Raw genomic sequence first — 72,089 nt, 5'->3', positions numbered from 1 at the left:
CTGCTGTTTTGACTTCTCATTCTTCGGGAGAGTCCGGGATTCCGGTTCATGCATTCTTGCTGCCACAATTCCCCCAGTCATTGGTACCAGCTGAAGTGGCAACAGTTGGTGCGCTGTCACAGGAGGACCTGATGTCTGCACAAAGGCAGGATGATGTGTTGGCCAGAGTGATCTCCTATGTGGAAAGGGGTCGGAGACCCTCCAGGAGAGAACGTGTTCACGAGCCGTTGGAGGCTATAAGGCTGCTGAAGGCATGGGAGAAGTTGACCCTGCGAATGGGCGTGCTGTATCGTGTGTCTAGAAATCCAGTGTCCAAGAAGAAGTCTTACCGATATGTTGTGCCCGCCTCACTTAAGTCAGTGGTCCTGAACGGTGTTCATGATGAGGCTGGACATCAAGGTCAACAAAGGACGCTGTGGTTGACAAGACAGAGGTTCTTCTGGCAAGGACAGGAAGCTGATGTCAAAGAGTATGTTAAGTGCTGTATGAGATGCGTGTTCAGCAAAGCTCCTGAGCCTGAGGCGAGAGCCCCATTGGAGAGCATCATCACCACAGAACCCCTCGAACTGGTCTGTGTTGATTTCTGGTGTGCTGAAGATGCTTCTAACAAGTCACTTGATGTCCTCGTTGTCACAGATCATTTTACGAAGTTGGCGCATGCCTTCTTGTGTCCCAATCAGTCAGCAAAAGCTGTTGCTCACCAACTGTGGAACAACATATTCTGTGTGTATGGATTTCCCCGTCGCATCCATTCTGACCAGGGAGCCAATTTTGAGAGTAATCTAATTGCGGAGCTTCTCAGTGTGGCAGGGGTGCAGAAGTCTCACACAACTCCCTACCACCCGATGGGTAATGGTGGTGTTGAAAGATTCAATAGGACGTTGGGCAATATGATACGTGCCTTGCCCGCCAAAGCTAAACACAAGTGGCCCCAGTCGCTCAAATCTCTGACTTTTGCCTATAATTGTACGATCCATGAGACCACTGGGCATGCCCCATTCCACCTGATGTTTGGGAGAACGCCTCGCTTGCCTGTTGACATGATGTTCGGGGAGGTGCTGCATGATCCAGAGGTGGTGGACTATGATGTATTTGTCCAGTCTCTCAAGAGGGATTTGAGGGAGGCCATGACTGCTGCCCAGACATCTGCTACTAAGCAGCTGAAAAGACATGCAGACCTGTACAACAGGAAAGTCAGAGGGGCCCCTGTGGAGGTCGGGGATCGTGTGCTGCTTGCAAATAAGGGGGAACGTGGCAAGAGGAAACTCGCAGACAGATGGGAGAAGACGCTCTATGTTTTTGCGGAGAAAAACAATGACATTCATACATTTAAGATCTGTGATGCTGCCACTGGCCGCGAGAAAACTGTGCACCGCAATCTCATCATGCCAGTTAACTTCCTGCCTTTGCTTGATACAGCTGAGCAGACGCTGGATGGTGTTGTCAGTTCTGACAGTAGTAATGCACCTACTGATGAGATGAGTGTTGAGGAGCGAACAAGTGTCTGGGTGTCGGAGCTGATAAGCGTTCTCTCAAATGATGGGAGATCGGATAATGTAGAAGAGGAGAGCGGACCAAGTGAGAGACGGGAGTTGGCGACCAATTCCGACCCATTGGCTGATGTTCCTGTGGGAAACGCTGTGGGCAATGGCTCTGAGGCTGTGGACTCGAGTGTCGAGCATGGTACCATGTCAAGGGCCAGGTCAAGGGCCGGGCGTTTCATAAAACCTGTTGAGAGACTCATTAAGACTATGCAGACACAGAGGGTATTGGGTGATGCAACTAAGAGTGTCGCTGTATGGGTGTGAGATAAATGTTTACATTTGTGACCAAATATTTTGTTTTATTTTTTTCATTTGGGGCCCATTTTTGAAGTGTTACCAAGTGTAATTAACATGTAATAGGCATGTTTACCTGGGGACTTAGTCCCTCATTCCGGTACGGGATGGTTTTGAAAACAGGGATGTTTGGTGACACGTACTTGCAAGGCTTTGCACGCCTCATGTGGTGTTTTGTTTAATTTTTGTAAGGGCAAGTGAAATTCAGTGGGGGAGAGTGTAACATGGTTAATAATGCTTCCACTTGCCCAGACATCAAATGTGTATTGTGATCTAGTGCTCTGTCACTTTAAGAGAATTGGCGGCTGCCTCTAAGGGAATGACGTCACCTACCTGCTTCCTAGTCTATCTCTACCATGAGAGTGGTAGGTTGTGTTCATTCTACTGTGCAGATTATTTCATTTATTTTGTTTGTTTTCAGTCATAACTGTGCAGGATATTAATACATATGTACCCAGAGTTGTGTAGGCACAGCCTGATCATTTTGATTGTATTTTCATTGTACTGTATCTGTTCTATTTGCAGCATTTGTTATGTGGAAACACATGTTCAGGGCAGACCAGTGATGTGCCTTATTTGTCTGTTTATCAGGTACATATTATATTTGTTTTCATTATTATTCCTAGTCTATCTCTACCATGAGAGTGCATTTGTTATGTGGAAACACATGTTCAGGGCAGACCAGTGATGTGCCTTATTTGTCTGTTTATCAGAATAAATCAACTCAACTGAGAATCCTGGTCTCTGGTGCTTTACAACACAAAGCAAGATCACGTCTGTTACATGTGTGTGTGTGTGTGTGTGTGTGTGTGTGTGTGTGTGTGTGTGTGTGTGTGTGTGTGTGTGTGTGTGTGTGTGTGTGTGTGTGTGTGTGAGTGTGTGTTTATGACTGGAAAAGCATTCATGCCATTTTGCGACATGCACACGCAGTACTGCTAAATAATAGGAGGCAGTAATACACAAACAGCCCTGGCATGTCTGCCAGGTGGCCATATGAACAGCAGAAGAAGCAGTTCATTAGGCCAAGCCACTGGGAGAAAACTGTGAGAACTGAGGAGCCAGGAGAGGAGTGGAGAATAGGCTCTATCTATGCACAGACAGCAGCCATATTGGAAATAAATTGGTCCCCTTCCTTACTTCTTTCACAGGTCTTAACAATGACACTAATGAAGGCTCTATTCCATTTAGTGTAGCATAGTGGTTCTCAAACTTTTTAATTCCAATGACCCCCATAACTGTGAGAGTGTACAAATGGAACAATTTGTACACTCTCAGAGTTACACACCCGTAAGGGACCATTTGGAACCTCCTAAAGGAACAATGGAGGGTCCCTGGACCACACTTTGAGACCCACTGGTGTAGCAGAGTGTTTCCAGTGAGTCAACATGCACAATATCAGCACCCTGACTCTGTTTGACCAGAATGGAACAGAGCCTTCATTAGATCATTGGGCCTCTTCAAGTAGGGCCAATGTATTTCCAATATGGCTGCTGCACATAGAGCCTATTGGTAAGCAGATTTATAATAGTTTTAATAGTTTATCATTAGAAACCTGTTTTGTGGAGAGTTCTGCATCATAATTACTGTGACATCAACAAGCTGCTGACTGAATCTGAGTGAGTTTATAACTGTTGTAAATTAGAGTGAAAGGTGCAGAACACAGCAAGGACCACCCCAAAAGATGAGTGGCGCACGCAGGGAGGGACCACCCAAAAAATTACAATGGAGTCAAACCTAGCTAAGTGGTCAGTCCAGTTCTGAGATGATGAATCCGTTTAAAACTCTACATCAGAAAAGATGATCAGGTAGTGCAGTTTCACAAGGAGTCCAGTGGGTGGTGCATATTAACCACATCAAGACCCACTTCAAGGCAATACAAAACAGATAGAGATGTGTTTACTTATTATGGATTGTAGTTGAAGTAGACTGGGTGAAATGGTGTGTTTACTTCTTAAAGGAAATGTGTATCTGCCAAACAGACAGCTCTGAGACTTAATGTATGACTCACCAATGGAATGACGTTCAGTACCATCTGTTGTTATCTGGTGTCTCTATCTGGACATTACTGAAAGCAAAGACAATAAATCATTATCAGTGGTGGAACAAGTACTAAGGATAATTGCTTTTAACAGGTCGTTCATGAAAGTCCTTGCGGTCTTGTTTCCAATAAGAACCTGTGAGCAATTGGGGTTAAGAGTCTTGCTCAGGGACAAATTTCATATCATCGGCACATATGCTGGGATAGCCTGGAATCGAACCTGGGGCAACCAGGGCCAGCTGGTTCCCTAGGCGGGCTCACTAACCACTCAGCTATGGCCGCCCCTACTCACATGTTTTACTTAAGTAAAAGTATCAATACTGCACTGTAGAAATACTCTGTTACAAGTAAAAGTCCGGAATTCAAAATTTACTTGAGTAAAAGTACAAAAGTATTGGTATAAAATATACTTAAAGTACCAAAAGTAGAAAGTAGCCTACTCATTTTGCAGAATGTCCCGTTTCACAAGTTTTGTGTATGAAATGTATAAGAATCTTTTTTTAAATAGCAGATCTGCGACGTATTGTGAGCTTGTAGATCTGCTATTTTCAAATGGCTGAAATGTATATAGGGCTGAAGTGGTTAATGTATGTTTTGTAATAATAATCAAAATCTACAAAGTAGGCCTAACCAGTAACTCAAGTTTTCAAATAATTGTAGTGGAGTAAAAGTACAATATTTGGATCCAAGATGTAGTGGAGTAGAAGTAAAAGTATTGGAAATTGGAAATACTCAAATAAAGTACAAATACCTCAGGAAATGCACATTTTAATAACGGATTTATTAACCTAAATAAAGCATTATTCCCCACTTTAGACCAGGATGCAAAAGGTTAATACTTGCATAGTAAAATATTTGTTAAAAAAACATTTGTTAACCTTAATTAGACATTGTTCCCACTTTAGACCAAGTAGATGAGCTATAGTACTATTCACTTTCAAACCCTTTGGTACCTATAAGCAGTCTCTAAACTGTTAACACTTGTCTTATAACCGCTTATAAATGTCTTATAATCTAACAATAAACAATGATAATATTGAGAATTATATAGCCTTTTTAACACATGATAAGGTCAATAAGCATCTTGTAAGGACTTGATAAGCTCATTTACTAGCTCATTAACTATTCATTAATGTTTATTATGGTCTTATAATATAACAATAAATGTGTTAACACTGCTATTTTAAACACTTATATAGCCGTATTAACAAATAATATGATAAATAAGCACTTTACAAGTGCCTTGTTAATTAATGCGTATTAGGGTCTCATAATGTAACAATAAGTGTATTAACAATGATATTATAAATGATTATATAGCCTATTTTGATAGTAAGGTTAATAACTATATAACTATATAAATAAGGACTTATAAGTATCATATTGACTGTTCATTAATGGTTGTTATTAGGATGTTCGTTTACAATTTTACAATTTAGGCATTTAGCAGATATTCTTAATCCAGAGTGATTTACAGTTAGTAAGGTAAACATGAGGTTATACATCAAATGCATATAAATAGTCATCTAGGATCATAGATAAACCAAGAATGTATCAGTCTAAGCAGTAACTGATGCCAGGTCAACAAATGAACCTGGCATCTGTCTACAGGACATAAATTACATTTTAACCGTTGCATAAGCCTGCAAGGTCGTCAAGGCTGCTATATGGAAAGTGCTACGGAAAGTGCTATGCTCGGCTGAGGTGGAGTCTGAAGAGGTGAGTCAAAAATAGCAGATATACAAGCTTACAGTGTGTCGCATCACAACACAATATAAGTTTGTAGATCTGCTATTTTTGCTACATTTGCCTATTGTACGATGAAGTAGGGCATTAATTTATTAAAAAAACTAAACAAGAGATAGTGGAGATAAAAGGTTTCTGCCCGGCAACACCAACCATGTGTAATAGCAATGGGATCCTTGATTAAATCTAATCCAGATTATAAATCAAGTAGACATTTTACCTTCATCTGCAGAGGAGATGGTCAAAGGAAAGACGCTGCTGAGCTGATCCGCCATCGATAATCCAGAGTGACTGACTTCAACTGTGGTCAATAACGTCCTCAGCCAAATACTTTGGAAAAACCCCTGAGGTGAAACTGATAACCAGTTTCACCTCAATTTACATTGTGGCAAACCCTACCAACCTGAAAAGGCTGCTTTCTGCACCATTATACTATGCAAACTTTAGATGTGATTCTTTGCCAATCAGGATGGAATATGAAAAATGAAACAGATCCGTCTTGATCACATGACTATAGAGATCATGTGTACCGATTTGCGTGAAGTTTGGATAGAATCGGAAGGAGTAATATAAAGAAATATGTTTTACATAAGTCGGCCTCCTGGTAGCGCTATAAAAGGCAGATGTGAAAAATGCAGGGCAAAGGTTTTTCCTTGACCTCTAGGGAGTGCGCATACCAAGTTTTACACAGATCGGTGCAGTTATAGGTAAAACACGAATCGGCCTGTTATAGCACCACCATGAGGCTTAGAGAATTTTCCAGTGTTATTTCTTCCTCGGCCTAGTGGGAATGTGCGTGCAAAGTTTCACGGAAATTGCACGCTGTGTTCATGATTTGAGGCATTTTGTTCAAAACGGAGCAGTCCTGCAAAATTTGGAAGCCATTTTTTGCCAGGATGGAATATGAAAAATCTGAAAGAACAGTTTCGTTTAATGACTATAGAGATACTGTGTACCAATTTGCGTGATGTTTGGACAAAACCTGTAGGAGTACTGTGAATTTTTTTGTTGTTGCAAAAAGCGGCCTCCTGGTGGCGCTATAACAGGCCCATGTGAAAGAATTGGGGCAGAGGTTCTGAATTGTGCACAGTTTCGCTGCGAGCAAGCCAACGGTGCGGGAGATTAGCTGTTCACAGACGGACAGACGGACGGACGGACAGGGGGTAAAACATACTCTCTCGCCATGCCTTTCGGCCTGGCGGACACAATTACCTCACGTGGGCACCTGAACACAAAATCCTATTCAAAACAAAACCCTATTCTTACCTTTACCAAACCCAAAACAAAGCACAGATATCTTACCTCACATAAACTAAAGAAACATATTGTCAAACAAAGCACACAAAAGAAAGGACACCCACCCCTACTTTATCAAGACTAACCATGCCTGCCAGAATTATTTTAGATTTTTTGCAGTTTTATGCCAGAGATTTTTCATTGAAAAATAAAAGGTACTCAGGAGCCGAGATACAGATTTTTTAAGTTTTAAGTTAACAAGGAAGTGGATAGGAGTCTAGATCTTCGAAAAATCTCCTTGGTCTTTGGGTAAAAAATATATATATATATATATATATATATATATATATATATATATATATATATATATATATATATATATATATATATATATATATATATATATATATATATATATATTTATTTTTCTTCTAAAAACGAGTTAACTCGTTCTTGGCAATGAAGTGATGGATTCTAAAAACTAGTAAAAACTCGATCTAGGCAATCAATGTTAACATTGAAATTTCTAAAAAATACTGTCCAGGCTAAAAACACTTAAAACACCACACTGGTTGGTCGTAGGGAGACTGGCATGGAGGAAGGCATCAGAGTTACTGAGACAGGCAGCTTTATAGGGCATAGCAGTGGCGGCCATTTTCTGGTTCCACTTCAAAATAGTCAATGCATTTTTCCCATTGACATTTCCAAAAATATTTATATCAATTCATTTAAGCCTAGAATCAAACCATCCAGGGTCCTGGTGAATCATGAGCATAAAACGTTTGATTCTGTGAAAAAACTTTTTTGAAAACGGCAAAACAAAGGGTATTTATTAAATATAGTATATCATATAATTAAAAAAAAAATTTTAAATCACAGAAAAAAATGTTTAATGGTCATGATTCACCAGGACCCTGGATGGCTTGATTCTAGGCTTAAATGAGTTGATATAAATATTTTTTGAAATGTCAATGGGAAAAATGCATTGACTATTTTGAAGTGGAACCAGAAAATGGCCGCCACTGCTATGCCTATAGGTGAGCCTGGTCACAGGAGCCAATCACCAGCAGGGTAGCCAACCACTCACATTCAGACACCACTCATTCACCATTCACACCAGCTGGTAATCAATCAGTCAGTCACTCATTCACACGCACGCACGCACGCACGCACGCACGCACGCACGCACGCACGCACACACACACACACACACACACACACACACACACACACACACACACACACACACACACACACACACACACACACACACACACACACACACACACACAAGCATGAACAGGCATAGTTGGCAAGTAGGCTACAGGCCAGGGCGGCTGGTGTAGCGGTCCGGGAACCAAGGCTGTTAATGCAGCCTGACAGCGTGTTGCGGGTTCAAATCCTGTTCCCGACGACCTTTGCTGCGTGTCACTCCCCATTTCCTGTCAGAATACTGTATACTATGTAAAGCCAAAACATATCTTAAACATAATAAAAAATAATAATTGGCAAGTACCTGGTGCCCAGAGCAGTAAGAGACCCCAAGGGTTCATTCAAACATACACAAATACAATATGAATTATAACCACTTTAAGCCATATTTAGTGAAAAGAGCCAATGTACAAGCTGACACACATGACGGCGCGTTGGGAGCTTGTAGATTGATCTAAATCTAGAAAATGCATCAAAAAATATTTTTATGGGAGACCACCTGTCGTTAGTGACTGTGAACTTCACATTTGCCAGTATTGCTTTATATTATATTATTTTTTTGTATTTATTCCATTCATGTTTACTTGGGATCCAGTTTTGTGATCTTGAGTCAGTTTTCTCCACATGCTTCAGCATTTACAAGTCATATGGCTGTCCAGTTTCCAATTTGAATACGTACACAGGTCATATATGGGCTGTTCGGGAGCGTATCTATGTTCCCCAAGTTCTATGATCCCCCCTAACCGTAACTCTTTAAACCCTAAGGTAAGTGGGGAACATAGAACCTGGGCAACATAGAACGTGGGCTGTCCAGTTTACAGTTTAAATGCATTTATAAGTCATATGCCTGTCCAGTCTCCTGTTTAAATGCATTTATAAGTCATATACCTGTCCAGTCTCCTGTTTAGATGCAGGAAAGAGCCTCAGCATACTGTGGAACATTTCTCTGATGCTGTATCTTATCTCAATGAGTTCATTATAGGTTTGAATTGCTGAGCCCACAGAGAACCTGCTAATACAGCATAACCAGTTGATGGTGTGAATGCACAGCTTTATCACTAGCAACGGGTCTTAGTTGAAAAACGATCACAAATAGCAAAGAGTGAAATTCCACCCCAGGTGTGCCAGGACATTCCATGATATTTTAAATGCTGTGAGGTGATGAAAGGTTGTGTAAAAAAATGCCATCAATGATTAGGATCTTGAGTTATTCACCACTTTGGACTGTGGCTTTTCAGACAAACTGAACTGGTTCTTTTGTTTGATCTGTATGTTGGAATGCTGAGTGAAGTGTAGTTCCACCAATGTGCCTGGCAACCATTTGACCCATGCAGTCAAAGCAACTGTGGGACTGTCAGGATTTTTGGCCAAACAATCCAATAGTGTGTGTGTGTGTGTGTGTGTGTGTGTGTGTGTGTGTGTGTGTGTGTGTGTGTGTGTGTGTGTGTGTGTGTGTGTGTGTGTGTGTGTGTGTGTGTGTGTGTGTGTGTGTGTGTGTGTGTGTGTGTGTGTGTGTGTGTGTGTGTGTGTGTGTGTGTGTGTGTGTGCGTGCGTGCCTGTCTGTCTGTCTGTCTGTCTGTCTGTCTGTCTGTCTGTCTGTCTGTCTGTCTGTCTGTCTGTCTGTCTGTCTGTCTGTCTGTCTGTCTGTCTGTCTGTCTGTCTGTCTGTCTGTCTGTCTGTCTGTCTGTCTGTCTGTCTGTCTGTGTGTGTGTGTGTTTCTGTGTGTGTGTGTGTGTGCACGTGCGTGCATGAGTTTATTATGTTTTTGTTCATTCATTCATTCAAGATTTATTTATTCTCTAAATTACACTGAGTAATTAAACTCATTTGCGTCGTCGAGTAATACAATACAGTGCAATTCAACAACATCACTGTTTAAAAGCACATTACATCTGGGAATTGGAAAATAAAAGGCATACAAATAGAAATCAAGACAACTTTTTCCCAAATTCTTACACATTGTGGTGACCTGTTTGGTCACCAGAGTTCTAAAACGACTCAAGGGTACTAGAGTGGTTCATTTCAATGTAGTCTGCAGGTCATTCCATGTGGTAGGACCACAGAAGCTAAAAGCAGATCTACCAAATTCAGAGTTGACCTTCAAATCAATTCAATTTTATTAAAGTGTCAAATCACAACAAGTTGTCTCAAGACACTTCACATGTAGAGCAGAGACCCGACAGTCCCACCCTGAGCAAGCAATTTTGCTACAGTGGCAACGAAAAACTCCCCCTTAACTGGAAGAAACGTCAGGCAGACCCTGGGCTCTAGGGTGGGGGCCTTCGCCTCGACCGTGTCGGGGGGAAAGAAGAGAGAGAGAGAGAGAGAGAGAGAGAGAGAGAGAGAGAGAGAGAGAGAGAGGGAGAGACAGAGGAGAGACAGAGAGAGATATACAAGTAGTAGCAATAACAATAATAGCAAATATAATAGTGTAAGATAGCATATAATAATATAATATAGTACAGCAATAATGTTATATAGTATGGTATAATATAAGAATGTTGAGATAATATACAGTATAGTGGTATAGTATAATATAGTAGCAGTATTAATGGTAAAGTATAATATAGTATCAATCCACGGTCGTGCTCCATGGAGAGGCCCGGTCTGCAGTCACACTCTTGATCTGCAGCTGGGGGTCCGTAATAACAGTCCATGGAACTGCGAGATAAAAGAAACTCTGGGGAGCGGGTCCCCGGATGTGGAATCAGTGGCAGGCCTTACTGGAGCGTGAGTCAGTACAGTGTTAATTACTATTGCACCAATGGGACATGAACCCACACAACCAAAGGGAGGAGGAGAAGAGAGAGGATGAGAGGAGAGAGGAAGGGGATGTAAGGAAGAGGGGAGGGGAAGGGGGAGGTGGAATGGGAGAGAGGATGACTATAGGGTGACTGAGTACTGAGAAAAGCAATCTAGCTATAGGCTGTATCATAAAGAAAGCTTTTTAATCTAGTCTTAAATATACAGAACGTGTCTGCTTCACGGACTGAAACTGGGAGAGCTGCTGGGTTCCACAGCTGAGGTGCCTGAAACTTAAATGCTCTGTCTCCTGTTCTAACCTTTTTTGGGGTTTTCTGGAGCCTTAAGGAGGAGTTCACCCAAAAAATTACTTATTTTATATCAATTGCACGCCCCACAAATTCTTGAATTCATGGATTTATTTTCATTTTGGCGCATTCCTAAGCCAATAATTTGATGACCGTGTTTATTTCCGGTAGGAGACACAAAGAATATACTTTGTGTCTCCTACCGGATACATTAGGCGGTAGGAGACTGGAATCAAATTATTAGCTTAGGAATGCAACAAAAACAAAAACAAATCCATGAATTCAAGGCTTCATGGGGTGTGCAATTGATAGAAAATAAGTCATTTTATGGGTGAACTACTCCTTTAAGGATTTTTGCATACTGTGAACCTGTGTGAGAGAGAGAAGGTTTTAGCTCATTAAGTATTTTAGTTTGTAAACACACACACACACACACACACACACTGTCAGGGACCGAGTTGGTCGGAAGGAGAGACACAGGGAAACCTTTGTGGGTTTTAAAATATTGTTCTCTTTTTTATTTATTTTTCTTTCCTTTTTTCTTTTGTTGCAAATAACGATTTAACAAAAATAAAGGTGCTCAAAATAAACAAATCAAACGAAATACCTAAACAGAAACACAGGACTGAAAAACACAACTGAACTGAAAACTGAACTAACCAGAATGACACAGGAGGTGGACGTATATAGGGACGGGTCAGACCATTGTTAATACAAAAGGGGGAAAAGACAAAGACTACCATTGACACACTCTAAGAACCCCTGCCCCACCCCATAGTGCAGAGGGACTGTGGTGCAGTCCAATTGTCCAGATTAGCTGCAGATCTGGAGCAGCTGATCCCCATTCCTTTGGCCAGCCCATAATGTCCATTTATGTCAGCAGCCTCCCACAGAACTGGTATCTCAAAGAAAACTCATAAATGCACTCATGGAAAACAACTAAACAATAAATTATGTCATTTTCAACTGGTTAATAATGAACAACTGAAAATAAACATAAACATATAAACAAATATATAAAGCAAAAGAAAGAGTTACCATACATTATAGTCTCTATGTGTGGCTGCTGAGTCAGCCATCACACACACACACACACACACACACACACACACACACACACACACACACACACACACACACACACACACACACACACACACACACACACACGATATCTACATATTTCCTCTACACTTTCTTATTAAACATTTCAAATACTGTATACATGATTTGTTATCAGCTTTAACAACTTAAACCTATATGTACTTAGTTGACCGGAGTTCCCCAGGGGTCTGTACTCGGCCCCCTTCTTTTTCCGCCTCTTCACAGAAGCAACAAATAGCTGCTATTTTCACTGAATATTTGCCTATTCTAGTTGAGTGTTCATATCACACATAATTCACCAGACAGACAGACAGACAGACAGACAGACAGACAGACAGACAGACAGACAGACAGACAGACAGACAGTCTGATCCTAGCCATCAGCCGATGGTCTGACTGAGTTATCACAATGTACTGTATGTAGGATTAGTAGCCTGTACTCGTTTCCCTTTAAATGTCCATTGCCGCATTGACAATGCATTGGGCGCTTAAAGTTAAATATCTCCCAAACTACAAATGACTTCAAAGAAAAAATCTCAAGCATGCATGTCCACAGTAACGTGGAATTTTTGAACTGTGAATGGAGTTTCTAGGTGAAAGTGGGTTTTTTAGGTCCCAAATTCGTCCATCGACCTCCATTATAAATCTCTGAACTTTTAAAGGAGTACAATTCTAAAACTATTAAACATTTCAAAGATTCCTTTCCAGGCAAACATGTCCACAGTAAGATGAACATTTTAAAGTATGAATGGGGTTACTAGCAGTAAGTATGTAGGATTAGTAGCCTGTACTCGTTTCCCTTTAAATGTCCATTGCCGCATTGACAATGCATTGGGCGCTTAAAGTTAAATATCTCCCAAACTACAAATGATTTCAAAGAAAAAATCTCAAGCATGCATGTCCACAGTAAGGTGGAATTTTTTAACTGTGAATGGAGTTTCTCGGTGAAAGCGTTTTTTTGAGGTCCCAAATTCGTCCATCGACCTCCATTATAAATCTCTGAACTTTTTAAGGAGTACAATTCTAAAACTATTAAACATTTCAAAGATTCCTTTTCAGGCAAACATGTCCACAGTAAGATGAACATTTTAAAGTATGAATGGGGTTACTAGCAGTAAGTATGTAGGATTAGTAGCCTGTACTCGTTTCCCTTTAAATGTCCATTGCCCCATTGACAATGCATTGGGCGCTTAAAGTTAAATATCTCCCAAACTGCAAATGATTTCAAAGAAAAAATCTCAAGCATGCATGTCCACAGTAAGGTGGAAATTTTGAACTGTGAATGGAGTTTCTAGGTGAAAGTGTTTTTTTTGAGGTCCCAAATTCGTCCATCGACCTCCATTATAAATCTCTGAACTTTTAAAGGAGTACAATTCTAAAACTATTAAACATTTCAAAGATTCCTTTTCAGGCAAACATGTCCACAGTAAGATGAACATTTTAAAGTATGAATGGGGTTACTAGCAGTTAGTATGTAGGATTAGTAGCCTGTACTCGTTTCCCTTTAAATGTCCATTGCCGCATTGACAATGCATTGGGCGCTTAAAGTTAAATATCTCCCAAACTACAAATGACTTCAAAGAAAAAATCTCAAGCATGCATGTCCACAGTAACGTGGAATTTTTGAACTGTGAATGGAGTTTCTAGGTGAAAGTGGGTTTTTTAGGTCCCAAATTCGTCCATCGACCTCCATTATAAATCTCTGAACTTTTAAAGGAGTACAATTCTAAAACTATTAAACATTTCAAAGAGTCATGTTCAGGCATACATGTCCACAGTAAGATGAACATTTTAAAGTATGAATGGGGTTACTAGCAGTTAGTATGTAGGATTAGTAGCCTGTACTCGTTTCCCTTTAAATGTCCATTGCCGCATTGACAATGCATTGGGCGCTTAAAGTTAAATATCTCCCAAACTACAAATGACTTCAAAGAAAAAATCTCAAACATGCATGTCCACAGTAACGTGGAATTTTTGAACTGTGAATGGAGTTTCTAGGTGAAAGTGGGTTTTTTTAGGTCCCAAATTCGTCCATCGAGCTCCATTATAAATCTCTGAACTTTTAAAGGAGTACAATTCTAAAACTATTAAACATTTCAAAGAGTCATGTTCAGGCATACATGTCCACAGTAAGATGAACATTTTAAAGTATGAATGGGGTTACTAGCAGTTAGTATGTAGGATTAGTAGCCTGTACTCGTTTCCCTTTAAATGTCCATTGCCGCATTGACAATGCATTGGGCGCTTAAAGTTAAATATCTCCCAAACTACAAATGACTTCAAAGAAAAAATCTCAAACATGCATGTCCACAGTAACGTGGAATTTTTGAACTGTGAATGGAGTTTCTAGGTGAAAGTGGGTTTTTTTAGGTCCCAAATTCGTCCATCGAGCTCCATTATAAATCTCTGAACTTTTAAAGGAGTACAATTCTAAAACTATTAAACATTTCAAAGATTCCTTTTCAGGCAAACATGTCCACAGTAAGATGAACATTTTAAAGTATGAATGGGGTTACTAGCAGTTAGTATGTAGGATTAGTAGCCTGTACTCGTTTCCCTTTAAATGTCCATTGCCGCATTGACAATGCATTGGGCGCTTAAAGTTAAATATCTCCCAAACTACAAATGACTTCAAAGAAAAAATCTCAAGCATGCATGTCCACAGTAACGTGGAATTTTTGAACTGTGAATGGAGTTTCTAGGTGAAAGTGGGTTTTTTTAGGTCCCAAATTCGTCCATCGACCTCCATTATAAATCTCTGAACTTTTAAAGCAGTACAATTCTAAAACTATTAAACATTTCAAAGAGTCATGTTCAGGCAAACATGTCCACAGTAAGATGAACATTTTAAAGTATGAATGGGGTTACTAGCAGTTAGTATGTAGGATTAGTAGCCTGTACTCGTTTCCCTTTAAATGTCCATTGCCGCATTGACAATGCATTGGGCGCTTAAAGTTAAATATCTCCCAAACTACAAATGACTTCAAAGAAAAAATCTCAGGCATGCATGTCCACAGTAACGTGGAATTTTTGAACTGTGAATGGAGTTTCTAGGTGAAAGTGGGTTTTTTTAGGTCCCAAATTCGTCCATCGAGCTCCATTATAAATCTCTGAACTTTTAAAGGAGTACAATTCTAAAACTATTAAACATTTCAAAGATTTCTTTTCAGGCAAACTTGTCCACAGTAAGATGAACATTTTAAAGTATGAATGGGGTTACTAGCAGTAAGTATGTAGGATTAGTAGCCTGTACTCGTTTCCCTTTAAATGTCCATTGCCCCATTGACAATGCATTGGGCGCTTAAAGTTAAATATCTCCCAAACTACAAATGATTTCAAAGAAAAAATCTCAAGCTTGCATGTCCACAGTAAGGTGGAAATTTTGAACTGTGAATGGAGTTTCTAGGTGAAAGTGTTTTTTTTTAGGTCTCAAATTCGTCCATTGAGCTCCATTATAAATCTCTGAACTTTTAAAGGAGTACAATTCTAAGACTATTGAACATTTCAAAGATTCCTTTTCAGGCAAACATGTCCACAGTAAGATGAACATTTTAAAGTATGAATGGGGTTACTAGCAGTAAGTACGTAGGATTAGTAGCCTGTACTCGTTTCCCTTTAAATGTCCATTGCCGCATTGACAATGCATTGGGCGCTTAAAGTTAAATATCTCACAAACTACAAATGATTTCAAAGAAAAAATCTCAAGCATGCATGTCCAAAGTAAGGTGGAATTTTTGAACTGTGAATGGAGTTTCTAGGTGAAAATGTTTTTTTGAGGTCCTAAATTCGTCCATTGACCTCCATTATAAATCTCTGAACTTTTAAAGGAGTACAATTCTAAAACTATTAAACATTTCAAAGATTCCTTTTCAGGCAAACATGTCCACAGTAAGATGAACATTTTAAAGTATGAATGGGGTTACTAGCAGTAAGTATGTAGGATTAGTAGCCTGTACTCGTTTCCCTTTAAATGTCCATTGCCGCATTGACAATGCATTGGGCGCTTAAAGTTAAATACCTCCCAAACTACAAATTATTTAAAGAAAGAATCTCAAGCATGCATGTCCACAGTAAGGTGGAATTTTTTAACTGTGAATGGAGTTTCTAGGTGAAAGTGTTTTTTTGAGGTCCCAAAATCTTCCATCGGCCTCCATTATAAATCTCTGAACTTTTAAAGGAGTACAATTCTAAAACTATGAAACATTTCAAAGAGTCCTTTTCAGGCAAACATGTCCACATTAAGATGAACATTTTAAAGTTTGAATTGGGGTTCTAGGTGTAAGTATGTAGGACTAGTAGCCTGCCAAAGTTTGTACTTTTTCCCCAGTTTAAATGTCCATTGCCATTGACAATGCATTGGGCGCTTAAAGTTAAATATTTCAAAAACATTATTTTAAAGTAAAAATCTCAAGAATGCATGTCCACAGTAAGGTGGATTTTTTAAATTGTGAATCAAGTTTATAGGTTAAAGTATGAAGGAACAGCAAGGTGCCAAAGTCTTCAGATGTAAGTTTTAAAAGTTAAATATCTCAAAAACTACAAAACCTTTCAAAGCAAAACGTTCAAGCATGTGTTTCCACAGTAAGCTGAATTATAAAAAAGTTTGAATGGAGTTTCTAGGTGAAAGTGTTTTTTGAGGTGCCAGAAATCTTCCATTGACCTCCATTGTAATTGTCTGAACTTTTAAAGGAGAATATTTCTAAAACTATGAAACATTTAAAAGATTTATTTTCAGGCAAACATGTCCACAGTAAGATGAACATTTTAAAGTTTGAATGGGGTTTCTAGGAAGAAGCGGCCATTGTCATGAACTGGCTGCTTACCTGTCATCTATGGTGCTTCCTAGGGTGCTTCCCTGTCATCTATGGTGCTTCCTAGGGTGCTTCCCTGTCATCTATGGTGCTTCCTCAGATACTGACATGTTACTGACCTGATACTGACCATGAGACGGACATGTTACTGATGATGTTAGTAAATGTGTTTTGTATTCATACCAGTACCCACCCTAGCAGTTTGATGCAGCTAAATATGATTAATCTCCTATACACCCAAATACAAAAATGATTAGATATAAAAATAGGAATTTACAAATATTGTATTGCTTTTTTTATTGACATGTTGTTAATGTGTATGAAAGAATCATGAGGAGTTCCCAACATGAAAGAGTTTAACTTCACTTTAATAACCCTTATGTCGTCACAGTGTGAGAGTTGTAATGATGTAATGAGCGCAATAAGCAACAGATGTAATGACTCAGACTAAAACATTTTACACTATACTGTCACCATTCACAGTATTCATAGACATTTCAGTGGGATATTGTTTATGTTTCATTTAGAAATGCTAATTATTAAAACACAACCTGTACTGGTGTTCTTTTAAAAAACAGTTTTTTTTACTACTACTGTTGTGAAGAGAAGATATCTCAGCTGTCCTTGAAATGTCCTTGTCCTTTTTGTAATCAGGAATGTTATGTCCACTAGATGGTGCTAGAAACATGCAAGATGTGTGGAGCTGGAAATTTGACAAGCTGTGAGCTTGTGTGACATATTTTAAATATGTAGGACTTCTTAAATGCAATGTATGAGACATTATGATCCAAACACTAGATTTCTGCAATATACTTAGACAGGATTCACTGCAAATTCTGCCTTTTAAAAGACGAGCATTTTACAGAGTTAACCCTGCTATAACTTTGAGGATTAAGTATCTCAATAAAAAAATATAGAGGATAGACATAGGACATTCAAAAAGGTTTTCCTTTATTTTTTTCCTTATTTCACCTGCCCTTTCAAATACACTCCGTATAGTGTGGTCAGGCCTAAATCCACAAACCATCATAGTCACAGCTGTAACTATTGCATAAATACAAAGCAACATACAGGTGATGCTCAACTTTGTGTGTATGACTAGAATGAAATACACCAACAAAAAAAAAGAGGTTACAGTACTCAATTGCAATAAAACCCAATGAAAACGTCATTCACAGCAAAAAACGGATTGACAACGTGTTTTAACCCCCCCCCCCCCTAAACTTTGGTTTTATATGTTGTGGTCACAAAGACCATGATCATGACCTAAAAGATAGTTTCACATAAGGAGGACAAAAAACAGATATTACAGAGGAAGATAAGAGACATGCTGGTACCATGGGAGTGAACTTGATGACACATACTATTAGAATAATGGGACAGAGGGGTTGGGGGCCAAGACAAATGTGATTCTGGTTTTAACGCTGACAAGGACATGTCTCACTCACGCCGACTCGCCTTCTCCAAAGCGAGCACCAGATTTGAACATCCTAATTGAGGTACTGTTAAAAACAATTATAATACAAACAAAACCAAGTCACACACACCAGAAGTAAACTTTTCACCGATGGTCATGATCGCTTCGTTCCTCTCTTAGCGAGAATGTTCCTGTGCAACATAAAAACATCTTCGAGATTGAAAAAAATAAAAGACAAACAAAAACAAAGATTTGTTTTGTTTTTATAATTATGCAGAATCTCAAAGCCTGTATTAGCTCCAATAAGATCCCAAACAATAAATATGTAGAATAAGTTTGGAGAAGAAAAATAAAAACACAAACATATATATGTTTTCAATTCAACCAGTCTGGGAAAAAAAAGGTAAACTCAAGTTCCACCATGGTCTGTAATGCTAAACCTTAAGCCTGATTTATACTTTGTCTTACGATGGTGTATAAATTAAGCATTAGTGACTGTGGCTTGGACTTGAAAAGGGACGAACTGTCTTTTCAAGAGCTTCATATATGACCTTTATTCAAGCAGTTATATTTATATATAAATTATTTTTTTTGTTGATTTTCTTTTTTATAAATGTGCAGTGCTTAGTAATAAGAATTTGTCATAATTGTTATTACACAATCTCTCTGTTCTGAAAGGGTCTCCTGACGCAAAATATATATTGGCTTTATCTCTGCCAAGAAATAACAAAAACAATAACAAGCCAACTCTTTTACGACTGGAAAAAAAACATCCAAAAGGACAATAATTTGGAAGTGTGCTTTTTGTCAGTGCCCATAATAAACTGATATAAACTTGATTTGAGTTGATGCTGGTATATCTCATTATACTGATTTTTTTTCTTTCCTTCTTAAACAACCACATGCATTTACATTTATGGATAAAGATTATTTGTCATTTTTTTTACATCTGGAAAAAAAAAACTTGATAAAGATCATTAGCATTCGTAAACTAGGATCCTTTATTTTCCGTCATCTCCAGGTCTATCTCTCTCTCGCTCTCTTTTTATTTTTTTTGCATCAGTGGAGTTTTTTGTGTGTGTCAGTGTCAGGTTTGTCAAGTGTCCGTTGATGTGTGTGTTGAACAAAGTGTTTTGTACATGTGTTTATAAGTGTATCTCGCATGTGTGTGCGCACGCTCCAACGGTGACATCTTCTGCAAGAAGTGCGATGGTGGTTGGGGGGGGCTTGTGGTTCCCTGGCCTCTCCTGAAGGCTTTCACAGTTTGTCCGTATCAGGAAAGATGAAACAAAAAACATGAAAACAAATCAAACAGGGGGAAAATGTTACTGTGGGAGAGGGGGAGGAGGAGGGGAGAGTCCTGCCCCGCCACCCCCCTAGCGAGGACTGGCCCACCCCCACACCGGGGGGGGGGGGGGGTCCAGGTTTGTCACTCGTCATCATCCTCCTCTTCTTCCTCGCCATCGGAGAGGGAGGCGCAAGGGCGGATCTGGCGGTAGCCGTCCAGCCACTTCTCTACCATCTGCGTGACCAGAGGGTGGTTCCGGCGCCGCGAGCTCTTCTGGAGCGCCACCAAAACTCCGCCCTCCGTTACGCAGCAGTCTAACCACTCCCTCAGCAACTTCTCCTGCTGCTCCTCATTACCCATCTGCAGGAGGGAGGTGTTGGAGAGAGAAAATAATTAACAAAACCTATGAGGAAGCTTGTTACATCTCGTTACACCTGATTCATACCTAGTTGTGCATTGAGTTGAGCACCAAAAACAGCCAATTTACAAGCTCACAATGCGTTGTGCGATGCGAGCTTGTAGAATGTAGATCTTACATTTTCAGTGGCTGACACTGGCGCGCAAAAACAAAGTATACATCAGGCCTTACACAATCTTCTTGCACCTTAATGTCTATATTATGAACAGTATATACCAGCTGCTATGCTCATGCACCTTATTACTAATACCTCATGTTTGTTTTTGTGATTAATAGATAGTTTTTTTAGGTTAATGGGGAACTGTGGTCACAGCCACACAACACAAGTGCAATTTTCAACTCAATAGAAGTTTCGGCAATAGAAGCTGAAATTGGAGCAAGTTCACACAGTTGAGAAAGTGCAAGAATTATACGGTCTGCAATGTTACTGTATTATTATATTAATTATGTATGCTGTATTCTGGGTGTGCACAAGAAAATAAACAGATTGGAGTTGCATAAAATGCGTTTCTGGCAGCCAGACTGCCAGGCAGTCACTGCACAGCCTCTCAAAAGAAAAGTCATTTTCCTCATCCTCAACTAAAGCCTGATTTAGACTTAGTTGTGTGTGAAAAGAGCTGATCTACAACCTCACAACATTGCATTTCAATATGAGCTTGTAGCAGCTCAACTATTTCTGGTGCTCACTGTTGGCACGCCACCACCAAGTATAAATCAGGCTTATGTCCACATTTTACACCAGAGCGTGTAAAAACCAGGGACTAATATTTGATTAATGTTAGGGCAATGTATTCGTTTTTTGCTATACAACGTATGCCACAAGAGGTGTGTGTGTGTGTGTGTGTGTGTGTGTGTGTGTGTGTGTGTGTGTGTGTGTGTGTGTGTGTGTGTGTGTGTGTGTGTGTGTGACAGTGATAGCATTGTTTTTGATGGCAAGAGGTGTGTGTAAGTTACAAAGCTATCTAGCTAACATTAGCTACTGAATGAGTTTGGAGGGTTTAGTGTCATTTTGTAGATTTTAAATGGGGGATGTGGAATAACCAAATTTTCCAGGTTCTCTCACATTTAGCCAGTCATGGCAATTAACTGGAAAGGTGCAGTCAGTTTGAGCGCACATTTTCACAGGGAGGCATGCCCTAATAATAATACTAGTGTTGTATGCAGTGAAATTACTACCTAGAGCCATGAAATGGTAGCGCAGCATGTGATTACCGCCCCTACTGTCTTCCTCCCATTCTCTCATACACATGTATTGTACTACTGCTCTCCATAATTCTGTCAGATTGCTGTCCTTCAAATGTCTCTGCAATGTGCAAAGTATGAGTATAAATGCCATGTGTCAATTATGTTTTGACACCAGTCAATCAATAGTTGTGATTTGAAATGTAAGAGTCTGGATTACCAGGTGTTAATTATGTCATTACGACTATACGGTTGACAGTTAATTGTACGTGAAACTGAAAAGTAATGGCTTGTAAAATTAGATGCACACAGTTACATCTGAAAGGGGCCAGACCATGCCTGCATAATCTCAGAAAAGCATCTCATGCAGTGTCACACCTGTGTGTGACACTGTGACTCGTGATTTGGGGGTGTTGGGGTATGTTGAAGAATGTATTTTTTTGGTGTTCATCTAACGTGGACTTGTGGCAGCATATCCCTTAACCTGGAGGGATGATTGTTCTGTGATCATTACTTGACCCAAAAAACATGTAATATATTCCGGAACGGAGGTCCTTGGCTTGCTGACAGCGTGCAAAAGAAATTTGATGCCGATTGCCCTAGTAGTATGCAGGATTAGCTGTGGACTGACTCACACGCACCCACGAGAGGAGATTAATGACTATAAGTGCTTACAATTAAAAACAGCCCATGAGTTAGAAAATCAGAAAGAGGCACCTAAGAAAAGTGGAGGAATGATCCAAAAATGCTAAAAGATCTAAAGTATGGGACCTTTAATGTCATAATTCATAAACAAGTACCTTTCATTCTGGCAGACGAACTCATTCCGAGTCACTAAAATATCCTCAACTTGGCAGTTTGTCTCCCAAGGACAATAAACTGAATTAAAAGTTAACGCTTTTATCTAATGAATCACAACAGACAAACGCATGCAAAAAAATAAAGCTTTAACTGAAGCATCTTGGATAGACAGTAGAAAACTTGGCACGCAAAAGAAGCCCTGCCAATGCACAGCAGGGGGGTGTCCTTACTTCCTGTGCTGACAGGAAGTGGATGTGGAGCAGCTTCCTCTCACTATCGACCAGCGGCAGGAATGTGACGGTGACATCGTCGTCCGTGTTGAGGTTGGCGCCCGCGCCGCGATTGTCGAAGCCGTCGTTCTCCATGGCCACCAGCGCCGAGAAGTGGCCCCGCGTGTAGCCCAGGGCGATGGGGCTCTTCCAGCAGAAACTCTGCTCCCACAGCAGGGGCAAGTACACACCTGGAGCACAGAGGAAAGACAGGAGGACGTTAAGGAACAGGGTGGGGAAGATGTCGAGGGTGTGGGAAGAGGAAGGTGAAAATTGTGTGGGAAGAGAAAGGATTGACGGATGAAAAGAGGGAGAAAGGAGAGAATGAATGAAGCATCAGAGCAACTCTCTGGAACGAGACCGGCCGTTCAAACAACTTGCAGAACACAATGACCGTATAGCCGTCCCCCCGGTTGCTTTGACTTCAATAATTCACAAAGCAATCTCTGGTGAATGTGGTGCTTCACCTCATGACTACCATTGTAATTGAAACCACAGCTGGGCTGTCTTTTTTTTCTCCCGTCTGTCTATGAACAGTCTGCCATTGTGTTTTTACTTTTTACTGGGTTCACCTGCCGGCCATTTTAAAAACGAAGGGCCCCTCCCATCCATAGGCGCCTATATACTGTGTGTATATGTGTATATATATATATGTATGTGTGTATATATATATATATATATATATATATATATATATATATATATATATATATATATATATATATATATATATATATATATATATATATATATATATATATATATATATATATATATACACATACATACACATACATACACACAAAAATATATACACACATAAATATACATACATATATATATATACTGTGTGTGTGCATGCGTGTGTGTGTGTCCCTGTCTCTCACTCCAGCCCCTGACAGCACACACAGCAAATCATTCTTCCATTAGGCAGGCATTACCACCAGCAGCCGGCCCTTACAGAGAGCTTTCATCATCCCCCCACACAGCCTCGTTCTGCAGGAAAATTAAAGCCAGACTGTTTTTACAACAGGGCATGGAGGTGGAACCTTCCCTCTACTCACTGGATTGGCTGGTTCTAGACTGGTTGTGATGGTTTAAATATGCTCAGACGTGAGTGCATGCGTGTGCTGGAAAAAAAAAAGTTTTTCCCGCATTGCGATACACATGAAAAGTACAGTCCTACATAAAACCCAGCAGGGTCTTTTTTTTAAACAGTATTCGCCTTTGGACTGCTGTGGGCTAATTAAGCAATATTACACGAGAGGGTGTGCTTTACCGTCATTATTAGCACGCCTGTGATGCGGTCAGGAACGAGACGAAGTCGAGTTCCGCCGCGATCACAGAAGTGCTAATAATGTAAGGTAAAGCACACCCTCGAGTGTAATATTGCGATTATACAACAGTTACCAACAAAACACATCCAAATGTATTCATATTGTGGGGCAATTCATAATAAAAAAAAATCGCTTATCCGTTTCCCTGTAAAGAGAAGAGTTAATTTGACTGAGACAAAATAGTCCCTGTCACAGCGCAGCACTCTGTCTCTCTGACTCTCGTCTCATCAACACAGCTGATTCCAGTAGGCTATATGTTCCGTCGTACGAACGTGTTACGTGGCCAAAATAACTGATCTACAAGCTCACAACGCGTCAAGATGGCGATGTGTTGTGAACTTGTAGATCGGCTATTTTTGCCGTGCGATACCTTCGTACGATAAAGTATAACATACACTGGACTGTTAACGAAATGGGAGTAATTTTACTTTAACACAGGAGGATATTTATACAGTATGGATGTTACAATTGAAATAAAGCACACTTTTTCCAGTTATTCCTTTTATTATAGGATTTTAGGCGATTTAGTGTGCTCTCTTCTAACCATTGATCAACCGTAAGTCCACCAAATAAGTCAAAATTAACAACATAGTCCATTTTGCGTAGCTGTTTGTTGTCCGGTGGCGGCGGTGGGTACTGTCTGTTTGTTTTCCTACCGTGGGACAGCGTGACTTCACAGCACAGCTGTATCATATATGGTCTAATCAGGTGCGGACTGCAGTGCGGAGTGATTTATTAATGTGATTAGGCCCGTGATATGATGCTGGTTTGAATCACGGCTAGAAAGCTATTTCAACCAATCAGATTGCTTGGTCGGAACTACCTGTTGTATAATTTACCTTTAAAACAAGCATCGCTCATTTAATACTAAAAACACCCTTCAATGAAAGTCACTGGGCTGCGTTATGATATGATTACTGCCAGATTGGTTCTAGTAAGAATGAGGGCTACAAAGTATGCCAGCTATGTCAGCTATGCAGACACATGCAGGATTGTGCGGTTTCTCATAATGCGAGTGAAACATTTATAGACACACTGGAGTGAACGGGCTGCACAAAAAAGCCACTGCTCTTTCTTCTGCGTAAATCGCATTACGTGCCGGAGCATAAAAAAAATGACCACCACCAGCTATATCATAACAAAATCCATACGATCAAATACAATCCCAGGGCAAAACCACCAGACCGGTACAAAAAAAAAAGATGCTCACCTTGAAAACGTGTGTACCCGAGTGTTTCGCCACGGAAACTTTTGTAATACTTCACTCCGTAAACGATGATTGGCCTACGAAGTATGTGTGCAAGAACAAAAATGTGGGTCTGTTCCAAGCTGGCCCCTGGCTGCAAGGAGAGAAGAAACGACACAGGAAGGAAGAAAGAAGAGGCACATTTAGTAACCCTGTACGAAGAAAAACTACAAGACAAAATTCTGAAATGGATTCCCTAAGAAGAACCCCAGCATTTTTTTAAACCAAATTCTTAATAACAACATAGTACCGTAGTTTCATAAACCCTACATAATAAAACAGTCCAACGTTTAAAATGTGTGTTCTATGTCACCAGCACCTGTTGAAGACTGATAAGAGACTGCTGAACTGCAGTGAGGCACTGATGGCAGACAGGATGGACTTTCAAGGGGGTTTACTGGTTTTCTTGCATCAAGAGCAGCAAGTTGCATAATTCATGCATTCATTGGTCAAGTGCATTTGCACATACATAAAGGTCTGCAATTTCTATAGCACCTTTTATCCAAATTGCTTCACATAATGTGCTTTCCATTCACTCATTCACACACCGACAGCAGAGACAACTATGCAAGGCACCAACCTGCTCAACTGCAACGGTTAGGGGTTCAAAGTGCCTTGCTCAAGGACACTTCGACACAAAGCCAGGAGTCTGGATCAAACCAGGAACCTTCCAATTCCCAGGCGACACTCTAACCCCTGATCCACTGCTGCCCCTGTGCTTCACCAATTTTAGCTAAGATACTAGCAGGCCTAGTGTCTGCAGTGACACAGCAGCATTGTGTACGTACCTGACTTGCCAGTGAGAGGATGAATGCCCAGTCTTCTTGCCACTGCTCCTCTCTCAGCGAAAAGTGCAGGCCAAAACTCTGTGAATACCACGACTCCCACTCCTTCCAGCGCGTATAGAACCTGCAGACCAGACAGCAACAGGAAAACTTCAGTTAGTCAGTGACATTGTTCGACCTCCCTGAGCACGGGACTAGGTATTAGAATGAATCATGGTTAATGCCCAGCAAAAACCTAAACAGTAATTTTCTTAGTGAACAACATCAATATGTCAGCACTACTGTAGACTTGAGTCACACTAGGCCCTTTCTTATGTAATCTGTATCTGGGTGGTTGTGTTGCTCTGATGCTTCCAACTTCAAACCAGAGAGGGAGTTTGCATAAATCCCCCGGGAATCCTGTCTTCTCAAACTGGCCTAATGCTCTAGTCTAATTCTCCAAGTAAGCCTGCAATTCCAACCTTAGATTTCAGCACTAAATCTCAACTTCCAGGACATTAGCCCCTATGTAACCGCAACTACAATGTAACTCCATTATGACTAGAGTGTGAGACTGGTGACATTCAAGTTTCTGAAATCTGAGATTAAAGGGGTGATCTAGTAATTAGAGTATGCGGAAACCAAAAGGTCACAGGTTCAATTACGGCAATTGGTAATGCGTCACGGTGTCCTTGAGAGAAGCTGCACCTGCACTATCTGCTCACTCTTCGTTCGACACCTCTGTGACTGTGATGTTTTGTGAACAGAGAAAGCTAAATAACAAATCATCTTCCATGTATGTGTGAATGTACTTGGACATTAATCAATTTCTGAAGCACTACCGCATAATGCATGTTCTACACAGTATGAGGTTACAGCTATATTCAATTACAGTGTATCTCATAACTACACAGTTGTCTCTTGTCTCCCAGTGTGTTACTGGCCTAAAACCCCCAGGCCTCACCAGTGAGAACAGTCGTGCAGGCTGTCATGGAGAGTCTTGCGGAGGACTGAGTCCTTGTCGTAGATGCCCCAGGTGGCCTGCAGTACAGAGTCCAGCAGGCAGTCCCCTGCGGTGCGGTTCCAGAGGGCATAGAGGCGGCTATCTAACCTGGTTCCCAGCTCCAGGGACCAGTTGATTATGGGGGACTCCTCTTCAAGTTCTGAGAAACCCCAGGGAGCAAAAGATTGAGTGAGTTCACTTAACGTTGCTGCTTGGGTGATAACAACTAGGAGACATCAACAAAACACAGTGTCCTGTCTGAGAGGAGGGAGACACAAGATGATCACACTACCAGATTTTTTTGTTGTTGTATGAGAGGTGGTGACATTTGAAAACATTGGTGTAAGGACAGTGTGTCAACTATTGTATTCATAACTGTCAAACTAGTTTACGCATAACAGTTGGTCAAAAACATGAAGGCCACCTGTCTTTCTTTATCCCTACTCTTGCCCATAAGTTGGACTGAATACTGGACTGATGCAAACATTGGCCTGGTTAAACAGATGGTCTTACTAAACATGCACCTAGGAGGAGAGAAAATGTGAGCTGAGTGGAAAAATACTGCCATTTAAGAATGTGTGTGTGTGTGTGTGTGTGTGTGTGTGTGTGTGTGTGTGTGTGTGTGTGTGTGTGTGTGTGTGTGTGTGTGTGTGTGTGTGTGTGTGGTGCGTGTGTGTGTGTGTGTGTGTGTGTGTGTGTGTGTGTGTGTGGTGCTCACTGTCTCTGTGTATAGGCTGGAGTGGGAGGAAGTGCAATCATTCAGCAGGGGATTGGAGAAATCCTTCAAACTCAATTAGCCTGATTAGTACAGATGCAAGTGGCATGCACGATAAGGACTGGCACAGCGAGAAGCAGGCAGGCATACAGGCAGGGAGGGCTCTGTGCTGGCCATGGGAAATGTAATGCGTAATGCAACACTGCCCGCATCCGGCAGCATTCCCATTATAGTATATATGGACGAGGGAGCAGCATTAGTTTGCCAAACAACCCGACCACTGGATCTGGTTTCTCACTCTTGACTTGCAATGACTGATTTGTATTGGAGAATGCTGTTACAGTAGTGAGTAGTGACTCTATGGTAAACAGACTACATCAGTAAATATTTCACCTTTCTGAACATCTCGGTCCAGCACCTCATCAAACAGTTTCTCCTGAACTGTTGGGGGCAAGTCCTCAATGTCTGCAAACAAAGCACACACAATATCAGTTCAGTCAGACACTTTCGTCAAGATAAACCATTTATTGCAATGACATTGCATTCAGTGACTCTGCTCCTGTGATGCTAAAGATTATATGCGCAAGCATGACACAGAAAGTGGGGGAAACACTGCAGCCCCTTGGTTGGAGAGGCCCAGAAAAAGGAGCTTCGGGATCTAGAGGTGTCCAGATGTAGAAAAGGTCACTTTTTTATTGACAAAAGGTTGGGGTGAGTCCATTTGTAGACACCCCACTCATGCTCCTACTCTACTCCATCTAAAAGGACCTGAAAATGTTAGCTAAAAACTGCTTCTGTCTTGGCAACTAAAGCCATGTCAACTCCCGGTTTTGTTTTGTACTTTTCACCATAGTTGCTGGCTTTCTCTTCATGCTCGGGCCCTTGACAACAGTAGTTTAATTCTTTAGCTAAAATAAATGAATGCATTGAGTTTGTGGAACTAAACAGAATGGCTTTCTATAGTGGCCGGAAGCCAAGGTCTGCATTGTCCCTGACAACTGCAGTGCTGAGCCACCAGCAACAGACTATAAACCACAATAGCCATTCTTCAGTGAAATTCAACAGAAATAGAATTGTGCACATTCAAACTCTCAAATTTTGTGCAGAATTTGGGCAACACCACAAAAAAAGCGATAAGAAATAATAATTTTGCCACGGGCAACAGACACACAACGTTGGTGGCTGGTATACACAGAATGCAAGAACAATACACAGTCAAGGAGCCAACGGTGGCCTCCAGGCTCAGGCAGTTGGAAGCAGACAACTGTGGCATTATGCCTCCGGAACATCCCAACGACAAGCAATTTCATAAACCAGAAGTAAACAAAACAAGCATTCTGCCACATACTTGGCAGGTCACCGGGGCTGGGTAGTCTACATTCTTCAGCTGCACACAGCAAACACAATAGGCCCTAAACTAAGTACTTTTGACACAAATGGAGAATCCTACTACAATAACACCTTTGGGAATTCAAGTGCTATAATCATGTACTCCATCACTCCAAGACTCCAAGAATCTTGTGCGCCGCCTTACTCCTTATCCCTAAACTTCTTTGCCATTTTTTACTATCTAAAAAAATATTTTTAAATAATTCAAATAGCCGATCTACAAGCTCACAACGTGTCGATGTATATCGGCTAGTTGAACTAAAATGTTTTTAAAAAAATAGTCAAATATGGCTACTAAGTTTAGGGATAAGGGGTAAGGCTGCGCACAAGATAGGGCTCTCTGTCTCCAACACTGTGAACCTGTTGGGGTGGGATAAAAGCCTGCTTGTTGTTTCAGCTGAGAATGGTAACAGAGGACTTTCAAGTGATCACCTTATTCATTGCATTAAAATGGATGTCTTTTCAACAACCATAAAAAGCCTGCTCACTATCTCAGGACAGTTTCTCTAGATTCTTGGTGCCCTCTAATCAAAACCAGTGACTCATTTTCTCTGGCCTAGTTCAAAGAGGTGAGCCCACCTCAAACTTCAAGAAGATACAAAATGTAGGAGTGGCAATTGATGTACCAACAACAACGCCCACTGCTAGTATATTCAGGATGGAACAGTGGGGCTATGGCAGCCTACCTACCTGCAGGTAGGGTGAAGGTGACCAGGTCTGTCAGGAAATAGCAGGTGAAGTCTCCTTTGCGCTGGTGCAAAGAGGCTGCCACTTCGCGGCGGATTTGCTCCGTCAACTCGGGACACACCATGGCTGGGATGCACTTAGCTGCCTGTTGGGACACCTGGAGGGCGGGAGGGAGAGATGGGTGTCAAAGGACAGGCAAACGATAAGTGAGGCTTATTCCCCCAATGCATTCAGTCATTCTTCTTTACATGCAGTGCAGATACAGTATATGCTTATGCTGTGGAGTTTAGGCTGGCGATGGCTAGTGATTTGAATTTCAGTGGCTATATGTAAACAAGGTAGTAGGGATGGGACGATATGAAAATTACATGTCAAGATTATTGTGGCAAACATTATTACGATTAACAATATTATCGCGATAATCAAAATATGTTCTTAAAACTTAAAATACCACTTTTGTTAACCACTTCAATCATTCTCCAAAAATAGCCATTTGCAAGCTCACAGCTTGTAGATCTGCAATTTTTGGCGGATCGATTTGTGTAGAGTGAATTAAGAGTATAACAAGCTCTTTACAGGTCCGTTTTATCAAGTATAGAGGGTTTAAGTGGTGAATTTGCAGCTCAACAAAAGCTAATTCATCCTAGTGTATGACGGAAGACAGTTTCACGAAAAATAAAAATCTCCACAATACTATTATTAGTTTTTTTTATTACAATAAACGATAATAACGATTATCGTCCCATCCCTACAAGGTAGCTAAGAGGAAATTCATGGATCCTGCATATCTGCTCTAGCCTGGCTCCACCCCCTGAATCGTTTGCCTCGCATTCAGGGTCTGGTGACGCTGTCGAAGGCGGGTGTTTCTCGGTTGAAAATCTGTACGACGAATCGGGATCGGGATAATCCAGTATGAACCAATAGCCAAAGAGTCTTTGAAAAAAAAACTTTGGCCACGCCCCCATCTCAGAAATCGGCTGCATTGAGAGGGCTTTCAGACTGAATAATGGAGTGAAACGAAATGAAAATTCAGGCTGAGTGTCAGGCTATATCTGCTCTCTTCACAAAAGAAAAAGCATATTTATTTTCCTTTGGTTTCCCCAATTCAATTTAGGAAACTATGTCAGAGCTGACATTATTAAATGGCACAACTAACTTTCCATTAGCTGCAAGCTGTAGGCTGCATTGCGTTCGGGTAGAGGAAAATAACGTTTCTGGAGTGTTCATGTGTGACTAAGGCATGTGTGCATTTTAGCAGGCATGTCTGAATGGTTCATACGGGGACACGCTCTAGCACAATCCCTGGCTTGGAGAGAGAGAGAGACGGTAATGGGAGCATCGGACTGAGAGAAGGTCAAGTTCCAGATAATCTGGGATCATAGCGTTAGGATCATAGTGCTGATGGCAAATAGAGCTGCCATCGCTCTTGCACACTGGTCCACTTACAGGCATGCATTCAGCACGCAGCCGCGCTTTAGTGTCGGCCGGTAGGCTCGACGCACCACTTAACAGTAACTTTTGAAAATGACAGCATTAACCCATTAAAACCGGGAATGCATCTGTGTGACCACTTTAAGGATTATTTTATACTTTGGCCATTTAAAAATAGCAGATATACAAGCTCATAGCAACACAAGTTATTTTTTTAACTGTTAGGATTTAGAAGACATTTGTAGAATCCCCAGACGCAAAGATTTGAGTTACAAATGTTCGCACAAATCTTTTTTCCAAAATAGCAGATCTAAAAGCTCAAACTCTGTACTGCGCTGTGAGCTTGTATATCTGCTATTTTTGAATAGCCAAAGAAAGAAATGCGTTCCCGGTCTTAATGGGTTAAAAGCTCAAGGGAATTAATATTCACACGGTGGCCATTTTGATCTCAAGTCATACTCTGGGTGGGACCAGGAGACGCGTCTTGAATCATACCCTAATTCAAACTGCCAAGGCCAGTAATGAAGGTTAAGTGAGGGTAAAGTGTGGGTTTGTTGTTTGTGTGGTAAGCCGTGACAGTTTGTGGGTCTAGTCGAATCTACACTGTCGTCTGTGGAACATGTGGCATTTAGCAGACGCTCTTATACAGAGCGCATTACAAGATCAGAGTAATGGCATGAACCCTAGGGCCTAGTCAACCAACTACATGGTCAATGGTCATAAATACAGTGCCAAGAAAACAATTAAGTGCTACAAGGCAACTAGGATAGCAGGTAAACATCAAACCTAACATCTTTTTAAAAAATAACATAATTACAGCTCAAAAGTAGTAAACACACCTCATTACAACAGCCTGTATAGTTTGGAACTGAAAAAAAAAACTAAAAAACAATCAACACTCCAGCTTCACTTGGAGACGCATGCCTGTGTCCTGAAGCAGAGTCTCTGTGCATCTTGTAATGCAATGTTACGTAAGTGTGATCATAGTAGGAAGGAATCACTCATCCGGAGATCTAGCCTAGATTCCAGACTGGTGGGTGAAAGTGCAAGCTTGAAATCCGGCTGGGAAATTAACATTAAGAGTGTTCAAGCGCATCCGAGTTATGTACCTTTTATCAGGCCTGCCGTGAAGCAGTGGCAGATTCTGCAGTATGTTGATAAGTTTACTACCCAACCAGCAGCAGACCATCCATCATTCTGAGGCCCTGCTCTATTTTTCATGAATCCCTGTTTCTAGTTCAAGTCGGCCGTTTCTTTTTCCTGCCCTGCTTAACATCTGACCTCAGTGAGCAACACAGCCAGCATGTCCTGCCTCTGGAAGCGGATGGCGAGGTGCACCAGGGTGAAGCCGTCATCGAACGCCGACGGCCGGTTCAGGAGGCGCACCTCGTCCGACGTCAACTGCCGCGATATGTCGCCCCCCGACGATTTGTAGGCCTCCACGGCTGCCAGGTCACCCTCCACCACACCTAGAGCGGGACAGAAATATGGTTATTTTCCTGATTTCATATCTAAACTAGAGGGTTTCATGGACACTGAAGTGTGACATAATTACTGCACTGTCATGCTGTGACCACAAAAGTAGGTCACTGTTGGGACACAGATATATTTGTGCACTCTCTTTTTATATGTATTAACGCAGACATTCAAAGCATAACAACCAGACAAATCTATACCTCTGTCTTCCGTAACGTGGAATGGACAATTTTTACTTTCCACTCATCACACTGTTCAGTTTCATTGGTTATTCCATTTACAAGCAAGAAACACTGAGGTCTAATCACTGTGCTACGCCTCACAGTGGAGCATACACGTGGAACGTTAAACCAGTGTTGTGGGTAATGCAAATAACGCTGTTACTGTAATCGGATATTTGCTTTATAACAGAGTAACCGAACGCGTTACTTTTGCAATTAGAGTACTCTGTTACTTAGTTACCTTTTCCAAGATAATGGTGTTACTTGGTTACATTTAAGGCCAATATTTCCCTCTTCCTTCTGTTGCCACAAAGGAAAAGGACGCATAGTTTCCTGATGAGCTCGCCTCGTCTCTGTCAACGGAGACTTGCACGGATGTTACACGAAAGTCGGTGACCCGTGCCTCGATTGCGTAATCATTCTGTTCAATAGATCGCCACTATAGTGCGACAGTGTCACACGGCTGATGCCTGACGGCATTACCGATTTGGTTTTGTATTACATTAATTTGTCGCACCTGTGCGACATGGCAGAGATTGAGAGAAGACAGAGAGGTTATCCTTCGGTACGGGGCCGTGGAATTAATATTTTTGTATTTGTACGTGAAAGGAGAAAGACCATGACCGGCGATGCAAATTAATTAGCCTATGCCAGTATGCCTTGGTGAAGCCCAGCAAAGGGTTTTAATTGTCGTTAACGCAAAGGTAATCTAACATCATCCAGAAGACATTGTGTGTCCCAGGCTCCCAGCGCCAAAGATTGGGCAACATTTACATTTGAAACTCTTATCTCCACAGTGGCCTTAACCGCTTAAGGTTGGGGTCATATCTAATCTATAATGCATTAATTTAATGTTGTTGTCCAATACAAGTGGTATTTGACCCACAGGACCCCCCCCTCCACAGTGTGCTGAGACTAATGAAGTGTGGCTTATTGATTGTAAGTAGGGTAAACAGAATAAATCCAATGTATGCTACAACAACTGTATTGTAACCCATTGTAAAACAATGATTCAGAGGAAACAGATTATCCATTTGAAATGAAGTACAGAGTCATTTGGTGCATTAAGAATGATGGGTGACGCTTCTTGGAAAATGAATTCAAAAGCACAATTAACTCATTCACTGCCATAGGACGACTTTGACGACTTTTTTCCAAAGGCCCAGACCGCCAAGAACGACTAAAACAAATTTTTGGGAAAAAAACGTTCAGAACCCAAGATATCATGATCCGAAGATTTGCTGCTCCATTCACTTCTTGGTTAACTTATTACTTAAAAAGGCTGTATCTCAGCTCCTGTGCACATAGTTTTTTTTACTATGTATTTTTGGCCCAGACATGCTATTTTCTAAGGCAGACAAATTAATGTCAACAAGGTCGCGATGACCTCGTTGACATTTGTGAAACCACACAGTATAACCCTCTGTGATTAGCAACCATCAGGGGATCGATCATACTGGAGATAAATATTCTGTGACTACTTCAAAAAAGGTACGAAAATCGAAAAATCGCTGGCAGTGGGCAAACGCGGCCAGAAATGAAACACTTGGTAATCCTCAACAGCTTTAGTATTTTGAGCTGAGACAGACATAATTTGCAGGCCAGGAAGCTAAGTTTTTTTTTTTTACGGCATGGACTCTGCAGGAGTCTTGAGGGTCGGTCTGTCCATCTGTCTGTCTGTAAACCCACAAACAGATGGACCAATCATCACCAGAATTCTTGTGCACACTGCCAGTAGGCCACAGAAGTAACTATAGTCAATATAGAAGTGACTAACACTAAATGTTTACACATTAGTTTACACAAGATTAGTTTTGTTATCTCATCTCAGTGGAATACAATCGGGCAGCCATCAGGCTGAAACAGACGACATTGACATCACAGACGACTGCCGTCACAGGCTAGCCACATGAAGTCTGACATTTACATTGGAGCCTGGCTCCATCACACTGTTCAGGTTAAGCGAGTGGATACTGAGATGCATATGATTAGATTTCGTTTTTGCTTTCAAATGAGAAAACTGATGACTACTTAATTTAAGTATTTTAGGTGAATCAAGACTGTGGCACACAACTGACCAACAAAGTAGAAACATACACCGACTAAACTTGCACTTGTATGCACACACCTCACTCTGTTTTGCTTCAGGCCTCTCATTTGTGAATATAAAGTGTCACTTTGGCAGCCTGTTGCCCAACTCCTCCCCTTGAACACAGACAGACCGAATAACCTTGGCTTATTGAACCATGACCCTGGGAACAGCCCGATACGCCACAGGCTCACAATCATTAGGTCCAGAAAAGTTCACAATGGTGAGTTCAAGTTACCAGGTTCTGACCTGACCCCCTCTACCAAACATACATGACCTGCACGTATCGCTTCAACATAATGCCTAATTTATACTCGGTTGCAGTGTCGCACGCCGTAAATAACAGATCTACAAGCTCACATGAATGCGACGCGTTGTGTTTGTGCATCAGCTATTTTCGGTGACAGTTGCACGATACCGTGCACAGCTAAGAATAAATCACCCTCAAGTTGAACCTGTTCGACTCACGTGTCAACAGAACAACATCTACTCTTAAAGTAAACTTCCAGGAATTACTCTTTGGATTACTACTACTACAGGCAAATGCATGTGTAGCAGTCTCTCCCTCGCTCTCGTGCGTTACACAATAAGTCAAGAGGACCACACACAATGCTTAGCAACATAAACTGAGAGAGGGGGGGCACAGATAAAGAGAGGGTCAGTGTGTGTGTGTGTGTGTGTGTGTGTGTGTGTGTGTGTGTGTGTGTGTGACTGAGAGAACCAGAGAGTGTGAGAAGATGGTGAGAGGACAAAGTGTGCCATGGGGAGCTGGCTGCTCAGTGAGAGATGGAACAGGGTACAGCAAGTATATACAACAGCATAGTTGCTGCACAGCGTGACAGGGAGGGATCACACAAAGCGCTCCATTAGTGTGGGCGCGCCGTTGGCCCTGCAGCCAGTACTGTACTCAATAAGGTGTTATGGGAATATGAGAGACAAAACCTGCAAGCACTCAGACACATACTGAAAGACACCAGCTAGAGTGAACAGATTTGGGCTAAATGCGCTGCTGTTTTCCTGTAACAGTGTGAAGACACCCTGTATGCTTACTCTAGCAGTTAGGCCTATACGATATTGTTACTCAAACTTGGTCCTTATTTTTATTCAATTGCAATTTAATTTCATATTTAAAACAAACACTGCCACCAGATTCCTTTCTGCTTCACACAGTAACGTGAATAACAATGTGTTGTTAGCTTGTAGATCCTTTTTTAAACGCAGGCCTCTCATTTGTGAACATTATATTTGCAGAACATTATATGTATGCAGTGTCATTATGTATGTAGAGGCCTGTTCTACATCATACAATCTGTCCGGGTTGATCGCATAATTTTAATCATGATTATTATTGTGCCTCATATGGCACTGGTGCAGAAAAAGGATAGTCATTTTTCATTTTAAGGCAAAATGACAGAGGGTTAATATGGTGGTAGAAATATACAGTACTTATAGATGCCTATGTAACGGTAGCACTTTCAACGAACAAAATATAAGTAGATAAGTAGATAGATATAGTAGATGGAAACAAACATTTCAACAGCAGCCATTGAATGTATGGTACAATTTCATATTTTTGGGTTGAGCAGCTGAGGTGTGTGTGTAGATTGAATTGCAGTTTGGCTGTCAACGGTTTTAGTCTCATATAGGCCGATACATTTACCAGGGTAGGTCATCAAGCAATGCCCTGGATTCCACCAAGGCCCCAACAGGAGGTTGATTTGCCTTTTTCAACCCACCTGAGTTTGCAGGTCTGCCTTCACTCAAACGTATGAAAATATTTCCTTGTTTCCGTGTTGTTTGATATTGAAAAATTACATTTGAGAGTATTATATAGTAATATTAACACAGCAATATACTTAAAAGCCATCTTAATCCATTTTTGGCCGGTAAAACAAAACTGCCTCGCTGGCAGTTTTTTTAATCCATCAGCCACTTTGGTCGGCAAGCTAAAAAGTTGTTTTTGTTCCCTGAACCCATCCTTCCCCCCCATTCAGAATAAATGTCCACTTGATGAAGAGCTAGTAGAGGCTTTTAAGGGCACTCTGAGCTGTATTTGAGTGAGTTCTCCCCTTTTACAGGAAACACAAATCACTGGGAATGGGAGAACCCTATGGAGGGTTGGGCAATCATGGACATGTGCTCATAGGTAGCGGCGGCTTGGGAGAGGGGGATGGCAACCAGGCCAGGGGCCAGGGCTCCATATAGAAGAGCCAGTAACACCACATTTCTGACCAGTGAGGGAGACGCTGCCTACATCTCATCACTGGAGCTCCTGATTGTTTTGACACGGCTCCACGTTGTGAGGCTTGGCGCTTCCTCAACCTCACAGCCCGTGTCTGCACGGCAACGGCAACCTGCATGACGGCAACCTGCGTGGCGCAGAGTGAGACATTGAGTGGGGAGCACTTCAGAGTAGAGGGAAGGCGCAATGCCAATGGAGTGTAGAGTTGAGTGAGTGCGCCTCGACCCTTCCTGCCTCTCTCTCTCTCTCTCCTAACGCATGAAACCCACAGGACATGCAAGCATAAGCGCACAGACGCTGCTTTTCTTCCGCTCCGTGTTAATGAATGCAGCCGTTCTCACTTGCCGCGCACGGACACTCCGCCTGCGCACGTTAAGTTTCCCCACTCTGGGGCGAAAGAAACGTTTGTCAGCACATATATTCTCATAGAAATACTTTGTATATAGGGTGACCAGACATCCCTGTTTGGCCAGGATTGGCAAGCGCAATGAAGCGCGTGTGCGGACGCTTTTTTGGTGGATCTCCATCAACGTGTGTAATAGATAATTATGTGGATATGTTGCTTTGCACAGACCACGGTTTACGGGTTAATCTGCAGCAACTAAACACTCACTCAATAATGTCTCTGTTATTGGATAATTATTTTCGGGTGGGCAGAAAACTGGGTCACCAGAATTCTCTGGCTGACTCTTATCCAGCAATACTATTTGCTTACTTCATTCATTCCAATTCATTCTGCAGTAGCACACACACCTAATGTAAACAAGCCCGCTTCCGTCTCTCCCACGTCTCCAGGTGGCCGCCTGGGGTCTGCCTAAACCATGGCAATGAAACAGCACTCCTCTAGTAAAAGATGAGAAATTGGTCTAATAAACCCACACTGGCACAAGCAAGTAGGCTGTTAAAGAGTCAGGGTCCCATCCGTGAACCAATGTGCCCCTGGTGACAGCTTAAAGGGAGGCCACTTGTGGTTTACCAAATTGAAGTTACAACTCCTCAGCCTTCAGGTATGATCAGGGCCTGACGAGGCTCATATAACCTGACGTAAAACAACTGTTCTCTGACACAATGCTATTGAATAATAGCATGATAAAGAGACAAATCTGTGCATTGCGTGGTGATGTCATGCATTGGGTCATTACTGTAGGTCCAAAAGACCTAAGGAGTTTGTGCTTCAAGGCTTCAACAAGTACAGTAAATGATGACAAATAAAAAAATTTTTTTAAATGACACCAGTTGAACTTGAGCGTACAGTATATAATGAGATATGCTCATGCATGCTGCAGGGGAGAAGGTCAGTGCTGATGTGCAGACTTGTTTATTTTTGACTTGTGCAGCATCGCTCATGTTATTTTTAGTGCAGCAGGTCCCACGGATACCAACTAGGCTCGTCACAACCGCTTCAGCCACCGTTAAGTGTTTACAAACCTATTTGTGTGTGTGTGTGTGTGTGTGTGTGTGTGTGTGTGTGTGTGTGTGTGTGTGTGTGTGTGTGTGTGTGTGTGTGTGTGTGTGTGTGTGCCCCCACATGTCAAAGCAGGGGAAACCTCACTGGCAACAGAGGACAATTTAGTGTCCTAATAGCTCAACTTAACTACAGTACTACCAAACTGTGCCACCCTAGGCTCAACTGATTTTATTCAAGACATGGATTATACCAAAAAGAAAACAAAATGGGTGTCGTGTCGTTGGATAGAAATATGCAAATTTAACAGTTTGGTCGTCTAGCAGACACTTACGGATGTTCAGTAAGTGTTTTTGTAATGGTGCAGATGCTGTTGTAAGCGTCGATTGGATGGCTGGAACGAAAGCAAAAAGGTTGCCATCTTGCTGAGCATGGCGGCGATGCTAGTTTATTACTAGGCTACTTGTTTACATAAACAAAACCGTCAGCAAACCTCAGGTGGGCTTGGTGTCTGGTTGCTAATTGCTATAGTAAATACCTGATGAAAGTCAGTTGGACCGAAGCGTTGTTCTGCATTCAATAAACAACTCCTGTAAGTTAAGACAGTGTCCAGGACTTCTCCCTTTTTTCAAGGTTACTGTAGTAAAAAAGGCACAGAATCGCTAAACTACATATGCAAAACATCTTATGATTATTTTTCTCAGGATCCAGTCCCTTAACTGAACAGTGTGATGGAGCCAGGCTCCGATGTAATGATGCAGAACCATTAATTAAGCTTAAGTGCTCTCTCAACTGGTATCTGCTGGGACAGGGTCAGTCTGGTTTGCTTAATCCATTAAGGCCAGGAACGCATCTGTGTCATTTTAGATTTCTTTGGCTATTCAAAAGTAGCAGATATACAAGCTCATAGCGCAGCACCGAGTGCTACGAGCTTGTAGATCTGCTATTTTTGAGGAAAGAAAATCGTGAAAATGTGTACAAATCTTTGGGAAAAATAATAATTATATATATATATATATATAATTTTTTTTCCAATATATATATACATTTTTTTTTTTAAACTCAAATCTTTGCTTCTGGCGGGGGTCCCTGGAACAAAATATTTTGAGATGGGGGTCCGCGGCCAAATACATATCATTTTGGGTGGTCCTTGACATTGAACCACTGATTTATAGCAACATAAGTTAAAACAAATGTTCTCTTTAAAAAAAACTATATATTCAAAGATTTGGACACATTTTCAAGATTTTTCTAAGAAATTGCTGATCTACAAGCTCGCAGCAAGCTTGTATATCTGCTATTTTTGAATAGCCAAAAGTATAAAATAATGGTTATCGCTAAAAAGATATATCTAAAATGACACTGATGTGTTCCCGGATTGAATGGGTTAAAGGGCAAGAGGCAAACAAGGCTAGGCTATTTCCAATCAGATGAGTAGAGCTGTACTTTGTGTCAGAGAGCATTCTCTGACCTAACAACTCCTCTGCTTCAGCTCATGCAGGATGCGTGGTGAGCTTGTAGTAGATTGGCTACTTTCATTGTGCGACGCCCAAGCGCAACTAAGCATAACTCGGGCTTAAGTATTATAATGAGCAACAACTCTCTGTCACAGCACCACAGATGTTATCCGTAAGAATTGATGGGAAAAAGTAGGAAGATGTCTAGTGTGCGCTGTTAGGTGTAGCATAGCATTGAGTATCTGTCAAAGAAATGTAGCATGTGGGTGGTGGTAGCTGCCTGGGATGGCTGGTGTACTGAATAAACCCAGTGTGCTGTACAGTTCATGCAATGATAGGATGTGTGCGTTAAGGAATATGAAAAAAGGAAGGGGGGGCTTCAATCACTGGGAGCAGGTACCAGTACTCATCGATCTATCCAGCTGTCTGGAGTGAGTGAGTGAGTGAGTGAGTGAGTGAGTGAGTGAGTGAGAGAGAGAGAGAGAGAGAGAGAGTGAGAGAGTAGGTGGTCGGACGCTTGCTGCCTATGCAGACTCATAGGAGGTTTTCACTGTCTGTGGAAGTATTAAGGTTTCCATCAATGTAAGAGGAAGAAATCCAAAACAAATGGACCAGGCTGTAAAATTGCATTGCAGCCAATAACCGTAATATAAGCTTGGGCCGTAATATTAATTTCACAAAAGGAGAAGTCATGCTTTACGGTTGCGCCTGTTTCTCGTGTCTACGTCTAATAAAACACGACGAAGAGACAGAGCCTTAATATTTACTGCCATAACTCACCGGCGCAGGCGTTGAGAAACAGCCAGTCAGTCCGCCTCATCCTGTTCTTGATCTGCTTCAGCTTTTTAAAGTCCACCTCCTGCTCCTCTCTGCTCCCGATGCCAGCCCCCGATGCCACCTCGATCCTCTGAAAGTCCATGTTCACCTCCGACTCCCGCTTGGAGGTCGGCGGCGACCTCCTCTGGCTTCCACTGCACCCCCCCACTCCCCCGACCACACCGATGCCCGCCGTGACGGCAACAACGCCCCTACGGTTGTCCCTGTCCTGCTCATTGAGGATGGAGGGAGGCTGCTGGCTCTCAGGCTCCGACGCTAGTTTGATGGGCTCTGCCAGCAGGCTGTTCGGCCTGGGGAGGTCACACACCACGCACTTGCGTGCCTTGGGCCAGTTTTCGTAAGTACAGGCAGTGCAGGTCCAGTGCTGTGCGCGGGTGTTGAGCCTGTTTCGGTCATTATATTCCTCACAGGGGTCCGTGGGGGTGGTCGGGGGAGCCGGTCGGCATCCAGAGCCTGAGGTCTGGGGCGACTCTATTGTGGGGCTCCGGGGCTGCTGGGCATGATGCCCCAGGTGGTGCTGCTGCCCATGGTGCTGCTGCCCATGCTGCCTTTGGCACAGGCACTGGGTGCAGCGGATGGCACGGGGCCAGTTCAGGTAGGTGCACATGTGGCAGGACCACTTGCTAGTAGGCTCGGGGACGTCGGCGATGCGGACACGGGGCCGCGCGCTGGAGTCTGGGCAGATGAGGAGACTGGAGCCCCCCTGGGGCGGGCTGTTGCTGTGGCTGAGGCTGGCGGGGTCCCACTGGTGCCGGCTGGCGTCCAGGCTGGGGCTGCTCTTGAAGGGTTCCTCGGTGATGATCGCACCCCTGGTGGGCCTCTGCGCGCGACACATGGTGCACTTAATGGCCGAGGGCCAGTTCTCATACGTGCAGTAGTCACAGGGCCACTTCACACCCAGCTCAGTCATCGTCGTGCCGCCACCGGGTGGGAGGCTCGCCGATGCTCAGAGGGCGGTTCAACTCTCAAGGAGCCACACGGCAAACAGGACTCTAGGATGGGGAAACAAGAGACGGGCCAGTTTACAAAAAGTCTGCATGTTAAACACAAAAGGTGTATAGTGCAAAATGTAGGCTTATGTAGCATTCTGTAAAAGCAAGCAATAATCGTATAATGAACAATGGGTAAAACAATAGAAGGGTGCTCAGTCTTTCACGTTTTCATAGGTTAACTTTGACACAAATAATAAATAAATAATGGAGGCTTTGCTACCACCGCCTGGCGCCTATTTAGCTCAACATCTGGGTCATTCTGTATGATCTGGGTCATTCCGTATCAAATGTGGTCTTGTCCGTTCAGTGAGGGAAAACACAGGCTGCCTAATGTGGCACTCACACATTGGTATAAATCCTGCCGTTAGAACACTGGCCCTAATCTGTGTGGCACACAGTAAATCAAAGCCAGTGGGAAGGAAGGAAGGGTGTCTTTCTATGTACAGCTGGGTCTCAGGCAGCAAGGTGGAAGGACCAAGATGCCGTAACTGCAACGTGATACTGTGTCTCAACACCTAAACCGACACTGGCTTTAAACACATACAGATACAGAGCAAATGTGTCCTACACACTAAGCTGGGTAACAAGACACAAGGACAGATGAAACCAGATATACAACACTCATAACTCGTGACTAGCAAAGACCAGTGGTGTGGTGGAAGAGGTAGAAATACTCTGTTAAAGTAAAAGTCCGGTAATCGACATTTACGTATAGTATTGTTGGCATCAAAATATACTTAAAGTACCATAATTAAAAGTAGTCATTATGCAGAATGTCCTATTTCCCAAGTTTTAAAACGTATAAAAATCTTTTGAAAATAGCAAATCTACAAGCTCACAACGTGTCGCAAAGCGATGTAGAGCATGTAGATCGGCTATTTTCAAATAGGCAAAGTGTAAAGGGCTGAAGTGGTTAATGTTTTTTAATAATAATCTATATATACAAGTAACTAAAGTTCTCAAATAATTGTAGTGGAGTAAAAGTACAATATTTGCCTCTGAGATGTAGTGGAGTAGAAGTAAAAGTATTGCAAATTGGAAATACTCCAGTAGAGTCAAAATACCTCAAAATTACTTTACACCACTGGTAAAGACAGATGCACTGACACTGAACTCGCCCCAAAGTACACACTCAAAACAAAAGTAGTTTATATACAACAACATATTGAGATACTGAAACATGACGTTAGTTTACTTTATCTCAAAGCAAACAATCACGTAGGTAGCTTCAATTAAATTGCAAACCACAGCACTTTGATAACCTAATTTAAGTAAAATGCAGATCGCAAACGCCAGCAGGCTTGTCAAGAGCGGGGAGAATGGCGGCTTTAGAAGGGAATAGAAGTGACATTAAAGTTACCACTTAACATAATTATCCAGCAAATAGTTAATGAATAGCTCAGTACCTCAACTTGAGAGGAGCAGAGTTACTGCACCACGCCTCTAGGGCAGGGGTCTTCAACGTTTTTTCAGGCCAAGGACCCCCAAGCTGAGAGAGAGATGAAGCAGGGACCCCCTCGCTATATAGTACAAAATTCTGTTTCAAATTAAACTTTTTTTTTTTTTACTTGGTCTGCTCTGTTGGGGGTGCTAGGGTTCAAGAGGTTAAAAATCATATCACGCCAAAAAAAATCCCCCCCCCCCTGTATTAAGGACCCCCTAGGGATCCCGGACCCCCTGTTGAAGACCCCTGCTTTAAGGTTATCGATGTGCCCTGTGAAAATCAACACATTGGTGAAAGACAACACTCCAGACTAGCACAAAAACACTGTCCACAAAATAGACATTACCTGTGTTTACATCACACTCCCTGCTGCTTCAAGTTCCCACTGAGGGGGTGTAGTCATTATTTTAAGTAGCAGGCTGTGCTGTTGCGTTTATCTATGTGTACATAACATTACCTTAAAGGCTCAATACACTTTTTTTTACATTATAGCCTTAAAAGTAGGTTGATTTTTTAGATGTAAAATGTGCTATTGTCAACTTTCTTACCCAATCATAAATCAACAGATATATAGATCTGTTGTACTTCCAAGATTTAAGAACACTGCCAACGTAAACAAAGTCCCCAAAACACAAAACCATTTAGCTGTTGTCTGCTGTAAGTCCTTCTATTAGGAGCCGATCAGTGGTGTATGGTAACTAAGTACATTTACTCAAGTACTGTACTGAGTACAATTTTGAGGTATTTTTTTTAACTTTACTGGCGTATTTCCTATTTTCAATACTTTTACTTCTACCCCACTACATCTCAGAGGCAAATATTGAACTTTTACTTCACTACAATTATTTGAAAACTTTAGTTACTAGTTACTTTGCAGATACAAATTATTATAATATAAGACATACATTAACCACCTCAGCCCCATTTAATACATACAAGGCAAACATTTTAATACTTTTTTTAAACACATCAGGCCTTTTACTTGCAACAGATAATTTCATATTGCGGTATTGCTACTTTTACTTAAGTAAAATATCTTAAGTACTTCTTCCACCACTGGAGCCGAGTCAAATCACCTTGAGAGAGAATAACAACATGTCTCCACACTGCTCGTGTTTATTTTTGGTGGAGGGGCGACCCGTCCCATTTGTTTACATTTGAATCAGTGAACGGGCCTTTGAAGCTCTGCGGGCCGTAATAATAAGGTTAATATAATCGTGACTAACTAATACAATGTGTTCAATTATAGATCCACTGATTAGACATTAGACAACATTCAGTTCTTCTATTGCCAAAGCCAGCAAGAGTCTGGTGGCAGCTGGTTGCTAAGTATCTATCTGACGTTACTTTCTCTACACGGTAACGTTAATCGCTTCAGGAGCCAGTGTTGCCAGGCTTTGTGAGAGAAACAAGCAACCAGGTCTATGAAAACAAGCCCAAAAGAAGCGAGCCCTTCTTCGCCCTTTAAACATAATACATCGGCTTTTTGAAAATAGCCAATCTACAAGCTCACAACGCGTCACGGTTGTGAGCTTGTTAAAAAAATAAAATCTGCAAATCTGGCAAAAATGTGGAGTATCTTCTTAACATTTTAACAACGCAAATCTTGTATGGGGGTCCCTGGCATAAAATATTTTCAGATGGGGGTCCGCTCCGCAGACAAATACATATTAATTTGGGGGGGTCCTTGACTTGTTTGAGTATAAACAACATTTAGGAAACCAGCTTATATTTAGGAAACCAGCCCAAATAAGCAATTTACACTTTAGAAACAAGCCCCCCCCCAAAAAACGCAACCATCAATATTTACAAACAACTTTACAGGAAAACCAAGCCCAAGGCTGCTTATAACAAGCGCACATGGCAACCCTGTCAGTCAGAAGAAGCTCTCCTCCAACAACTCTGCATGGATTCACCAGGCTGGTCAGAGTCAGACACACAAAACACGGCCTTACCCTTGATTCCTCTCCCGTGTTTTTGTTTACAATCCTCCTTGTTTTCAAGTACGAACCAAAACAAACCAGAGCAGCTCCCGTCCAGTCCCACTCCGACCGTATGAGTCCCGAACCGAAGTCCGCCTGCTCTTATGTGGTCGACAGCCACATATTTACGTTTGTACGAGGCTCCCTCCGTTCAGAACGATACGGCTTCGAGGTCCATAAAAGCGGTAGTAACGACCTCCCCCCCACCCCGACCCGTCCCTCTGCCGTGTGTTTTTGTCGTTTTAAATCATTTTTAATCCCCGTTTCTTCCCAAACGCCAAAGCTGACCGTCTTTAATGGCGTCGCGGAGGGGAGGCTACGGGGGCAGGCTGGTTAAAAAAACACACAGAACACTAGTGGCTGGAGGTCCGTGGGCCCTGTTACAGTCAGGACACAGTCCAAATCCCATAGCCTGAACGGATTGTTGCCAGGTTTTGCGAGGGAGATAAGCAACCAGCTGAGGTATATGAAAACAAGCCCAAAAGAAGCAGAATACTTCAAACCTGTGCATTGACTATTTGAAAATAGCCAGCGCAAAGCATGGTGAGCTTGTAGATCTGCTATGTTCTAACCAAATCTTGGAAAAAGGGAAAAGTAAACAAAAATCTTGTATGCGTGGGTCCCTGCCCCCAACTATTTTCAGATGGGGCATGGGGGTCTGTCGTCTGTGAACAAATACATATGAATATGGGGATCCTTAACAACAAGAATTACTGGTTTAACAACAGCAGGAAGCAAGCCCAACTAAGCAACTACACTTTAGAAACAAGCCCAAAAAAACGACCAATATTTACAAGCTACTTTACAGAAAAACAAGCCCAAAGTCGCTTACAATAAGCGGACATGGCAACGCTGATTGTCGCGCAGTGATTGGATAGTTGGTTGTCAGGTAGCCCGTGTTGTTTTCCCGACCATTCATCGTTAAATATGAGATAGACGATATTTTTCCCTCAGAGATTTGTCTGAAGATAACGCTATTAAAGCCTTAAATTAACTCTAGTTTATTGACGCTCTAGTTTTAGCAGACGACACTGCTCCCCAAAGTAGTGTATGAATTTATTCTCAGTTGCCCGGCAACCACCAAGCCAATCGCAATGCCTGACCCGCCATCCTCCCGGAGGATGCGATCTAAAACTCTACACCTGAATCTGTCCTACAAAGCCCCATTGGTTGCTTTCTCCGTATCCCTTCACGTCGACCAATCGGAGTTTACGTTCTTCCATTCCCAGGCGTTAAAGGGCTTTATCATCAAAGCGGGTCTCAAATGTCAAATAATAATAAATGCCATTCAACCTCGATCTTTATATTTTCCCCTGCAAACTACGAAGCAACGACAGTTTCCCAATGTACGCGTACATTTTCATTCCAAAAGAATCGTAGTTTGTTTGCATTATTCCTGGCTGGCAACCTATAGTATCTCATCAACAAACACAGACAGAAGGATGATGTCATCGTAAAGAATACTGCAGCAGCGGTCTGCAGTAATACATGACAGCTTGGGGGGGGGGGGGGGGGGTAGCAGTTTGTGATGCTGGATAGCAGTGGTGGAAAGTAACTAAGTACATGTACTTATAGGTACAAATTTGAGGATTTTTACTTTACTGGAGTATTTCCCCTTTTCTATGCTTTTACCCCACTACATCTCAGATGCAAATATTGTACTTTTTGCTCTACTACAATTTGAAAACTTGAATTACTAGTTACTTTGTACTGTAGATTTGTATTATTACAAAACATGCATTAACCACTTCAGCCTTGTATGCATTCTTAGGCTATTTGAAAGATCTACAAGCTCACAACGCGTCGCAAGATTTTCAACACATTTTTATACTTTGGAAACTTGTGTAATAGGACATTCTGCAAAATAAGTACTTTCAGCAATTAGGTATATTTTATTAGGAATACTTTTACTCAAGTAAATTTTGAATCCCGGACTTTTAGTTGTAACAAAGTATTTCAACAATGTGGTATTGGTACTTTTACAAGTACAACATGTGAGTACTTCTACCACTGCCGGATACATTATTCGATAGACACACCAAATGTTGTTACAAAGTGACAATAGCCTTCTTAAGTAAAGTCGGCAGTTAAATTTGGCAAATGAAATGAATCATAACCATTATGATTTACTATACATGGATGTAAACAACAGTTTGTTTACGCACCACTTCTCGTGACGTCATCATAAACCAAGCAAATCGCTGCACGCTTTTTCTTGGGACTGATAAACTCTGGTTCTGCCTGCAAGAGTGGCATCAAGAGATTAGGATTAGATTAGATGTATTGACAATATGGTGTGTGCATATGAAATACGTAATTACCTTTTAATTCACCGTTGTTTTTTTAAGTTACCAATACAATCGCATTTTTAAGCAGCGGGAACCACTTTCCACGCAGGTTTAATCAGACCTCAAACAATAAGTAAGACACAGCATATCACATAGCATGTCTCTTTATTATCTCCCAGGTGTTCTGACAGTATTTTCTATGTGGGGAGAACTCTTCTGACCAAACAAACCACCATCATGGTCTAGTAGTGTGATCAAACAACTCTTGCAGTCCAATACAGACATAGCCAGATAACAGCCCAAAAGATGAAGGCTGTGCAAAGGGACTTTGTGCTTTAGGGATAACTTGCTGTCCTTAGGGCTTCTTTGGGAAGTGGCTGTTGCCTCCAGCCTCCCGAAAGGGGCTGTGAATACACATCTGTGTCATCTTTGAACTTGAAGTTAAATGGATAACAAACGGCACAACCTAGCTATGCTTGTGTTCTACACAGCCTATTACTGAGACAGGCTTATAAGTGCTGTTTAAATGCCAACACCATGCCCCCCCCCCCCCACACACCCGTCTACTGTACATTCATTATTTTCCTCATTTATACATATTCATATATTTAAATTCCAGTGCGCATTGGGAAAGGTCCTCACGTATTAATTTCGCCACGTATAAACATTTTGTGATTGTGTTACTTTCTAGGTGATTAAGTCAAGTAACATTCTGAGTGCCAGTCCCCAATCAGCAATACATTGACATTATTTAACAGAGCAAACATTGAGCACTGAGTGACCCTAAGGCAAAAAGCTTGACATGTAACTGGATTGTGACGTGAAAGCGGGACTAGTTCACAAGGCAAAAGCTTCTGCCTACATTTGTTTCTCTACAAAATATTCCACTTGTTTCCAAATTGAGAGCTACCTGCTTATCGCTGTTAAAATGCCTTCCAGTTGCAGTGCAAAAGTCTATCTGTGTAAAGAACATCGGCTGGCTACATTCTGCATCTCCAAGTTCTCTCAATAAAAATTGCTGGCCCAGATCTGAAACTAAGAAAGATACTTAGCTGGTCTTGCTCCTTCTTAAAAAAAGAAAAGTAAAGAAAAAAGTCACATACATAAGACTAAGTTTGCCTCACAGGGTCTATCCACCACTTTTTCCAGATATTCCCTCTAACTATACAGTACTTAAGCATATAATTCCAGTTTCAAATAATGAAGCAAGCAGGAAAGTTTTAAGAGTCACAGGAGCGAGTATGACATATAGGTCCATGTATAAGCATTCACTAAAGGTTCTAGAGTATAAAAAGAAGAGCGTGGGAAAGCAGTATTGTGGTTCAGGCAGGCAGAACACATCACATACAAGGACCTAACAACTGCAGGACTAACCCTAAGAATGACGGCAGTCGATTCCCGTAAAGACAACACAGTTTTGGATCACCTTACCCCCCTCAAGAGAGATGTTGAAATATGTTGTCTGTGTGTGCAGTTAGGAGCCTGCGGTACTGTCCTGAGTGGAAGGCACTGTTATGCTGAATCGAGGTCATGCCGTCTTTGTCACATTATTGAGGTCCATACAAATAGCATAAGCCCAATCAGGTCTGAACAGGTGAGGTCTACTGTCAACTTTGCCAAGACAGGAAGGTGATCCGCCTCTTTGCCTCAGTTACCAGGGTTACAATACACACACTACAGGGGGGGGCGCATTAGCCTTATGTTCTGAATTTAATACATATCGAGTCAGTGAAGTAGTCATACAGTTTCTAGAACAGACAAATGCACACTGCCTTGGTTTAGTGTTAGCTCTGTGGTGTTGCAGCAGCAGAAGGGAACCCTAAGCATCTGGTCAGTAAAGCTACAGTACATCGTGTTTTGCCCTGTGAACCCCATACAATGCACAAAAGCCGAGACGGGTACGGCTTGGTCAAAGAGTTATTACTCAAGTGGCACAACATGACAGCATTGGTAAAAGCACAATAAAGAAATCGCCTAACATTTTGTTTAGTGCAGCAAAGCGCATACAATTTCAGTGTTACCCAAGAAGAAGAAGTTGACATCCTTGTCAATCGAGTGATTAGTTAAAATTATATAAGCACCCATTTTAGTAGTGGCAGAGTCCATCAGGATTGAAATCTATTCTAGGTTGACTAATTAGAGAACAGTTATTAAAAACATACTGTGTGTGGATTACTTACATGGAAATAAATGTAATAAATGGACAAATGTCATAACTGTGCAGGTAAAATTATAGTTTACATATATATCTTTCTTCAAATTTGAAAATAAAATAAAATGATAACCAGTCGCCTACCTCACAAAAACAAGAAGTTTGAAGGCCGCGGAATATTTTCCCTTTGCTTTTCTTAAATAAATTGTTTAAAAGAAGGCAAAAAGTAGTGCAAGAGGTAATGGTAAAGTTAGGTGCTCAGAGGTGGGTGATGTAGATGTGAAATAGCATGATCCAGATAGTGTCGTGCGGTCGGTCTCGTACGGAGAGGACTGGCCAACCAGTTGGCACTTATTGTGTTGTAATATCCACCTCCGACACTGGAACCAGACATACACAATGGAGCAAGCCAGATAAAAAAAAAAAAGACTGAACATTTTTGTCCCCAGACAAATGTTCCCCTTAAAATGGAGATCAAACTAAGATGAAAAGAAATACACACAGCGGAACACCACCTGCGCATGCCTTTCATTTTCAGGGCTGGCACTTCCTCTGTCATATAAGAGATGTCTTATCTTTGATTGGTTGAGATGCCCACGTCTCCAGGTGCAACACATATTTGTGTCCCATTCGACCGACATGGCTATCATCCATTAAGTTTGTGAGCCACGTGCGTCTCCGTCAGGACTGAGAGCAGCAGGGCGGCCTTGGGCTAAAATACTGGCAGGGACCGCTGACAAATGAGGGGCTTCACTGACTAGGTTCTCATACTCGCTACTGTCCTCGTCTTCTTCGTCATCATCTTCGTCATCGTCATCCTCCTGTCCCGCCGCCTGTCTGTCCAGGGAGTCGGAGCTCGATCCATCTCCGTTGCCGAGGTACGGGGTGCTGGGAGTGGGACCAAGTTTGGAGGTAGCTCCAAGGCCCAGCCCCAACCCCATGCCCAGGGGACCAGGGGTGGGGTGGCCCGGGGAGCCCACAGCCTGGGGCCGGGGCAGCAGAGCAGCACTGGTGGGGCAGGGGGAGGAGGAGAGTAGAGCGTCGTCGTGGGATGAGAGGTCGGCGTAGGAAGGGGGATTAGGGGAGGTACCGGGCCGCTCTGGAGCAGAAGGGGCGTGGAAGGCTACCCTTGACAGTAGAGAGGTCTCCAGGGATTCAGTGTTCTCCTCTGGGGTGGGATGTGACTCCGCGACATTCTGAGCATCCCGCAGCCCTGTGCAAGTGAGGGAAAAACAAGACAGATAAATGATTCATGATGCCAGGGGCTTTCTAATACCGGAAGGTAGCTTCTGCCAGCATTTTTAAGTATTCCAACTAATTTGTCAAGAACCACAGAATATTTATCTCCAGTATGATCCCCTGATGGTTGCTAATCACAGAGGAAATCACTGTGCTTACATGGGGAAAAAAATGTCATCGTGACCTCCCCGTTCTCTTGTTATACCCAGTTGAAAATAGCATGTTTCGCCCAAAATATATAGTAAAAACTAATATTACACAGGATTTTAAAGTAATAAGTTAACCAGGGAGTGAAGGAGCAGTAAATCTTCAGATTACGTTATCTTGGGTTCTGGAGTTTTTTTGTTGTTGAAATGGCGGAGATCTCCGTCAATGGCGGTAAACGGTTGGATTCTAAATGACGGAGATCTCCGCCAACGGGCAGGGAATGTGTTAAATGTGAGCATATTCAAAAAGAACGTCAACTATGACAGTTTGAACAGGATTAGACATGAAAACAATTTGATTCATGAATTTATCAATTAACCATTGATTTTGTTTAATGAGACTGCAAAACTTTTGGTAAATTAAATTCTTTCCATACTTAAGTGGTTCAAGTGGTCCTTGAGGTGGCTCCAGCATAATTAGTTAATATAGCATCAAAATTAGTATAACCACTTTAATCCTATATAATTTACATGCCATGTAATTGTATGAGGGTCCCTGGCACAAAATATTTAGAGGTAGGGGTCCACAGCCAAATACATGTGGGGGTCCTTGACATGAAAATGTTTGAGAACCACTGCCATACTAAGTTTAGTGTACACGTGAGTGGTCATGACATTTAATAATTCCCAAACAATTACGTACTTCTCTCCTCTTCAGCTGTCTTTTGTTTCCTGAGAGCAATTTGTTGTTTGAGTTGGTTCACTTCTTCTTGAATTTCCTCCTTCACACGTTCACTTTGTTCAACCTCACCACATACAGCCTAAAGCAAGAAAATGGAAAAACACAAAATGTTTCAACATTTGAGAGTAGTTTTTGCTTATTTTGTAATATATCCTCCATGCAATAATGTTAAGCACTGCACTCTGGCTCACCTGCACTTTATCTTGCAGTGCGCTGTAGACTAGGAATATTGTTCGGATATCCTTCATCACACCATGTTGGTCGAAAAACTCAGCCCTGTGCAGTTATTCACACCGGTCATTATTTCCAATAAGACATAAAAAAGCAACACATGGTAAGGTCTCATATAAGGTATTCAAGGGAAGTTCACAACAAAAGGCTTACATTAAAAGGCATTAGAACAGTACAGATGTACATGTTGGCTAAATGATGGGGGCTTTGTAAGTCAAATCCTGCAAACTAATCAATGTGTAATTGAAAAACGACATGATCTCATGAAGATGTGTTTGTCTATGCCGAGTCACCAATATCATGTTTAGCCATAAACACACCAAAGTACAAATATGCACATGCAGACATGTCCTTCTTGCTCACCACATACATCAATGTTTACCCCCAAATGCACAGTAAAACACACACAGAGCAAGCTTGCACACATGTTCGCATACAGAAGCACAAGTTGAGTTCCAACCTTACCCGTGCTCTTTGATAACCTTAGCGTAGTTGAGTGAGGTGTTGGGCACTGAAGAGACTTTGTATTCCTGCTGGCTGGTGTTGCCCAGGTTGGGAATTGTTAGTGTGATCCTCTGGTTGCACCTGCTGGGTGGAGATGGACAGTTAGCTTAGAGCAGATTACTGATCACACATTAGCGACACATGATATTGGAATTGGTTATTCCGGCCAACAACATTATCTTTTCATTTCATGACAATACTATGTGTCTTCCCACCAGGGGTGTTTACCTTATTACTGAACACTACACTGTTTCAAAGTGTCTGCATTCATTGAAGGAGATGGGCACACGTTGTTTCAGCTTAATTGTCAAAAACATGTAACATTTATTTTGGCAAGCATGCCGTCTTTCCATTAACGCCTGTCATTGGCAATACATCATATCGGTGCAACATATTGGGGATAGGTTTGATATCGGATCCGATTTCTATTTTCAACAAATATTGTCCAATACCAATAACACATATTTTGACAGGGTAAGTAAATGTATTGCTACTGAAAGTGTCAACAAAAATAGATTAGTTGTCTCCTTATGGAAAAAGGTATTTTATGCACATTTCATTTGATATGTCATTTATTACACAAGTACTTCAATATGGAAGCATTCCATCTTCTCAATATTTAAGGAATGTTTGTGCAGGCAAGCAAAAAGCGGTCAGAGGTTCAAGAGCTAATCCTGTTTATCCTTTCTCAATATCACTATATGCCTGGTATGTAGAACAAGATAGAAGATATGTCTAACTGAACGTGTTTTTCAAAGAAATTCATCCTTGATCTATGGGCCATTTGCATGTCTCCTTAGGCTTACATAAAAGTGTGCTTCTCTCTTCATTCTATTGAAAGATAACCACATAAATGTAACATCTGCGGTTTGGAGACCTGCACTGCATGTCCTCCATACCTCTCTGCACTAATAAAGAAAAAAACGTCCTTAAATAAACACACATTCTCACACATCAGTACATTATGCATGTCCACGTGAGAGATCTTTATACCTGCTATTGGGTCTGAAGAGCACATATTCCAAAGCGTGCGTGGAGCTGTTGGCCGTGGAGCAGAAGCTGAAAAGGAGGAAGACTAGGTCGGGCACACCCAGCAGCTGAGTCAACTGCTTGTGGATGATTTGTTCCCTGAACGACATCTGCTGCTGCGTGTTCCTTCGGAAACGGTACCAGCCGATGATGTTCTACATGAGCCGAGGACATGCAGAGGGAAGTGAGTTCAGTCAGTTTTAGCAAGAACCCAAGGTTCCCACTGACACACAGCCTAATTTAGACTTCTTATTGGTCGGATAAGACGATGTTTCATGAGCTCGAAGAAGTCTAAATTAGGCTGTACCTTGGTGTGCGGGAACCACTTCCAAATCATGTTCTGCACATAGGGCTGTCACAATTACAGATTTAAGTTGACGATTAATTGTCACACAAATTTATTTGACAAATAACTTAAATACACAAAGAAATGACTGACTCACATTTAATCATTTTATACTCAAAAACATTTAAAAATAGCGTAAATAGCTGATCTACAAGCTTGCAACGTGTCACAAAGTGATGTGTTGTAAGCTTGTAGATCTGCTATTTCTGCTTTTTGAAACTTGCAAACGATTATGCAAAATAATTGCGATTTTCTCAAATAATTGCGATTAGACTTTTATGTAATGATTGTGACAGGCCTATCTGCACTTAACCGAGCACTCACTGTCAATGTGCATACAGTTGGTTTCCAGTGAGTCAGTTTCTCAAGTGCCAACTACTGAGCATGATTAACAAATTATTAGCTTTGCGTCACAGCACATTGTGTTTGCACAGGCTCGTTTGGTTAGACAAAATTGGTCAGGTTGGATGAGTGAACCTAAATCAGACGGAAATTTGGGTATTTCCTGTCATCATCATCAATCATAGGCTACTCACTTTGTCTTAGACTATTTATTAACCCATTGAGACCTGAAGCCGATTCTACACGTCTCCTAAATCTCAACAGTTTTCTGAAAAACGTATGTTTCTTTCTATATCAGTGGTGCTCAATCTTTTTCATGTCAAGGACCCCCAAAATTATATGTATTTGGCCACAGACCCCCATCAAAATATTTTGTTCCAGAGACCCCCAGAAGCAAAGATTTGAGTTAAAAATGTAAAAATGTTATATATATATTCAAAGATTTTCACACATTTTCACGATTTTTCAAAAATAGCAGATCTACAAGCTCGTAGCGCGGCACTCGGTGCCGCGCTACAAGCTTGTATATCTGCTATTTTTGAATAGCCCAAAGTGTAAAATAATGCTTTTTAGCTCAAATCTAAAAATGACACAGTTCCAGGTCTTAATGGGTTAATAAACAATCAGCAATTTTTGTGCACCCACCCAGGCCTTTGGGTAACAAAACATACTCACTTTTCGCCTATCTTTAAGTATTCTGTTAAGACTTTCCTCGTTGACTTTGCCTGCGTAGTCATAAAAGCTGGAGAGATGAAAGATTGAGAAGGGGTAAAGACAAGTTATCTTAAGTAATGGTAGGGCTGGGCAAAATATCAATATCGATATTGTGATACGAGACTAGATATCGTCAGGGATCAGGATATGGCATAAGTTGTAGATCAACTACATTCAAAATTACATGACAGGAGGACGTCAGAATATGAAAATTAAGCTTGGCTTTATATAGAAAAAGAGTGGCGTACAAAACATTACGGAAACAATCTCTTGGCATCACTTGCTATTCACATCTGCTCTCTGGCAAACTCAACATTACACTGAATATCAACAATAGAATCCCAGGCTTTCCTTACATCCGGTTTTAGCCGCAAAGCATTGTGGTACATGCAGTTTCTTAACCCTTTGTTAAGCAATACAATAGAAAATAAGTCTCAATTCAATGTTTCAAAAATGAAATCAATACCAATAGACTGAAATCAATCTTTTTAACGGTTTAAACCGTAAATAATAATATATATTTTTAGCATATGTCGTATTTTTAGCACATACGACAGTCGGCACGGCAACTCGCACGCCTAAGCTCGCTCGGCGGTGCCTCTCGTGGCTCAAGTCCCCTTCAGACGGCGCGCCTCCGTCGGTGAAAACGAGTGCACCTTTTTCAATTTGACTGGTTTTCCAATCATACTGTAGCATATACATTACTGATACTGATATAAAATGAAATGAAAATCTGAAGAGTAAATAATCATATCTTACCTAAATAATTGTGCACACGGTTCATGGTTATGGATTTCTGTCAGGGGGGGGAAACAATGAAAATTAACATCACGATGTAGTCCAATGTAACAGGACTGTATATAAAGAATAAATATGAGCCAGCAGAGTAGAATATTAAAATGACCTTAGTACATTAGGTCTACATTAGGTAATACTGCTCACAACTGGCAAACAGATCTCATACTAAATTAATTATAAAGCTTAAGTCTACATTCACAAGCCGCTTATCGACAGCAGCTCATTTCTGCAGTTTAAAAAAATCTATGTTGTCTTCGGATTAAGGTAGGGTTCACCACCACTTGCCTTTAGGCACTGCCTTTTTACTTTAAACCGTATGAGAAATGCCCGCATAGCAGCCGCATTTAGAAGGCTCTGATCCGCGAGTACCTTTTCTGGCTAAACGGAGCCCTTTGAAAAGTTTTAAATAGTTTATTTCTTCAGAAATGTGCTTATGACATGGACCGCTTTTTATCAGCTGTCCAATCAAGACTGTACTCAAATGCAGAGGTACTCATCAAAGCTGATGATTTCTTAAAGGCAGACCTATTAATATATTGATGCTGTCGGGCAGAAACGTATCTCTCCATATTTCAACGTTTAATGCTTTTTTCGTACATTAATGCCCTACATCATCATATAAGACAGAGTGTCACAAAACTACATGATTCCTTCCTACTAAAGTAAGACGGTTGTCTGTGTGGACATCTATCAACAGCAGTTACATTTGTAAATTTCACATGAAATCAGCCGTTTCATGCATTTTGAAAGTTTATGTTCATTTAAAAAAAAGGAACAGTCATAAACATTTGTGCTTCTCGTGTGACCAGGTCTTACCCACTACTTGAAGCAATTCAGCATTGCTGATATGTGCGTCATTAATGCTGACCGTCTCCTCTTGCCTCACTTCTCCTAATAGGAAGCCCTCCTGTATAAATGAAAACATTTAGACATTAATAATCCACATGAACTAAGGCGTCCCTATTCTGGAGCGAACATTCAGCAAAAAAACAGATTATCTACAAGCAAGAGATTTGGTGTAGAGCAGGGGTCTTCAACGTTTTTCAGGCCAAGGACCCCTTTGCAGAGAGAGAGATGAAGCAGCGAGGGACCCCCACTATATATTTATATAAAATGTGTTGCAGATTAAACTTTTACATACATTTCATAGATAGCTTCATAGTTTGACAGCACTATTGGTCAGTGTCGTGTAAATGAACGTGTTTTGTTTGTTAGTTTACACAGATTCATGTTTCTATCAAACAAAGATGTAAACCCCCTGTAGTAACTCTGAGAAACCCTAGGGGTCCTGGGCCCCCTGTTGAAGACCCGTGGTGTAGAGGGAAATACTAGCGGCCCTAGTATAGAGCCCTAGGGCATTGGTTCTCAAGCTGTGGGTCCCCACATGATTTTCTTGGGGGGGGGGGTCCCCAGATGAGAGTGAAGTGCCAATTTAAGGACGTAAGACTTTTTTAACACCTCAACAAAAATGAAAGAATAGAAAAAGACTGCATCAAAAGTAATCACTTAACTATACTGTAAAAACTGGTCAAACATTGACCAACTTGTCAAATAATATAAGAAAGAGTTGCAAGGCTTGTGAGCTTGGAGATTACTATTTTCAATACTTATCTGTGGAACAGAGTCAAACTAAATGTAATGCCTCAATTCCTACATTCCAAGTGCTTGTCAGGGTGGGGGTCCCCAGTTCAAATAGGATCATTTTGGGGTGCCACAGCCTGAAAAGGTTGAGAACCACAGTCAACTAAAGGCAAGACCACACCCATTCAACTAGTCGCAACAAAATAGTTTTAAGGCCAGTCCACACCAATGCAACTCCTTGCAACTGCCATTGGGTATAATAGTTTCAAGTAGTTGCATGTTGCAAAGAGTTGCATTAGTGTAGACTGGCCTTTAGGGTTCAAGTGGTTTCAGCATCAACTAGGATGGGTATGAGTTATATACGGAAGCATCTTTTTAAATGGCATTTCCTCAAATGTAATTCTGTGCAGCTCTAACAACTATGTGTACATCATAAATGAACCACGTTGGAAATGACAATATCAAGCAACATGAAAGTGTGTTCCACGAGTCAGCAAGGAGTCACTCCTTTCTACAGCAAGGGTTTCTACAGCAAGGGTTCCCAAACTTTTCAGGCCACGACCCTCCAAAATAATCATATTTGAACTGGGGACCCCCCACCCTGACAAGCACATGAAATTGTAGGCATTACATTTAGTTGGACTCGGTTCCACAAATAAAATATTGTGAAAATAGCCAAACTCACAACTTGTGAGCTTGTAGGTCGGCTATTTTCACAATGTTTTCCTCTTTCTTACATAATATTTGACAATTTGGCATTAAAAATGGTCTTAAATGTCTGTATGTTGGTTTGTTTAATGTTTAGTAAGAAATCAATGTTGAACATTAAGCTAGTCATCTGGGGACCCCCCAAAATAAGTCCAGACCCCCAGTTTGGGAACCACTGTTCTACAGGGAGGTGACAGCAGTTAGCTGCCATGGCAAATCGTCAGGTAAACAACTGCGGTTGTTTTGCTCTCTGGAGCTATGCAAAGAATGAAGGCAAGCTTTACACACCTGCCTAGCAACACCCAGTCACAAAACCTGTGTATTGATTGATTGAATACTTTATTAAAAAGGTTATTTAAAAAGCACAGAAGGTACAGTTCTATACTAAAGGATGCTAAAAGGATTAAACCCAAGAAAGCCCACACATGGCTTGTTTCCATTGGGGTCCTGAAATTGTAAGAGTTAGCTTCCTTAATCAAGCAAGCTCGGAATATGGTCACATTATTTCATTGCCCATATATTCACTTGCACTGAACACAAGGCCATCCGCAAACCAGTCATCTCTGTGACTAGTCCATGTATTTTTAAACCCGGTCTGTCACATTGTTGTTTGATAGAGCTCACTGCGCTAACATTAGCAGCTAACGTTAGCTAATGCAGCTATGTGAAAACACAACGACAAACACCCCAAGATTTCAGCTCGTTTCTCTGTCGAGACCGTTTTACTGTTTTTAAGACACGTCAGGTTATCTGTCAGATAAGAGTTAAGCCATCCAGAATTATTTAGTATTTAAGTCTAGCCGGTATCATTATTATTACCGTCACAGATACACGGAAGTCATTGCACTTAGCAGTTGTGTTAGCTTGCTAGGCTAATGACTACCTTCTGCGACCAAAACATTTCTAAACAACCTTCCCTGTTTCTGTGTGCTGCTTTGTATCAACAGGACGAACCAGAACAATGCAGTCGCCCGATGCACAAGCCCTGGGAGACCAGAAACACATACATATGGTTATTGGTTCTGCATGGTGCCAGAGCATAGACGAGACCCACAGCAGCTAAAGCTAGCTAGCTAGCGGCAGCTAGCAGGCAACAGGATGATGACAGTGGAAAACAACACACACTGTCGCAGAGATCACAGCTCGCCAGAGCGACCCACGCACACAAGCACACGTTTACCTCTTAATGTCACTGACGACATGTTAAACACTTACATGATCGCAGTTGCTGTTGGCGCTGTGATAACACACAGAAGTAAACGTATAACCCGAAATGGATGCCGCCATGATGGAAACATCCCCATCTATCTCCCACCACCCCCTGCGACTGAGTTGTTGACTGTCTGCTGCTGGACGCACGGCACGGCGCGACTCCTCCGCAACGCAACTGGTTGTGGGTACTGTAGTAGGCGGCCACCCGCAGGTGTTACACCTACATGTGTAACCTATCGAATAGCATGACTTCTATTCCTGCCTGGCTCAATAATATTATGTTGTCTTATAATAATGATGAATACTTTTTTTTAGCGGTGACAGCCACTCCAACAAGTGACCAAGTGTGTTTGTCCGTATGTATTAAAAATAATTAAAGTGAGTGCAAAGTAATTGATTTTTAAGTAAAACTACTTCACAAGTTCATAAATCATTAAAAAATACTTCACAGTAAAATAAACCTAAATTGCACACACTAGTCTGTATGGGGCACTTACAGAGCAGCAGTGTTACAGCAGTTTCTAACATTTCAAATGGCCATACTCGTGACCATTGCTCTAATCAGCGCAAATAGAGTAGTACCGCCTGAATACCAACACCCACACATCAAGTACAGTAGTACCGTCTGAATATTCAAGAGTCTCGTTTGGTTTGATTAGATAAGATATTGATTGATTGAATACTTTATTAGACAGAAATGTTAACAGCACCAGGTACAGTCAAACATTAAAGATGGGCTAAAAAGATAACACAAAAAAGTCCACTCATTGTGGTCCTATGTATTCAATTAATCAACATAGCATATAGCAATATTATCAACAAATAAAACGCTATATGTACAAAGTAGAAAAAGGGGAAAGAGAAAAAGAAAAAATGGCAGCAGTGAATGCCATCTCCTTTCTATGGGAAAGGTGAGTTTACCCATAGATATATATCTATGAGTTTACCTCCCCTTTTAGATAGACAGACAGACAGACAGACAGACCGTGACCTCTCGGGGAACCCCACGTTGACATGTGATATCATGTTACCAGATCCACAGTGAGCCACGCACAGTGGATACAGCGACCTCTGGTGTCACAGTATTCCATTGCTTACGAATTTCAATGCAACGTCGTCGCCATGGCAGACACAGACAGCATGGATTCCACGCATGGCTGTCGTGGTACTTCAGAACCAGCAGAAGACAGAGGCTCGGAAGATGATGTCGGTACTTCGGCACTCGGAACGAAAGAATAGTAAGTGTTGTAGCAACTTGCTCCAAAGATCATCAACAGTGTGTTAGCTTTATTGGGGGCTTTTTCAATAAGGGACATTATAATACACTGTGTATGATACAGCACCATGGTGCTGGTGCAGCTCTCCTGCATTGCTGTCAAACTATCCATGGATAGAAATCATTACATTGTATTCTTTAACTTTTGGCTGATTATCAGAGGAGCTTCTGTGCCATAATCTCTTGGCTGCGATGTCCTGTAAATAATGTAGCCTACTTCTGCGGAATGTAAACAACATCTGACTAATTATGCTTATTTCCTTCCATATTTTCCAGCTGGGATGAGGCATACCAAAGAGAATTGGACACATTCAGGGACATTGGAGATGTTGGTGAAATATGGTAGATCTGAGCTCTTACTTATACTTACACAGCACTCTCTAAATATAGAATAGCCTAGCTCCATAAAGAACCTCTCACTCCGCTATACAGCTCCGAGATGAGGTTCTATGTCGTTCTCTTCCAGAATCGGGTGAACGTCCGCCAAGGCTCCGCTGTTTACCCTTTTGTATACATCGTATCCCAAAACTAATGGTAGATTCCAAACCACACGGATGTTTAAGGTTTGGTTCGGAGCATAATATTTAGGTCCGGAGCGAAACTACCCGTTTAAATCGCTTATTTAGTCAGCCTGTGGCCATGTTTCCCATTCAACCCGTCAAACAGGAAAACCCCCCTACGTCCGCTGCCAGTACTGCTCCCGGTTTGGCTACAATGGGAAACATGGCCACAGGCTGACTAAATAAGCGATTTAAACGGGTAGTTTCGCTCCGGACCTAAAATATTATGCTCCGAACCAAACCTTAAACATCCGTGTGGTTTGGAATCTACCATTAGTTTTGGGATACGATGTATACAAAAGGGTAAACAGCGGAGCCTTGGCGGACGTTCACCCGATTCTGGAAGAGAACGACATAGAACCTCATCTCGGAGCTGTATAGCGGAGTGAGAGGTTCTTTATGGAGCTAAGAATAGCCTAGCCCTAGAATGTCTGTGATCTTACATACATTTCAAGTATTCCAAATACACAGTCATAGATCGCTCTCGTCGACCCACTGTGTAGTGACGATCTGCGCGGCCATAAAAGTGCTCTAAACTCCGTCTGTACTCACCCAATAATTAATTCCTAAGACTTGGAGTCATATTTTGTCCTCTAGTTTCATATCCATTTGAAAGTTCTGCCAGAAAACGTGTGTTTAGTCAAATATGTGATTCATTACCCCGCACCAATCACAAGCACCTGTCAATTGTGTGTCCCAAACATTTGTGCGTCCTAAAGGAAGTTACGTATATTCAGTCCTGCAATCATTCCTGGCCCCTCGCCCCGTACAGAAAGTCGTCCGTGTGCAGCTCGTGGAAAAGTGGAGATATTTGACTAAACACACGTTTTCTGGCAGAACTTTCAAATGGATATGAAACTAGAGGACAAAATATGACTCCAAGTCTTAGGAATTAATTATTGGGTGAGTACAGACGGAGTTTAGAGCACTTTCATGGCCGCGCAGATCGTCACTACACAGTGGGTCGACGAGAGCGATCTATGACTGTGTATTTGGAATACTTGAAATGTATGTAAGATCACAGACATTCTAGGGCTAAGAATAGCGAGGCTTTTTGTGAAAGCAAAGCAAGTCCACTAGATATCATGTCATGAACTTGATATCATATGAACGTTAGTACCGGTATTAGATTAATAAAAGCAAAGCAAAATCATTCAAAGTGATATACAGCAATATTTCATTTCACAGAATATCTTGTAAGTTGTCACTAATGTCTGTGTTTTCCCCCTTAAGGTTTGGTGAGGCAAGTATGAACCGTGTCCTTCGATGGATGGACAAAGCTCAAATTCCAGAAAATGCTGCCATCCTTGACATAGGCACTGGAAATGGAGCCTTATTAGTTGAACTGGTATGAAATGAATACTAATTCATATGGGGGTTTATTTCGTATGTCTTATTTCATACCCACAATATGTGGCTTGTAAATAGGACCAGGAATGATAATCATGTTTTTCTGAAAACCTAAGAACATTCATTCCTCTGACCACTGTTATTCTTTTCCTCTTTTTGTTGTTTTTTGTGTGTAAAGGCTAAACATGGTTACACAAATATTCTGGGTGTAGATTACTCTGCAGCGTCTGTAGAACTGGCCAGAAGTGTTCTCCAGACTGAGGACATTGCTGATGTTACTGTAAAGGTGAGTTGACATTGATACATGGTATGCGTTCAGGTTTAGGCCTGGCTCAGGGAAGAGGACGCCCCTGCCATGCACAGTCCACCATGTACATGAATTGTATTGGTTCTTTAAATATTTTATTTGTGCTTGTCAATTACATTTTTTAATTTCGCTGTAATTTTTTTTATTGTACTGTTTGACCCCAGGAAGAATAGCCACTGCTGAGGCAGTCACTAATGGGGATCTAAAATAAACAATAAACAATAAATGGTCAGTTTCGCATTTAATGGCCATATCACTGTGTCATGGATTAAAATTCTCGGTCACTACGACTGATTTCAGTCGTTTGGATTCCATACAAGGCAACACAGCACGTCTTCTATGGAAGCACACCAAAAATAGCTGATCCACAAGCTCGCAACGTGTCGTAAGATCAGCTATTTTCGTTTTAAAAAAAAAGTTTTACATTGAAGTATTTGAATTGATCACACTAGCAACAGAATACCTGTGTCAGAGGCATAATACAGGTCTGTGTCAGAAGCATCTTAAATAAAACCTTAACTCTGTTTTCAGTCGTGAGACAAAACTTTTCAGTCGTGAGATTTTATTTTGCTTTAGTCCATGCTGTGTAATTACTCCACTAGTATTTCACATAAAATAAAATATTGCGAATAAAGCGAGGCAGTGATTTAATACTACACGTATACTGATGATATACACTGCATAATTTTATACTGAACTGTGATGTAAAGTGGCATCAATCAATAACTAACTTTTTAAATGGCAAATTGCCGATTGCATGGATAAGGACACTCCAGTCAACAGGTGGTGGTGCTGTAGAGCTGTTCAAACTGCAGGTGTGAACAGGTTATGAAGAAATAACTGACAGCCAGTTCTTTATACATAATATATGTATAGTAAGGATGTCAACAATAGCCTTATTTGACTAAGAAATATGAATGGATTCCTCATTAACTGCCTTGCTGAGCCATGCACACGCAACACAAATTCACAACATTACCCGCAGCACTTAACTTATAGTGTGCTTTGCTGCTTAGGGTCTGGTGGATCCCAGGACATGGCCAAATCCACCATTGATATATAAGCGCTGTATTAAATCCCTTCCATCCCGAATGCCTGTGATACCCTTTAGCTTTCTGCAATACGGTGGACTTGCACTCAGGCCCAGGACTGTGAGAGCAGTGAGAGAGGAAACTGTGCAGTATTTACCCTGTGGGGTGGTGGGAAAGCAGGAAGGCTTTAAAAGTGGTGGAAGTCTGGCCAGCGTTTACGTTTGACCACCTCCAGCCCCAAATGAATGAACAGGATTTAATACATCTGCCGAAGTATGTGTGCAAGAAAAACAGGTTTCAAATACCATTCATGCATGTGATAAGGACCGTGGTGACGAGTGAGTTTTCCTCCCTCCCAGTGGCTCCCACATGTACATATGGTTGCATATGGTCTATATACAACACATACCTATGCTATGGAGGTGTATTTTGCTTGGGCTGAGAGCCCTGCTGCTGAAGTCAATATTGACCTTAGTCTGGTAGAGTGTGTGTGTGTGTGTGTGTGTGTGTGTGTGTGTGTGTGTGTGTGTGTGTGTGAGATGGTATGTTGGCATCTTGGTCTGTATCTCATGTGCAGTAGAACACTACAACACTTTGTATGGATCTGTGTGATTTCGTGCACATATTGCAGCCTTAACTGGAATTTGATTGCGAGCCGAGGAGCTTCAATCACAGGATAAGAGAGCTAGCGGCAGGATGTATCCCCCTCCAAAAAAGGTCATCTTCAGTGTCACATCTTCATCCATCTTCCAGGCTGATTTGGCACTCTCCCACATCCAGCTTTAATTTTACAGGCCTGTGCACAAATCCAAGCAATACTCCCAACACATACAGTACAGTGCATGTACATATTTCACTATACATTGAGTCACTCTACTTAAACCGGCAATAAAACTAAAATGATGTGACCCTTGGGTGGTGGGTTTGTGGCTCTTGTGATCTGGTGTTCTGTGCACTGTCTGGATGAAGGAGCTCTTTCACTGGTGCTGGGCCACAGTGGTGAAATTGGCCTCTGCTATGTGGGTAGCTGAAGTATCGTTTCAAAGTGAACCAGTGAGGTGGGACAGAATTTGTAGAATGCCAAAGATCGAACGTAGGGTAAGGGTAGCACTCGTGACAGTGTCCATGGATGTATATTTTATGAGTCAGACAAAAGATTTGGTCAATCAAAGGAGTGAATATAACTTATGTTTATCTGCTGTCACTTTTTCATCTTCTCAGGAAGTGGACTTTTTGAGCTGCTCTGGGGAGCTGAGGGGATTTGATGTTTGCATCGACAAAGGAACATATGACGCCATAAGCCTAAACCCAGACAAGACGGAGGAGGGCAAAGGACGCTATGTCCAGGCGCTAAGAGATGCGCTGAAGGAGGGGGGCTTTTTCATCATCACCTCCTGTAACTGGACGAAAGACCAGCTGCTACAGAGGTTCAGTGAAGGTGAGGGGAAACGCGGGGCCGTCATTAAAATGCAAATTAGCTCTTTAAATGGCAAGTTATATACTGTAACAACCCCACGCCCATGGTTGCACAACATAATTGTGCAGCCAGTTTGAGATACTTCTGTTGCTGTGTTTGAAATCAAAGTTGGAGCAGTATACGCACATCCACAAGAATTACAGTCGGGTGTCATAGAGATGTAAGTGTGGGCCGGTTTACGTTGGTGTCCGGGCAAACAGTTAAACTGTGCCACTGACAGAGACAGTTGCCTGGAGGGCTGTCACGGTGCAGGAAGCAACAAAAGCTAGCTCGTGAAGCTTGTATTTAGGGCAAGCTTCCATTAACAGTCACTCCTTTCAATAGAAGTCAGAACTATGGGGAGGCTGCAGGGGGCCAAGGCCCTAAGACCTCATCTTTCACACTGACGGTCTGACTTTAACAGGCTTGGGGATACATCACAGATGGCAAATGGATGGCTTGGTAATGCCTCAAACCTTTCTAAACTATTGTTTAACCAGGGTCATAGATATACAAGTCCAGGCATCTGACTATTAAGGCATTATGTTGGTGCTCAGCCAGTTTTGCTGTTAAAGCCTTTAACAGACTGCATATATTTTATGTATAGTTTTTATGTTATCGTATTTTCTTTGTCTGCACTTTGTAAACGTGTTTTGGAAAAGTGCTTTATAAATAAAGTTATTGTTATATAATGAACCTCTACAAATTATCTTCTCCCGTTTTCTGTAGGTTTCGAGTTTGTACAGGAATTGCCCACACCCCGTTTCCAGTTTGGTGGGAAGACCGGAAACAGTGTAACAGCTCTTACCTTCAAGCGACTCCATTGAACCACACTAACACCAGAAGATGTGTGATATATATGTATATATTTTATAGACTTTTCCTTCAATTGAATTATGGTTTGTCACTTTACAGACCTGTCGGGAAGAAATTGCCAATAATTATATTATTTGCAAACGGTTTTGTAATAAATTATGTATCCCAATGTTATTGTCAACACTTTCTTTATAAACAAAACATTTGAATCCATTATGTGTATTTGTCAAGGGCCGTTCACACTGAGCACTATATAACTATATCGTTCACCATTGTATTTAATAGTTGGTGTGAACTCTGCCATCCACTTGATTTAGAACACATTTTAAAACTATTTTTATAGTTATAGTGCTCAGGCCCTTTTAGGGCCGTTCACACTTAGTTCACACTGAGTTCATTCTTAATGCTTTGAGGTAAAGATAAAGACATTTTACAGTAGAGGGGGCCATTTCTCAGACTTTGAACAAACCCATCAGCTTCTGGAATGGTGTCATATTTACTTTACATTGATATTCTATGTGCAGTGGACAGATGTTTAACCTGACTTATAAGTTAGTGTATTTCAGGATATGTGTAAACATCTATAAAACCAAATATAGCAGACAGTGAGAAAATTAGGCAGTTCCCCGTCAGTACTAAGATTTTCCAATTATTTTATTTCTTAAAAAATGAAATAATCAAATTTTTATGAGATATCTGGTGAATGAATTTATTTTTATTTTTATTTCTATCATGAAAAGATTGAAGTTGCCAGCAGCTATCTTATGACTAGCTTGTAAAATGGCTTCAGTGTGGACTCTAAAATATCTATAAATTAGACCCTTTGTCGCTGGATCAAAAACAGATTCAATCAATCTAGTTTGCTTAAGGAGACGATGTCAGATTCATTTGGACATTATGTGCTTGTGGAGAAAAAAATCAGTTTCACTCGAAGCCTTTTCATGTACAGTATTTAACATTGAATTTCATGATGACGTAGGTTCCCGTATCTTGTGGCATCTGCGCTATTTGGTGCTAATATGTGGCTACTTATTTGAACTCATCCTCATCATGTGCATCTACTTACATTTTTCAGTCAGAGCATCAAAGCAGATCTTGATTGATAATCTCATTCACTCATGAGCCTATTTGTCCTATTCCGGTTTTATACCTTAGGACAAATTGTGATCATAAAGGAGCTGTGTGTGTGTGTGTGTGTGTGTGTGTGTGTGTCTGCATGTGTGCATGGCTGCGTGTGTGTGTGTGAGTGTGTTTATGTTTATGTTTATGTTTATGTGTGTGTGTGTGTGTGTGTGTGTGTGTGTGTGTGTGTCTAATGACTGTCCATATCTCCTTCAATCAACCAGCAGTCTATAATGAATCCACAGTGGGTGTGGATTTTGTGGAGGGTTGAGGTTTTTGCCATTTCCTGTCTCAACTCTGTCGTTAATAACTGTCAAACCCCGGGTCCCTAATTGGAATCTGGGCCAGTGGCCCAATGGGAGCAGTCGACTCGACACTGAGGCATGCTGTTGAGTAAACATGCACGGCTTTACCAGAATTACTGCCTGGAAATTTACAAGATGGCGGATATCCTGGATGTGCATGTTATGCCCGCGTTCTCAAAGTCTCACCAACTTCCCTTGAAATGAGATATTTCTGCAGCTCGATGACATGTTTTCTCCCTCGCTGTGATCTAGAGACTGTTCCCATTGGCTCTCACTGTGTTTAAATGGCCAGACACCTTGTTTGGCTGCTTCAAGCGCCTCTTTGTTGCACAGGAACAATGTCATTGTTCTGCGCTGGGGCTTAGATTGCATTACGGATTCAAGGTCCCTTCTTGCATAAGGCCCACTCCTTTCCCTTGTACAGTACAGGTACTGTTGCCTAGAAACCTAGCCACAAATATACAGTAGAAGCTTCTGGGAGGCACCAAAATTCCCATTGGCCTAGTCATGAGTTTTTCTGCCAGTTTTTGCCATACAACATCCCTTATTGCTCTTGTGGATCATGGTGCAGAGATTCTGAAGTGAAATCCCCTATTAAAATTAATAACTACATAGCATCAAAGGAAAGAAGCTCCTCCTTAATGACTATTTATGGATTGACTGGTGTTAATACCCTGCATAACCTGTGTGTATAACCTGTTCTGCTAATATAATCCTGACAAGAATGTGTACTGTATTGACAGTCTGTCGAGTCTCATTCATCACATTATTACGCTACATCAACATAGACACATTGTTGAGTTTGTGGCCAAGGCATGTGTCAATGAACAAAACTGGTCCCTTTCCCCACTTTTTTCTTTCTTTCTTTTCTTTAATCTTCTTTAAAATGTGGTACCTAAGCTCAACAGAGGATAGATTCATTTTCAAGCGGTTATTTAAAAAAAGTTTTACATAACCATCGTTATGACGGTAACCTGTCTAAAATAAAACCTAAGGTCATTATTGGACTGTTATTGAACCATACAGTAGACATGCCAGCATCAGCACATTTTGTGGCCTCTGAGTTGGCACTCTGCACTTTTATTCCACTCATAACGTGAGCCTAATCAAAGGTTTCGGTTTCGGCCTTGATGGTACAGCCTCCTTGACACCACCAGTATGAATGCCATGCTTTCACTTTAACCTCTCAAGTGTGATACTGTAAATATTTATGTTTTTCGCTCCATCTCCTTGGATACCCCTTTGAAGGTCTCTTAATAGGATTTTAGTTGAGTGATTGAATTACTCCACCGTGTAGCAGTGCAGTTTTCCATGGCAGGGGTGCAAATGTGGAAGTGGGACTGGGAAAGGAATTCCTCCATTTGCAGCATTTCAGACTTTTTGCCAAGTCTAAAAACTTCTCAGCATTTAAGTATCACTGCCTAGCAAAACTGTAGTACAATAACTATAGTCTGTAAAGTAATTATTAACTGTTGCTTCTATTGTTTTTATTTATGGAGCCAATATTTTACATACAGCCTTAGTTAATATTGTAGCATCCCGGTGGTTAGTGCCTGAGGAGAGACTTCCCAGCATGCCTCGGGGCACGACTGTGTGTTGATCTGTTATTATTTTCCACGGGAATGCGTAGGGGGAATTTATGATATTATGTTCATCTCATTATTTATGTTCTATTTGTTGCTTTGGGGGAAAACCATGGGTGAGATGAGTAACTGCTGGGAGCATCCCCTCCCTTTTGTTCTTCAGAGTTGGGTTTGGTGTTTTTGTGTTTGACAGATATACAATTAAAATAGTATTCTTGTGTTGTGAAGAGTAGCCATGCTTAATGAACTTCAGTTCATTACACTGACATCAGAAGTGAGAAATCACCCTGAACCATGCCAAGGGGAAATACAGCATGACCCGACGAGAGCTGTCGGCGTCACATAAGGATGTTCCTGCTCCAGACGGATCACTCATTCCTGAACTGGCTCCTACATTTTACAGAGCCCAAATGACAGCTGCCATGGTGGCTCAAAACCCTGCAGGGTTATGATTTTGAGGTGCCACGAGCAGGCAGTCTCCACGGCAATACCGATGACACTGCGAGTACTACCAATGCTTAGAGAGGAATGGAGCAAAGCAGCACCACAAGTAGCAATTACAGTGACTGACAGGAACTGTGACAGCTCCACAACCCCCCGAACCCCTCGACATAACCTGCACAGCGAGCAGGAAACTCAACTGGATCCAGAGAATCGAAGCCGGATAGCGCCCTGAGTTGTCTACAAGTAGCACCTTTGGATAAAAACATCAAGGTGTACTAAGTGGGGGCTCCCATGGAACTTGTGGGGGTTGACATTCTTGGCCCTTTACCAGTTACCAACAACAGGAACTGCTATAACAGTATCGCTGGACAGACAGAAAACCCAATGGACTGAATCAGATTATAAGAAAACAAAAAGAAAGCGAAAGAGAGACCTGACATACTGGAAAGAGTCAACCCAAAACCAGAGCAAAATGGAATTCTATTTGGCCCTAAATAGACAATATGCAGTGGCAGAATACCTGAGCATTGTGACGGACACAAAACTAAAGAAAGCCTTGACTAGGAACAGAATCGGTGAACACAGCCTCGCAATAGAGAAAGGCCGCCACAGGCAGACCTGGCTCCCAAGAGAAGACAGACTGTGCACCCACTGTACACAAAATGTGGTGGAAACAGAGCTACACTTTCTAACCACCCACTATACCAAGACATCAGATACACAATATACTTCCCACAGATTACAAACACCCATAGAGAGTTTGAAAACGTGACCAATATTTGTGAGCTGTTGTGACAAGAGAAGTTTATCCAATGGAATAACCACCTTAAGGACTACTAATCATTGTGTTTTCCTGCACTATCTATTCCGAGTTGACCTCGGACTTAGACCTACTGTGTTATTATATGAACAGAGCTACTAGCTTTAAACACATTTGAAAAACTGCAGATTTTTCTATACTATTTTAAATACTTTTGAAAAACTGCTGCTATTTGTCCCAAAAGGTTTTATACCAAGTGAATGCAAAACCCTGAAAAATGGCTGCTATTTGTCTCAAAAAGCTTTACACAAAGCTACCCTTGCCAACATAGCTTATTTATAACTATTTCTAAGAGCAAATAAACATTACATTTTGTGATTTTGTAAGCCAGTTTTTCCAAGTTGCAATGAAACAGAGTTTTTACTATGTTTGTGACACTTGCTTTGGCAATGTAAACGCATGTTTTCTCATGCCAATAAAGCTCTTTTGAATTGAACTGAGTTTTAATCGGACCCTGGCCACACAACTCGCCAGCCTGACAGACCAACAACAGCCAGGGGGGGAGGGGGGGGGTGCATAAGTACACCCCCCCCCTTGACGCCGGGCCTGGACTGGACCCTGTACTGTGTTGGCCAAGTTGTCAGACGTGGTCTACTCTACACAGGGTACAGCTGTTAGGGGGTCATAAGGTACTGGCTGGCACCTTACTGGCCCCTCGCCAGCACAGAAGAGGACTCGTGGAGCCTGAGGCAGAGAGCCCCTCCACAACGGACATCCCTTCCCCCAGGGACACCAGAGCCTCTGAGTCATGGGAACCTTTTTGGGGAAAACCATGGCTGGGTGAGAGGGGTAACTGCTGCCTGCAGAGCACCCCATCCCTTTTGTTGTTCAGAGTTGAGTTTTGGTGTTTGACAGCCGCCCACAATTAATAGAGTAGATTCCTATCATTAACCACTTAAACCCCAGCATCCTTATTGTGGGGAAGGCTTTCACAGAAAATAGCAGATCGACAAGCTCACAACGCGTCAGCGAAAGCTTTCCCCACAATAACAGAAAACAGAAAAGACTCTAGTATAGAGCCCTGAGGGAGTTTGGTCACCCATATGTGGTTTAAATGGTTAAGAGTTGCCATGCTTATTGAACCCACAGTTCATTACAATGTTTGTGGCTGCTGTCTTTTGAACAATTTGTAAGATTAGGCCTTTATTTCTCAAGTGGAAAACTGTTTATTTCGTAAATCTCAGATCTGCGCTATAAAATGTATCCACAGATAAAGATCTGTGGTATAGCTTACTAAATAGTAAATAATGAACAGCTCAAGCAAGGCCACTATTGGACCATACCATATGAAAGGCTTAGAAATATGGGTCTTAGCCTAATTGAGAACTCTTCTACCATGCGTTTTTAAAGTTGTGCTGCTTTTAGGGTTAGGCTAACAAAACAACTATAAATCCACTGTTGTATTATTCCATTGTTGAAATAGCACCGATTGTCTGGTTGGGAAAGAATAAATCTGTAAAAAAATGCACAACATTCTATTCACCCCCTCCCATGCAATGGTTGGGCTGTACACGGATATTGTTAGAAGGGTTAGTTGATACCATAGCTCGGAGGGACTGTCACGCTGTGATTGGTTGTAATTGGTTGTTGCGGTAACTATTAGTTACAATGTTACAACGTTAGTAGCCTACATACTACACTTAAGTGTATTGTTTGAGTAGCCTATCTGAAAACTTAACATGTTTCTTTGGAAACTCTGACTTTCACTCCACTACATTTCAAAGATGTATATTGTGCTTTTGCATGACTCCACATTTCTAGGAAGGGACCCAAAAATACATTATGAATACCAAGGACTATTTCAGAAACGAGAAAATTGCACTGTGCTGTGAGCTTGTAGATCTGCTATTTTCACTATTT

The 72,089-nt window shown here is 41.6% G+C and overlaps 3 protein-coding genes across 5 annotated transcripts; 1 reads left to right on the top strand and 2 right to left on the bottom strand.

The window, feature by feature from the left end:
- Positions 1–17,965: 17,965 nt before the first annotated feature.
- On the bottom strand, positions 17,966–45,389 carry LOC308101119 (ubiquitin thioesterase Zranb1-like). 2 transcript variants are annotated; one of them, XM_080450474.1, is made up of 10 exons: positions 45,101–45,389; positions 40,653–41,701; positions 32,264–32,451; positions 29,555–29,708; positions 27,869–27,940; positions 26,722–26,920; positions 25,787–25,902; positions 24,958–25,083; positions 22,372–22,601; positions 17,966–20,100 (listed from the first exon to the last, which is right to left on the bottom strand). In XM_080450474.1, exons 2-10 carry the CDS (start codon positions 41,617–41,619, stop codon positions 19,882–19,884), a joined length of 2,271 nt encoding a protein of 756 aa, XP_080306600.1. In that variant the 5' UTR covers positions 41,620–41,701; positions 45,101–45,389; the 3' UTR covers positions 17,966–19,881. The 2 variants fall into 2 exon arrangements, with proteins under 2 accessions (XP_080306600.1, XP_080306599.1); XM_080450473.1 differs by having other exon boundaries at positions 24,958–25,087; positions 25,782–25,902; positions 45,101–45,388.
- Positions 45,390–47,563: 2,174 nt separating this feature from the next.
- On the bottom strand, positions 47,564–59,293 carry abraxas2 (abraxas 2, BRISC complex subunit). Of its 2 annotated transcripts, none has more exons than XM_080450389.1 (9): positions 59,163–59,293; positions 56,475–56,565; positions 55,620–55,656; positions 54,822–54,888; positions 53,423–53,613; positions 52,391–52,513; positions 51,886–51,970; positions 51,656–51,773; positions 47,564–50,780 (listed from the first exon to the last, which is right to left on the bottom strand). In XM_080450389.1, exons 1-9 carry the CDS (start codon positions 59,232–59,234, stop codon positions 50,221–50,223), a joined length of 1,344 nt encoding a protein of 447 aa, XP_080306515.1. In that variant the 5' UTR covers positions 59,235–59,293; the 3' UTR covers positions 47,564–50,220. The 2 variants fall into 2 exon arrangements, with proteins under 2 accessions (XP_080306515.1, XP_080306516.1); XM_080450390.1 differs by having other exon boundaries at positions 52,391–52,510.
- A 969-nt stretch (positions 59,294–60,262) lies between these two features.
- LOC308100117 (EEF1A lysine methyltransferase 2-like) lies at positions 60,263–66,118 on the top strand. Its single transcript, XM_080449022.1, has 6 exons — positions 60,263–60,397; positions 60,712–60,777; positions 62,229–62,343; positions 62,524–62,631; positions 64,905–65,121; positions 65,869–66,118. Exons 1-6 carry the CDS (start codon positions 60,282–60,284, stop codon positions 65,964–65,966), a joined length of 720 nt encoding a protein of 239 aa, XP_080305148.1. The 5' UTR covers positions 60,263–60,281; the 3' UTR covers positions 65,967–66,118.
- The last annotated feature ends 5,971 nt before the right edge of the window (positions 66,119–72,089 follow it).

The sequence above is a fragment of the Gymnoscopelus braueri genome (genome assembly GCF_963280865.1).
Source record: "Gymnoscopelus braueri genome assembly, chromosome: 14".
In the NCBI taxonomy this organism is placed as follows: Eukaryota; Metazoa; Chordata; class Actinopteri; order Myctophiformes; family Myctophidae; genus Gymnoscopelus; species Gymnoscopelus braueri.
The sequence above is the reverse complement of the archived record's forward strand: the minus strand, read 5'-3'. Positions and strand labels throughout refer to the sequence as shown.

Excerpts from the sequence above, each read along its gene's own strand:
- LOC308101119 (XM_080450473.1), bottom strand. The coding sequence starts at position 41,619 with ATGACTGAGCTGGGTGTGAAGTGGCCCTGTGACTACTGCACGTATGAG. Across the intron at positions 27,941-29,554 it reads CACCTTCACCCTACCTGCAG|ACATTGAGGACTTGCCCCCA; the intron begins GTAGGTAGGCTG and ends CTTTGTTTGCAG. Across the intron at positions 25,088-25,781 it reads TCCTCTCACTGGCAAGTCAG|CCAGGGGCCAGCTTGGAACA; the intron begins GTACGTACACAA and ends CTCTCCTTGCAG.
- abraxas2 (XM_080450389.1), bottom strand. The coding sequence starts at position 59,234 with ATGGCGGCATCCATTTCGGGTTATACGTTTACTTCTGTGTGTTATCAC. Across the intron at positions 56,566-59,162 it reads CCAACAGCAACTGCGATCAT|GAGGGCTTCCTATTAGGAGA; the intron begins GTAAGTGTTTAA and ends TCATTTATACAG. Across the intron at positions 53,614-54,821 it reads TACTTAAAGATAGGCGAAAA|AACATCATCGGCTGGTACCG; the intron begins GTGAGTATGTTT and ends CGGCTCATGTAG.
- LOC308100117 (XM_080449022.1), top strand. The coding sequence starts at position 60,282 with ATGGCAGACACAGACAGCATGGATTCCACGCATGGCTGTCGTGGTACT. Across the intron at positions 60,398-60,711 it reads GCACTCGGAACGAAAGAATA|CTGGGATGAGGCATACCAAA; the intron begins GTAAGTGTTGTA and ends CATATTTTCCAG. Across the intron at positions 60,778-62,228 it reads GGAGATGTTGGTGAAATATG|GTTTGGTGAGGCAAGTATGA; the intron begins GTAGATCTGAGC and ends TTCCCCCTTAAG.